The sequence below is a fragment of the Spinacia oleracea genome, chromosome 4 (genome assembly GCF_020520425.1).
Source record: "Spinacia oleracea cultivar Varoflay chromosome 4, BTI_SOV_V1, whole genome shotgun sequence".
In the NCBI taxonomy this organism is placed as follows: domain Eukaryota; kingdom Viridiplantae; phylum Streptophyta; class Magnoliopsida; order Caryophyllales; family Amaranthaceae; genus Spinacia; species Spinacia oleracea.
The window spans coordinates 16596997-16669085 of NC_079490.1; the positions used below are offsets into that span (position 1 = coordinate 16596997).

Consider the following 72089-nt stretch of genomic DNA (forward strand, 5'->3'; position numbering starts at 1 on the left):
TTTAGTACCTTAAGGGCGATTCTATTCGGTCAATCTTAAGGCGGATCCGGACGTGCTGTGGACTATCTACGGAGGGACGACACTTGGAGTCCTAAAGACTTGTTCTTGTTCGGTTCGGGCGCAGCTAGGGAAGGCACGCAACAAAGAGTATGCATCTAAACTATGCTATATGATTATGTGTAAATAATATGTATTCCTGGCTAAATGGTTTTTCCGCATGATTTATGAATTGTCATATGTATCATAACCTAACAGTGGTATCACGAGCCCCTTATTATTTTCATAATCTAAATTGCATGAACATGGTTAAATATTACAAATTTGCATGAATTAAAAGGGGTGATTAATTTTCGTAATTGTTAATTAATTGCAAATTGCGTTTATTTAATTATACGTACGCAGTTTTTCGGCAGTTTCTTCGTTACTCATCCAAATCGAGTGATTTTTGTGTCAATTCCGCATGTAAAAGGCATTCTAAAATTTTGACAAAAATAGTTATTTTTCTGCCGAACCCAGAATTCTCAAATTCGAAGCCTAACTATGACTTTTCGAAGGTTTTAGTTTTTCGAATGCAAAATTTCGTAAATTTAAGATGTTAAATTAAATATTTGCGATTCTTGTTGATAAATCTTGAATTTTTGATTGAACTACTGTATATGTTTAACAAGTTTGAATGCCTAGCCTTGTTAATTATGCAATCTAATTTGTAATTATGATTAATTTGTTGAAAATTAGAATAATTTAGAATTAATTTGATTTTCATAATTAATTATAATTTAATTAGAAACCTATGATTAAAAACCACCATAAAAATTGTAAATTTATGATAAATTTTAAATTTTTATGACCTAGGCTTGAATCCATAATAATCGGAAATCAATTGAATAATAAATTTTCGATTTTTCGCCCTAAAATTATGAAATTAATATTATTTATTAATTTGTCATTAATTTTAAATATAAATTTTAAATTTTTTATGCGATTCGTTCATATAACTTGCACGCACAAAGCAATGGACGCTTCGTGTTACCCTTAAGGGGTGTTGTATAGTGCGGCATGCGACGACGAGCAAGGGAGCTCGTCGCCCGTGCGGCACGAATGCAATGAGCAGGGGCATGGTGCACGAGCACAAGGCAGTAGCCCTGCCTTGTGTCGTGGGCCACGAGCTATGGACGAATGGGCATGGGCGAAGGCAAGGCACGGCAGTCGCGTGTGGGCAGCAAGCGAGCTGCGCCACAACGCGCACTGCCTCGCGCGCAGCGAGCGCAAGCTCGCGTGCCACGAGCGCTGCGCCCAGCGTCGATCGCGCGCAGCGAGCAATTGCTCGCGCACAGCGAGCGATGGCTCGCGCACAGCGAGCGATGGCTCGCGCACAGCGAGCGATGGCTCGCGCACAGCGAGCGATGGCTCGCGTGCATCAAGCGCTGGAGCGCGCGCAGCGAGCGCTGGCGAGCGCGCACAGCGAGCGATGGCTCGCGTGCATCGAGCGCTGGCGAGCGCGCACAGCGAGCGATGGCTCGCGTGCATCGAGCGCTGGAGCGCGCACAGCGAGCGATGGCTCGCGTGCATCGAGCGGTGGCGCGCGCGCAGCGAGCACCACTTGTGCGATGGCTTGCGATGGAAGATGCAGCAGCTATGCAACGAGCGCATGGGTTGCGCGCACATGGCCAGCGATGGCTGTGTGCGTGTGGCCCATGGGCGTGCGATGCGTAGGGTGTTTGCGTTGCGATTAGATCGTTTTGAATGTTTAATTTGAAATTTTTCAGTTTACGTAATTTTAATTAATTTTAAAATTAATAATTTAAATTATTTTCTTGGATTTTAATTTTGAATATTGTAATTATAATAAATTTTATTTATTCTAATTATTTTACTAAAATAAAAATCATGAATTAATTTAAATACGACTGAAATTAAATTAAACTTTTTGGATTCAATTATAAATTCATATGAGCTTTAAATTTTAATTAAATTTGTATGTTTCCGGTTAGACTAGAAATACATTTTTATGTTTAAAATTAGTAAAGCATATAAATTTATTAGTTTAAGTGGGAGCGCTTTTTAGTCATAAACTCTTGATTAGGTCTACGAATCCTTAAGGTTAAAACAACTTGATTAGAATTAATAAGGACTGAATAATTGGTAGATTATTGGTGCCCTTGATTAATTGCTGCAAATGTTTACGTGATGCATAATGTGTTTTACTAACCAGCTATGTGGGCCATTCATGATAATGAATGGGTGAATGGTATATATTGTATATGTACTGTTTTGCAGGTTATGAAGTGACTAGTATGGCCCAAATAGGATAGAAAATATGGTCTGCGTACCATTAATTTGAATGTAATTGGTCTAAAGTACCAAAGTTGTTTTTCAATTCAAATATGGTCTGCGTACCATCAAATAGTTGTAATTAGTTTTTGTTAGGTTATGATACATATGATATTACATAAATCATGCGGAAACAACCATTAACCCAGGATTACATATTATTTACACATAATCATATAGCATTATTTAGATGCATACTCTTTGTTGCGTGCCCTCCCTAGCTGCGCCCGAACCGAACCAGAACAAGTCTTTAGGACTCCAAGTGTCGTCCCTCCGTAGATAGTCCACAGCACGTCCGGATCCGCCTTAAGATTGACCAACTAGAATCGCCCTTAAGGTACTAGAATTTTCGGCACTTTTGAGCAAGATGTGTGGCTGAATTTTTCTCTCAAAAACTCACTTTGAATACTTTGAAACTCGTTATAAATTGTGAACCCAAGACACATATTTATAGGGGTATGGAAAGGGAATTGGAATCCTATTCAGATACAAATTGATTAAACCTAGAATCCTACAAGAACTCTAATTTAATTAATTTATCAAATAGAATTAGGAATTTAATCATTAACCGAACTCTGCACGTTTTAGGAAACGTGCACGAACACAAACACTTACACACGCACACACGGCAGCCACGATGGGCCACCCATGCGTGCGCACGAGCAGCAGCCCACGCAGCGAGGCCTGCGAGCTGCAAGCCCACGCAGCTCCCGCGCGCGCTGCCACGGCCTGCTGGGCCTGGCCTTGCGCTGGGCCTGGCGTGGCTGTTTGTGCGGCGCGCTTGGCTTGCTGGGCGATGGCCTGGCTTCGTGCTGGGCCTCGTCCGGCAGGCCTCGTCCGATGCTTATTCGTACGATACGCTTCCGATTAAATTTCCGATTCCGGAATTCATTTCCGATACGAACAATATTTAACATTTCCGATTCCGGAATTAATTTCCGTTTCGAACAAATATTTAATATTTCCGTTTCCGGAATTATTTTCCGATTCCGGTAATATTTCCGATTCTGACAATATTTCCGTTTCCGGCAATATTTCCGATTCTGGTAATATTTCCATTTCCGATAATATTTTCCGATACGTACCATGTTTCCGTTTCCGGCAACATCTACGACTTGGATAATATTTATATTTCCGATACGATCCATATTTCCGTTTCCGGTAATATCATCGTTTCCGGAGTATTCATTTCTTGCCTGTGACGATCTCAGCTCCCACTGAAACCAAGATCCGTCGGTTCCGAATATCCATAGATAGAGTATTTAATGCCATTAAATACTTGATCCGTTTACGTACTATTTGTGTGACCCTACGGGTTCAGTCAAGAGTAAGCTGTGGATTAATATCATTAATTCCACTTGAACTGAAGCGGCCTCTAGCTAGGCATTCAGCTCACTTGATCTCACTGAATTATTAACTTGTTAATTAATACTGAACCGCATTTATTAGACTTAACATAGAATGCATACTTGGACCAAGGGCATTATTTCCTTCAGTCTCCCACTTGTCCTTAGGGACAAGTGTGCATTTCCTAATTCCTTTGTCGCTCGATGCTTGCTCTTGAACATAAGGTAAGAGTTGTCATCCTTATTATGTCCAGAGGTGTTCCTCGGTTTCAGAGTTCAACTGATCAAATAAACAGATAATCATAGCCTATGATTCATCCGAGTACGGCCATGCATTTCACAGTTTCTAGCTCTCCGAGTGGCCTTGTACAACTTTTAAGCATCTCATCCCGATTTATGGGAGGACAATCCCAATCTTGCGATCTTGAGATTAGACTTCGTTTGATAGGTGATTACCTGAGCGTTGCCTTTATAGCCTCCTTTTACGGTGCGACGGTTGGTCAACGTCAAAGCAACCAGTTCTCAAACAAGTAATCTCAAATCACTCAGGTATTGAGGATTTAGCGTCTAATAATTTAATGAAATTTACTTATGACAGACTTTCATCTCTTACAGTAAAGTTTCATAGGTCTTGTCCGATACTAGTCTTCCCAAAGTAAGTATCTATGCAAATGATTATGACATTGCCATGTCCACATAGTTCAAGAAACAGAACTACTAGTCATCTTGCATTCTAATCGTCTAACGTTTTCTATGCGTCCAATTTTATAGAAAACTCCGATTAGGGACCATTTTCAACCTTTGACATTCAAGTTCACTTGATAGACATTTCTTAGTCACAGGACTGGTCCTGACAGTCTATCTTGAATATATCGTCAAATTGAAAGGACTCATCATTTAATAAACCACAAATTAAATGGAAAAATGAATTCCTTTCATTTATTGTGAATGATTAACCAATAATGTTTTACAAAGATTTAAACTCTAAAACTTTAAAACATTAAACAGAGACATCAAAGCCATTCTCCAATATGCTTGATTCCCATAGCTGCAGTGTGCGAGTTGTGCTTCGCTTGTGGCAGAGGTTTAGTTAATGGATCTGATATGTTGTCATCAGTTCCAATTTTGCTTATCTCGACTTCTTTTCTTTCAACGAACTCTCGTAGAAGGTGAAATCTATGAAGTACATGCTTGACTCTCTGGTGGTGTCTAGGCTCTTTTGCCTGTGCAATAGCTCCGTTATTATCACAATAAAGGGCTATTGGTCCTTTAATGGAGGGGACTACACCAAGTTCACCTATGAACTTCCTTAGCCATATAGCTTCCTTTGCTGCTTCATGTGTAGCAATGTACTCCGCTTCAGTTGTAGAATCCGCAATGGTGCTTTGCTTAGCACTTTTCCAGCTTACTGCTCCTCCGTTGAGGCAGAAGACAAACCCAGACTGTGATCTGAAATCATCTTTGTCGGTTTGGAAACTTGCGTCCGTATAGCCTTTAACAATTAATTCATCATCTCCACCATAGACCAGGAAGTCATCTTTGTGCCTTTTCAGGTACTTCAGAATATTCTTGGCAGCAGTCCAATGCGCCTCTCCTGGGTCTGACTGGTATCTGCTCGTAGCACTGAGTGCGTACGCAACATCCGGGCGTGTACATATCATAGCATACATTATTGAACCAATCAATGATGCATATGGAATCCCATTCATTCGTCTACGCTCATCAAGTGTTTTTGGGCACTGAGTCTTGCTTAGAGTCATTCCATGAGACATGGGTAGGTAGCCTCGCTTGGAGTCCGCCATCTTGAACCTATCAAGCACCTTATTGATATAAGTGCTTTGACTAAGTCCAATCATCTTTTTAGATCTATCTCTGTAAATCTTGATGCCCAATATGTACTGTGCTTCTCCTAGATCCTTCATCGAAAAACATTTCCCAAGCCAAATCTTGACAGAGTTCAACATAGGAATGTCATTTCCGATAAGCAATATGTCATCGACATATAATACTAGGAAAGCAATTTTGCTCCCACTGACCTTCTTGTATACACAAGATTCGTCTGCGTTCTTGATGAAACCAAAGTCACTGACTGCTTCATCAAAACGTATATTCCAGCTCCTGGATGCCTGCTTCAATCCGTAGATTGACTTCTTTAGCTTGCATACCTTTTTAGCATTCTTTGGATCCTCAAAACCTTCAGGCTGTGTCATAAACACAGTTTCTGTTAAAACGCCGTTTAAGAAAGCAGTTTTGACATCCATCTGCCATATTTCGTAATCGTAATATGCAGCGATTGCTAACATTATTCGAATAGACTTTAGCATTGCAACTGGTGAAAAGGTTTCATCGTAATCCACACCGTGGACTTGCCTGTAACCTTTTGCAACCAATCTAGCTTTGAAAACTTCAAGTTTCCCATCCTTGTCCTTTTTCAGTTTGAAAACCCATTTGCTTCCAATGGCTTGGTAGCCATCTGGCAAATCGACCAAATCCCATACTTGGTTTTCAGACATGGAGTCTAATTCAGATTGCATGGCTTCTTGCCACTGCTTGGAGCTAGGGCTCGTCATAGCTTGTTTGTAAGTCGCAGGTTCATCACTTTCAAGTAATAGAACGTCATAGCTCTCGTTCGTCAGAATACCTAAGTACCTTTCCGGTTGAGATCTATATCTTTGCGATCTACGCGGGGTAACATTTCTAGATTGACCATGATTCTCACCAGATTCTTCTAAAGATCTCTGAGTTTCATCCTGAATGTCATCTTGAGCATTCTCTAGAGTTTGTTGTTCGACTCGAATTTCTTCGAGGTCTACTTTTCTCCCACTTGTCATTTTGGAAATGTGATCTTTCTCCAAAAAGACACCATCTCGAGCAACAAACACTTTGTTCTCAGATGTATTGTAGAAGTAATACCCCTTTGTTTCCTTTGGATAGCCCACAAGGATACATTTGTCAGATTTTGGATGAAGTTTGTCTGAAATTAATCGTTTGACGTATACTTCACTTCCCCAAATCTTAAGAAAAGACACATTTGGAGGCTTTCCAAACCATAATTCGTATGGAGTCTTTTCGACAGCTTTAGACGGAGCTCTATTTATAGTGAGTGCAGCTATATTTAGTGCATGTCCCCAAAATTCTAATGGAAGTTCGGCCTGACCCATCATTGACCTGACCATGTCTAGCAAGGTTCTGTTCCTCCGTTCCGACACACCGTTCCATTGTGGTGTTCCAGGAGGAGTCAATTCTGATAGAATTCCACATTCTTTCAGATGGTCATCAAATTCATAGCTCAGATATTCACCGCCTCTATCAGACCGCAGTGCTTTAATCTTCTTGCCTAATTGATTCTCTACTTCACTCTGAAATTCCTTGAATTTGTCAAAGGATTCAGACTTATGCTTCATTAGGTAGACATAACCATACCTACTGAAGTCATCAGTGAAAATGATAAAGTAGCTGAAACCACCTCTAGCATTTGTACTCATTGGTCCACATACATCTGTATGGATTAAACCCAATAGTTCATTTGCTCTTTCTCCAACTTTAGAGAAAGGTTGCTTTGTCATTTTGCCAAGTAAACATGATTCGCATTTACCATAATCCTCTAAGTCAAATGGTTCTAGAATTCCTTCCTTTTGAAGTCTTTCTAAGCGTTTCAAGTTTATATGGCCTAATCGACAATGCCACAGATAGGTGAGATCTGAATCATTCTTTTTGGCCTTTTTGGTATTTATGTTATATACTTGTTTGTCGTGATCTAATAAATAAAGTCCATTGACTAATCTAGCAGATCCATAAAACATCTCTTTAAAATAAAACGAACAACTATTGTCTTTTATTAAAAAGGAAAATCCCTTTGCATCTAAGCAAGAAACTGAAATGATGTTTTTAGTAAGACTTGGAACATGGAAACATTCTTCCAGTTCCAAAACTAGCCCGGAGGGCAACGACAAATAGTAAGTTCCTACAGCTAATGCAGCAATCCGTGCTCCATTTTCCACTCGTAGGTCGACTTCACCCTTGCTTAACTTTCTACTTCTTCTTAGTCCCTGTGGATTGGAACATAAGTGTGAGCCACAACCTGTATCTAATTCCCAAGAAGTTGAATTAGCAAGTATACAGTCTATAACGAAAATACCTGAAGATGGAACGACTGTTCCGTTCTTCTGATCTTCCTTTAGCTTCAAGAAATCACTTTTCCAATGCCCCTTCTTCTTGCAGTAGAAGCATTCGGATTCAGAAGTGGGTTGACTGACCTTCCTCTTTGCAGATTTGGCGCCAGTTTGCTTAGTTGGGCTGGCCTTGTTGCCACCTTTCTTAGCATTCCTCTTCTTTCCAGATTTCTTGAACTTGCCCCCACGCACCATAAGCACATCCTGCTTATCACTTTTGAGCGTCTTTTCAGCGGTCTTCAGCATACCGTGAAGCTCAGTGAGCGTTTTGTCCAGACTATTCATACTGTAGTTCAGTTTGAACTGATCATACCCGCTATGAAGAGAATGGAGGATGGTGTCTATAGCCATTTCCTGAGAAAATTGCTGATCCAGCCGACTCATATTCTCAATGAGTCCAATCATTTTGATAACATGTGGACTTACGGGCTCGCCTTTCTTAAGTTTGGTCTCAAGAATTTGCCTATGAGTCTCGAATCTTTCGACTCGAGCCAGATCTTGGAACATGTTCTTCAACTCACTGATGATTGTGAAAGCATCTGAGTTGATGAACGTTTTCTGCAGATCCGCACTCATGGTGGCGAGCATTAGACATTTCACATCCTTGTTGGCATCAATCCAACGATTGAGGGCTGCCTGAGTGACCCCGTCGCCTGCAGCTTCGGGCATCGCCTCATCTAGGACATACTCCTTTTCTTCCTGCATAAGAACTATTTGCAAGTTCCTTTGCCAGTCAAGGAAGTTTTTCCCGTTCAACTTCTCCTTTTCGAGAATTGATCGAATGTAGAATGAATTGTTGTTTGCCATATTAAAAACTACAATTGAAAAGAATAAACAAATAAATAACCATTCACAGTTTCTTTTAATAAACTTAAATTCTAGCATACATGCATAATTCAATGTTTATTAAGCATTTTATTCAAATTATGTGTTCCGGCAGGTGTGAATAAAATGATTCCAAGATCCTAAAATCATTGAAGAACTAAGCACAGTTTGTCGACTTAATCCTAGAACATCTTAGGTAAGCAAAAGCCTTTTGCTAATAGTCTAGAAACTATTCTTGGTTGATAGGTACGTCTAAGAACTTATTAGGTAAACCTATCGATTTTGCCACGACATAAAAGGACTCCTTACTTATATCGTTGAGTTTCACCAAAACTAACATGTACTCACAATTATTTGTGTACCTTGCCCCTTTAGGACCAATAAGTAACACCTCGCTGAGCGAAAACTATTACTAGATTGATGTAAAGGATATCCAAGCAAGTGTATATTTTGGCATGGCACCTTTTAACTCAATTTTTAAGTTTGGAACTTAAGGCTCTTACTATGTTGGTTAGATTTTAAGTGAACTAAAATCCTTAATCATGCAACATAATCAAGCTTTTGATCTCATGCATTTTAAGACATATTTAAAAGCAATAAATAACTTAAAAAATGCATAAGATATTTGTGATCTAGTATGGCCCGACTTCATCTTGAAGCTTTAACTTCAAAGTCCGTCTTGAAAATCTCCGTGGGAGGCACCATTTTCTTCAAATAGGATTAGTTTTAATTAGTTGTAATTAGTTTTAATTATAGCTTATTCTATTTGAAGAAAATGGTGCCTCCCACAGAGATTTTCAAGACGGACTTTGAAGTTAAAGCTTCAAGATGAAGTCGGGCTATACTAGATCACATTTATCTTATGCATGTTTTAAGTTATTTATTGCTTTTAAATATGTCTTAAAATGCATGAGATCAAAAGCTTGATTATGTTGCATGATTAAGGATTTTAGTTCACTTAAAATCTAACCAACATAGTAAGAGCCTTAAGTTCCAAACTTAAAAATTGAGTTAAAAGGTGCCATGCCAAAATATACACTTGCTTGGATATCCTTTACATCAATCTAGTAATAGTTTTCGCTCAGCGAGGTGTTACTTATTGGTCCTAAAGGGGCAAGGTACACAAATAATTGTGAGTACATGTTAGTTTTGGTGAAACTTCAACGATATAAGTAAGGAGTCCTTTTATGTCGTGGCAAAATCGATAGGTTTACCTAATAAGTTCTTAGACGTACCTATCAACCAAGAATAGTTTCTAGACTATTAGCAAAAGGCTTTTGCTTACCTAAGATGTTCTAGGATTAAGTCGACAAACTGTGCTTAGTTCTTCAATGATTTTAGGATCTTGGAATCATTTTATTCACACCTGCCGGAACAAATAACTTGAATAAAATGCTTAATAAACATTGAATTATGCATGTATGCTAGGATTTAAGTTTATTAAGAGAAACTGTGAATGGTTATTTATTTGTTTATTCTTTTCAATTGTAGTTTTTAATATGGCAAACAACAATCAAAACATCATCATGGGTTCTGAGCTTATGGTCAAGCTGAACCTGGCAAATTTTCTTGAATGGGAAGCTAAGCTAGTTGAAATAGTCAAACTCAATGGACTTGAGTATGTACTATCACATCCCATGCCAAGCTACTATGCCAGAGACATGACCCCTGAGAGATTTTACGCCTGGGATGCCGATCTCAAAAAGGTTATGAGTCTCATGCTGAACAATATCCCTGATGATTGGGCTAGAAGGTTTGTAGCCTATGAACCTTTTACGCTCATCAAGAATCTGAGGGATATCTGTCGTTGAAGCACGGAGGACAGGGACCTGAACGTCCATGAGTTGATTGAATCAATGTCTGGTCTAAAGGTTAGTTCTCCCAACAGGTGTTATAGGATGGAGGTCCAAGAAACACATGTTCAGCTCCTTCGCACTAAACAGAGGGTAGGCGTCCCACTGAGGTTCCATGTGGATCTTATGCGTTCATACTTTGATCGCCTAAGTCTACTAGGAACACCAATAAGCGAAAAGATGGAAGTCTCTATCTTGCTCAATTCACTACACAGTGGGTTTGGTCGCTTCAAGCAACTATACCTAAGTGAACCAAGAGAAGAAACAGTTGCAGAATTTGTTCACCTTGTCAGAAAGGCTGAAATAATACTGGACTGTGAAGCCAAAGATTTACTCAAGGCTAGAAGGAGACCGTTCAAGAAAAGTGGAGAGTCCAAGGGCAATGCTACATCAAAGCAGGACAAGTCCACATCAAGCTGTCTTTATTGTTATGGAATAGGCCATTACAAAAGAGAATGTCCAAAGCTAAAGGAAGATCAGAAGAACGGAACAGTCGTTCCATCTTCAGGTATTTTCGTTATAGACTGTATACTTGCTAATTCAACTTCTTGGGTATTAGATACAGGTTGTGGCTCACACTTATGTTCCAATCCACAAGGACTAAGAAGAAGTAGAAAGTTAAGCAAGGGTGAAGTCGACCTACGAGTGGGAAATGGAGCACGGATTGCTGCATTAGCTGTAGGAACTTACTATTTGTCGTTGCCCTCCGGGCTAGTTTTGGAACTGGAAGAATGTTTCCATGTTCCAAGTCTTACTAAAAACATCATTTCAGTTTCTTGCTTAGATGCTAAGGGATTTTCCTTTTTAATAAAAGACAATATTTGTTCGTTTTATTTTAAAGAGATGTTTTATGGATCTGCTAGATTAGTCAATGGACTTTATTTATTAGATCACGACAAACAAGTATATAACATAAATACCAAAAAGGCCAAAATGATGATTCAGATCTCACCTATCTGTGGCATTGTCGATTAGGCCATATAAACTTGAAACGCTTAGAAAGACTTCAAAAGGAAGGAATTCTAGAACCATTTGACTTAGAGGATTATGGTAAATGCGAATCATGTTTACTTGGCAAAATGACAAAGCAACCTTTCTCTAAAGTTGGAGAAAGAGCAAATGAACTATTGGGTTTAATCCATACAGATGTATGTGGACCAATGAGTACAAATGCTAGAGGTGGTTTCAGCTACTTTATCACTTTTACTGATGACTTCAGTAGGTATGGTTATGTCTACCTAATGAAGCATAAGTCTGAATCCTTTGACAAATTCAAGGAATTTCAGAGTGAAGTAGAGAATCAATTAGGCAAGAAGATTAAGGCACTGCGGTCTGACAGAGGCGGTGAATATCTGAGCTATGAATTTGATGGCCATCTGAAAGAATGTGGAATTCTATCAGAATTGACTCCTCCTGGAACACCACAATGGAACGGTGTGTCAGAACGGAGGAACAGAACCTTGCTAGACATGGTCAGGTCAATGATGGGTCAGGCCGAACTTCCATTAGAATTTTGGGGACATGCACTAAATACAGCTACACTCACTATAAATAGAGCTCCGTCTAAAGCTGTCGAAAAGACTCCATACGAATTATGGTTTGGAAAGCCTCCAAATGTGTCTTTTCTTAAGATTTGGGGATGTGAAGTATACGTCAAACGATTAATTTCAGACAAACTTCATCCAAAATCTGACAAATGTATCCTTGTGGGCTATCCAAAGGAAACAAAGGGGTATTACTTCTACAATACATCTGAAAACAAGGTGTTTGTTGCTCGAGATGGTGTCTTTTTGGAGAAAGATCATATTTCCAAAATGACAAGTGGGAGAAAAGTAGACCTCGAAGAAATTCGAGTCGAACAACAAACTCTAGAGAATGCTCAAGATGACATTCAGGATGAAACTCAGAGATCTTTAGAAGAATCTGGTGAGAATCATGGTCAAACTAGAAATGTTACCCCGCGTAGATCGCAAAGATATAGATCTCAACCGGAAAGGTACTTAGGTATTCTGACGAAAGAGAGCTATGACGTTCTATTACTTGAAAGTGATGAACCTGCGACTTACAAACAAGCTATGACGAGCCCTAGCTCCAAGCAATGGCAAGAAGCCATGCAATCTGAATTAGACTCCATGTCTGAAAACCAAGTATGGGATTTGGTCGATTTGCCAGATGGCTACCAAGCCATTGGAAGCAAATGAGTTTTCAAACTGAAAAAGGACAAGGATGGGAAACTTGAAGTTTTCAAAGCTAGATTGGTTGCAAAAGGTTACAGGCAAGTCCACGGTGTGGATTACGATGAAACCTTTTCACCAGTTGCAATGCTAAAGTCTATTCGGATAATGTTAGCAATCGCTGCATATTACGATTACGAAATATGGCAGATGGATGTCAAAATCGCTTTCTTAAACGGCGTTTTAACAGAAACTGTGTTTATGACACAGCCTGAGGGTTTTGAGGATCCAAAGAATTCTAAAAAGATATGCAAGCTTAAGAAATCAATCTACGGATTGAAGCAAGCATTAAGGAGCTGGAATATACGTTTTGATGAAGCAGTCAGTGACTTTGGTTTCATCAAGAACGCAGACGAATCTTGTGTATACAAGAAGGTCAGTGGGAGCAAATTTGCTTTTCTAGTATTATATGTCGACGACATATTACTTATCGGAAATGACATACCTATGTTTAACTATGTCAAGATTTGGCTTGGGAAATGTTTTTCGATGAAGGATCTAGGAGAAGCACAGTACATATTGGGCATCAAGATTTACAGAGATAGATCTAAAAGGATGATTGGACTTAGTCAAAGCACTTATATCAATAAGGTGCTTGATAGGTTCAAGATGGAAGACTCCAAGCGAGGCTACCTACCCATGTCTCATGGAATGACTCTAAGCAAGACTCAGTGCCCAAAAACACTTGATGAGCGTAGACGAATGAATGGGATTCCATATGCATCATTGATTGGTTCAATAATGTATGCTATGATATGTACACGCCCGGATGTTGCGTACGCACTCAGTGCTACGAGCAGATACCAGTCAGACCCAGGAGAGGCGCATTGGACTGCTGCCAAGAACATTCTGAAGTACCTGAAAAGGCACAAAGATGACTTCCTGGTCTATGGTGGAGATGATGAATTAATTGTTAAAGGCTAAACGGACGCAAGTTTCTAAACCGACAAAGATGATTTCAGATCACAGTCTGGGTTTGTCTTCTGCCTCAACGGAGGAGCAGTAAGCTGGAAAAGTGCTAAGCAAAGCACCATTGCGGATTCTACAACTGAAGCGGAGTACATTGCTGCACATGAAGCAGCAAAGGAAGCTATATGGCTAAGGAAGTTCATAGGTGAACTTGGTGTAGTCCCCTCCATTAAAGGACCAATAGCCCTGTATTGTGACAATAACGGAGCTATTGCACAGGCAAAGGAGCCTAGACACCACCAGAGAGTCAAGCATGTACTTCGTAGATTTCACCTTCTACGAGAGTTCGTTGAAAGAAAAGAAGTCGAGATAAGCAAAATTGGAACTGATGACAACATATCAGATCCATTGACTAAACCTCTGCCGCAGGCGAAGCACAACTCGCACACTGCAGCTATGGGAATCAAGCATATTGGAGAATGGCTTTGATGTCTCTGTTTAATATTTTAAAGTTTTAGAGTTTAACTCTTTGTAAAACATTATTGGTTAATCATTCACAATAAATGAAAAGAATTCATTTTTCCATTTAATTTGTGGTTTATTAAATGATGAGTCCCTTCAATTTGACGATATATTCAAGATAGACTGTCAGGACCAGTCCTGTGACTAAGAAATGTCTATCAAGTGAACTTGAATGTCAAAGGTTGAAAATGGTCCCTAGTCGGAGTTTTCTATAAAATTGGACGCATAGAAAACGTTAGACGATTAGAATGCAAGATGACCAGTAGTTCTGTTTCTTGAACTATGTGGACATGGCAATGTCATAATCATTTGCATAGATACTTACTTTGGGAAGACTAGTATCGGACAAGACCTATGAAACTTTACTGTAAGAGATGAAAATCTGTCATAAGTAAATTTCATTAAAATTATTAGACACTAAATCCTCAATACCTGAGTGATTTGAGATTACTTGTTTGAGAACTGGTTGCTTTGACGTTGACCAACCGTCGCACCGTAAAAGGAGGCTATAAAGGCAATGCTTAGGTAATCACCTATCAAACGAAGTCTAATCTCAAGATCCCAAGATTGGGATTGTCCTCCCATAAATCGGGATGAGATGCTTAAAAGTTGTACAAGGCCACTCGGAGAGCTAGAAACTGTGAAATGCATGGCCGTGCTCGGATGAATCATAGGCTATGATTATCTGTTTATTTGATCAGTTGAACTCTGAAACCGAGAAACACCTCTGGACATAATAAGGATGACAACTCTTACCTTATGTTCAAGAGCAAGCATCGAGCGACAAAGGAATTAGGAAATGCACACTTGTCCCTAAGGACAAGTGGGAGACTGAAGGAAATAATGCCCTTGGTCCAAGTATGCATTCTATGTTAAGTCTAATAAATGCGGTTCAGTATTAATTAACAAGTTAATAATTCAGTGAGATCAAGTGAGCTGAATGCCTAGCTAGAGGCCGCTTCAGTTCAAGTGGAATTAATGATATTAATCCACAGCTTACTCTTGACTGAACCCGTAGGGTCACACAAATAGTACGTAAACGGATCAAGTATTTAATGGCATTAGATACTCCATCTATGGATATTCGGAATCGACGGATCTTGGTTTCAGTGGGAGCTGAGATCGTCACAGGCAAGAAATGAATACTCCGGAAACGATGATATTGCCGGAAAAGGAAATATGGATCGTATCGGAAATATAAATATTATCCAAGTCGTAGATGTTGCCGGAAACGGAAACATGGTACGTATCGGAAAATATTATCGGAAATGGAAATATTGCCAGAATCGGAAATATTGCCGGAAACAGAAATATTGTCAGAATCGGAAATATTATCGGAATCGGAAAATAATTCCGGAAACGGAAATATTAAATATTTGTTCGAAACGGAAATTGATTCCGGAATCGGAAATATTAAATATTGTTCGTATCGGAAATGAATTCCGGAATCGGGAATTTAATCGGAAGCGTATCGTACGAATTAGCATCGGACGAGGCCCGCTAGACGAAGGCCCAGCACGAAGCCAGGCCGTCGCCCAGCGAGCCAACGCACACCAGCGCACGCCAAGCCTCGACCAGGCCCAGCGCAAGGCCAGGCCCAGCCAAGGCCTTGGGCGCGCGCGCGCGGAGCGCAGCAATGGGCCGAGCGTTGTGCGCCTAGCGTGGGCCGCAAGGCTTGCGCGGGTGTACGGTGCTCGTGCATTGCGTATGCAGGAATCCTGAAGTAATCAGAATTCGAAGTGTGATTAAATCCTAAAACTATTAGATAATGATTATTTAATTAGAGTCCTAGTAGGGTTATAATTAAATAAATTAGTATCCTAATAGGATTCCAAAACCCTTTCCATAACTCTATAAATACGTGCCTAGGGTCACATATTTTAAGAGATGATTCAAGTATTCAAAGTGAGTTTTTGAGAGAAAATTCAGACACATTTCTTACCTAAGAGTGCCGAAAATCTTTAGTACCTTAAGGGCGATTCTAGTCGGTCAATCTTAAGGCGGATCCGGACGTGCTGTGGACTATCTACGGAGGGACGACACTTGGAGTCCTAAAGACTTGTTCTTGTTCGGTTCGGGCGCAGCTAAGGAAGGCACGCAACAAAGAGTATGCATCTAAACTATGCTATATGATTATGTGTAAATAATATGTATTCCTGGCTAAATGGTTTTTCCGCATGATTTATGAATTGTCATATGTATCATAACCTAACAAGCTTTGCGGGAAATTTGTTTATTTTTTCATTACTACGTTACTAAAAGAATCCTGATGATTGTTGTAACACCCTAATAATTCCTTGATATTTTAAAACCAATTTTCAACCCCAAATGAGGAATTACTAAAGTATTACTGCCACCGTGATAATGGCGAAGGCTATTACCAGAATAACGCAGCGGAATTAATCAACTTTTAAAACAATAATAATAGTTAATGGCCTACATACAAGTTGGAACCATAACGGCCCAAACCAAAATACTTTAAACAAAATCCATTAACTAATTAAAAACTTTATAGTCTAGACTAGATAAAATAATTAGAGTTTAGAATAATGCAAGTACAAAAACTCTCTCAATCAACCCATGAAAGATTACTCGTCCTGCAAGTCACCTCTAAACAAACCTGTTAATGATAGACTACTCCCCGAAAATGAAAATGCAATGATGGATCATCAGAGGGTCATTAAGGCAAAGGCCATGACCAAAACACAAAGCACGTAATCAACGAAAGCTGAGTACAAACAAGCTAGAATGAAATCCTATATCTATCATGCTTCATTGCAACGATAAACTAGATCTCATTCAAAGCCAACTAAATAAACAATTAATCATGAAGACAAGACTCGACTCTCGACAAGACTCTTGACTCATAGATTAATTAGAATAATATCCGAACGGGCCTAAAAGAAATATCCATTACGGAAGAGTGTTGGGAGTCAACCAAACACTAAAATAAATATCCATTACGGAAGAAAGTAACCATATCGGACCATACCGACGGAATTCCAGCGCATAAAAGAATGAAACAACGTCTAGTATCATTCATAGGAGTACAAGCCTCTTGGCAAGGTACTACCCCATTGTTCATACTCAAGGTATATACGTTCCAAGAGTTTTGAAGCTTGTTCTGGTTTCACTTTACGTTTATTAATATTTTATTCACAAAGCCGACTCAAGACATAAACGAGCAAAGCACTTAATAAACGATCACCCAAACAATAATCCTTTTTAGTTCATTAGGACTTGTAACTCAAGTGAAATTACTCTTATCGTTCCTTCTCAACATACTGTTGAGTTCCATGACATGCTTGTTAACATGCGGTTTGCATAATAACATATTTTTGTTTTCTAATATATTTTTCTAATTCAAGTGAAATTACTCTTATCGTTCCTTCTCAAGTGAAATTACTCTTATCATAATAACACATTTTTGTTTTCTAACTCAAGTGAAATTACTCTTATCGTTCCTTCTCAAGTGAAAAACTCTACTACGTATATATAAGCATAATAACATATTTTTGTTTTCTAATATATTTTTGCACGCATAGCGTGCATATAAGACTAGTCATTACTATGGGAAGACCTCACTGTTGGAAGTAAAGCTTGAAAAAGAAGTTCGCCCGATGGTCATTGGGCGGATGGCGTTCGATCGGGCGTGCGTACAATGTGAAAATGGGCGAGTAATTAAACCGACCGGACGCTCGTCGCCCGATCGGGCGAATGGCTCGTAATATTTCACTTGTGGGCGCCCGATTGGGCGAATGGAAGTTCTTTTGGTTTGATAGACGCGGGCCTGACCGGGCGGTTGTTGTCGCCCGATTGGGTGTTGGGTGCCCGATCGATAAGACCATCGGACGGATACCAAAAGACATTTTTTGGACGTTGGTTTTGCTTCCTTGGGATTCCTTTTGTGGCAACCCTATTAAGTATGTTTTAAGGGCTATTAACCTTTCTGATTATGGTGATTTAAGTGTGTTTAAGTCCCTATTGATTAAGGGGGTTTTAACTCTTCATTATCATAGGTTAATTGTCATGATTAAGATCATTGGATTCCTTCGAGTCCTTTGGTTTGCTTGAGCTGTTTGGTATCCTCCACTAATACTATAAATACATGCTTCATTTCTTGTGTTGTTAATAGAAACAGAAATATTAATCCCTTATCATCTCATTTTCTTCCTCTATTTTGGGCATAAGTTCTAGTAACTCCATCTCACACCCAAGAGTGCCATTGCGTGTTGAGAGTTGTGTAAACCTTAGGGAAACAAATCGGTGAATACAATTGTGCACCCCGATTGCACCGAATCTCGTTTTCAAGGCAGTAGTTTGGTTAACACGTACGGCATAACAAGTTTCGTAAGTCCTACTTTCTTGTTCTTGATTTTAGCCTTGAAAACACATAAAGTACAACACTCACAAGGAGAATGGTTTTCCATAATGGTTTACATATGAATATGATCGAGTGTCCCACATTGATTAAGAGGTTACTCCCCTTATTACCATATGATTTTAAGGTGGAACTTCATTTGATCTTGTTAAATGGACTCTCTTTCTTAATGACGGATGCGGCTCAAACCCGTATTTAACCATTAACATTCTTTTTGGCAAGAGGTGGCACACAAAGTTGGAATAAGCCCACGTGGAAGATAGATTAGTAATTCAGTTTGATTTAAATTAATTACGATGCACAAACATAAACAAGTGTTTGAAGAGCAATAGATTTTAATCGTTCCACAAAGTGGTGTGAAAGACTCAAAAAAGAGTTTTTGATTAAAATGGTGCAAGTGATAATCAACATAACTACATAAGTCCTAGTGGTAGTGGCGGATCCAGGGGGGCATACCCGGGCCTTCGCCCACCCCATGGATCTGCTATGTCATAAATAATAAATGTTTCAATATATTTGCAAAATAGATTTAGCCCAGTTGGTTTTGTAGTTAAAGTCTTTGGGTGCTTTAAACACGGAGGACTTGGGATCAATTCCCCTTTAATGCAAATTTTAAATTGTTTTGTTTTATTTTCATTCCAAATTCAACTGCTGATATTTTCTTTTATTTATTTTAATTTTAATTTTAATTTTAATTTGAATTTCATGTTTTATTTTCCTTCCTTTCAACCCTCAAGAATAAAATAGTTTATCTTTATGTGTTATTTATAATCGGTTTATCTTTTTTTTTTTTTTTGACATAGGCTTAAACATACATAATTGAAAAGGTTCACATATTACAACAAACTACTACTAGAGCTTTACTAGCTCTTACAAACCAAAATAAACAGTAAACTTTAAAAACCGCAAAGGCAGTGAATACTTTAATCGTCAGCCCTTGACTGATGAAGCCCCATAACATTTCTTCATTCCCATTTTCACTTGGCTCGAAGCAAGCTTGTAGACGTCGAAAGGAAGCCCTTGAAACCCTGTGACACTTGAACGACAAAGAGAGACACGGAAGGATAGATAATCCACTCATTGATTGAACCAACTTTGTAAGCAGGGTGAAATGCTTACAAACAAACTGAGACAGTGACCTTATACCTTCTTGAAAAGGTACATGGAGTCTTTCCTTGGAACGGGAGAGACTCAACCTAGTTGACAAGTTATGAACCCCCAAACATTGGGGAGCTGTCTTCGGATAAGAAATTTTGAATGCAATGAGATCACCTCTCATCGCAAACCTAAACCTAACAACCCAACTTTGTGGACACCAACACCCCCTTCCATAATCACCCTCATCTTCTCCCTTCGCCTTACAACCTGACATACCACCACTATAGGTAGTATGAACTCCCAGGACAAGATCACTAACAAGGTTAACTAACTCTTCTGAAATTAGAATCGGGCCAACACTTAAACTCAATCGAACAACCCATACTTGCCTCAAAATTGAACATACCCACATAAGACATCCAACAACAAACCAATTTTAGGAAAAACTCAAAGGGCTACAAAAATTAACAGTTCTAACAGGGAAACTTCCAACACCAAAGCATAAAACCACACTACCCAACAACATTAAAGAAGAACTTGACATTAAAACTAATCAACTAAACCAATCAAATTAACACAATAGGGATGAAAACAAGGATCACACCACTCACATAAATGACATAATCCTCTAAAATCCGGCCAAAATTAATACCAAACACCACCCTTTAACCTAGTCTTTACCTTTTACCGTCAAGATCGGCGTATTTTCCGACACTGCGAGACGGCGGCGACAAGGAACTTAGGTATTAATTGGTTTCCGAAAACCTAACAGAAACAGAGCAAACAACCTAATTACCTAGCACCCCTAATCCGAATTAGAAACCCTTACCCCAAATTTCACCTTTACCGGAGAGATTATCCACGGCGGCGTCTAGGGAAGCTTCGGAGATGAACACCAAGGTTGCTTAACCCGATCTGACAGAGATCCCTTGTGTCAAAGGTCGGAAAAGTCGACTGAAACAAAATCGCCGACGAGGAGATCAAGAGAAGCAATAAAGCTTCTTCAACCTATTGAAAACCCTTCTTTGATTTGCCGGCGAAACTCACGGAGGTAGCTCCTCCACCAAAAATAAAAAACACTCTAAACGAAAGAAGCTACTACACTTAACCGCTCGCCGACGACCTGAGAGGAGAGACGATTCTCAAGCCGTCGGCGGCGCTAAGGGAAAACCTAGGGTTTGAGTTTTTGTAGAGAGAAGGAAGAGGTTTCTTTTTTAAGAGAGAGAAAGGGAAACGATATAGATTGATGTTCTTATAATCGGTTTATCTTTATGTTATAAGAATCCTCTATTTTATAAACTACGATTTTTTCCAATTAAGATAAGTTACTATTTTTTTGGTGGAAATAAAATCTCATAAAATTAAATAACATATACAATTTGACCCACCCAATAAAATCATTCTGGATCCGCTTCATAACATGATTACTTACAAAACCTGAAATCATTTCCTCAAAATACAAATAAGTTTTTTCATGGATAAGGATGAAAATGATCACATACTTCGATTTGTGACTTGTGCAAAAGAGATCTGAGTCCAGACTTGCATACGGATACGAGTGATTTAAAAGAGTCGATCATCAAAATCCGGCAAAAAGTGATCTCTCCTTACAAACAACTTTTTATAGAGGATGATTTTTCAAATCACTATTTTAGTTAGAAGATGCATAATTTTTGTAAAATTTACGTTGATATATAATGTAAAAGTCGTTTACCTTTTCGTGATAAGATTATCAAAAATTGATAAAAAGTTACTTTGATGTACAATAAATTCGGATACACTATACGTAAGATCTTTTGAGGCATACTTCCTCCGTCCCTTAATACTCGCACCGTTTTTCTTTTCGGGTCGTCCCTTAATACTTGCATCACTTCTATAAATGGAAATCTTTACCAATATTATATTATTTCTCACACTTACCTACTACTCCATCTACACCCCTACTTCCTACCAAAAATCATTTAAAAATCCACACCTCACTCACCACTTCCCACCCCTTACACATTTCCCACTAACTATATTAAAAAAATATTCCACTATCAACTAACATCTATTAAATTAATAAGTCAATTCAAATGTGTTAAACTCCGTACTGATCAAACCAATGGTCCAATGCGAGTATTAACAGAGGGATTAATGCATGTTACGTTCGCTATTGTTATTTTATGGGCATTGGTACTTGAAATCGCGAATAAGTTGGGATTGATTTTAGGAAAATTTGTTAAAAAGGACCTTTTATAACCCCAATTTTGTGAGAAAGGACCTTATATAATTTTTTTTGCGAAATTACACCTTAATGTAATTTTTTTTGCGAGAAAGGACCTTACATAATTTTATTTTGTGAAATCACACCTTAATGTAATTTTTTTTTGCGAAAGACAACCAAAAGTAAATTTTCGGCATTGACTGAGCTTTTTCGGCCATTGACTTGCACGTGAGAAGCACGTGTGACTTTATATTGCTAATCACACCCAATTTTCCTCCAAAATTCAAGCTTTAAAACCTAAAGTTGGAAAAAAAAATCGAAATAAAATCAAGTTTGAAAATTCAAGACTCGGGAAAATCAATGTCTTTAGCCAACGTAAGCCACACGTGCTGCTCACGTGCAAGTCAATGGCCGGAAAAGCTCAGTCAATGTCGAAAACTTCCTTAGGTCATTTCTCGCAAAAAAAATTGCTTTAAGGTGTGTTCTCACAAAAAATATTATATAAGGTCCTTTCTCGCAAAATTTGAATTATAAAAGGTCCTTTTTGGCAAATTTACCTTGATTTTAATACAATTTGCAAGTATGAAAGAATCAAGTTACGCTAATTCTGAGACGATTTTGTTCACCATTGTTTATATTTCTTCCACGATATCCGCAACTGCATCGATGACTTTTAGCTATTTTAGGCTAAGGCCTCTAAAGCTTCAACCCACGTGCGGACTATTTTCCTTATCATGCATTTAGACGAACCATTGAAATCATCTACCGATTACCATGACAATACAAGAATTTGTATTTTTAATGGCAACTTAATTAAGATAACTCAAAAATCTTGTCATAAAAGACTTTTGCGATGGGGCTAACAACCAAACAAAAACGGGAACAACCGTCGCAAAATATCTTTTACAACGGGTTAACGACGACCTTCTTTTATGACGGGTTCGCGACAGAAAATCCCGTCATTAATCAACGACTATTGGCCTTTAGCGACAGGATTTTCCGTCGTTAATGGTACAATTTCTTGTAGTGCGAGTATACTCTATTTTTTAAAAAATTTGATCCATATTCAATAAAAACTATATTAACTTGACTTTGATCATGTGCTTACTGAGTTCCCTGTTGTAACGGCCAAAAAAACGGACAAAAAGAGTAACATCCAACGGTTACGTAATCAATGTAAATTCCCGTAACAAAGACTTAATCCAACAGCCCGGTACCAAAAAGAATAGGTAAGGCCTAAAAAACCACCCCACGCGCGCCCACGAACCACAAGGCCCAAGTACCACGGCCCGAGCCTGACCCGGCGCGCATGTGTTATGTGTCCACCAATACCACTCTCACACTTTCTTAAACTAGAGTTACACGCATTCTCCAATTGATAAACAAGGAGAATATGAAGAGTTTTCCAAAATAAGAATCTCTTATTTTACACTCATTTTTTTGTGTTTCCCAATAATAACTTCCAACAATTTAAGGCACGACCATACACAGTTCAAAGATAAGTTTATAAACATGTTCCTTCCGTGCATATATACGTAGTATTTCTTTCGTGAACTTTTGGAATGCTTAATTGCCCCATTATAGCTACTACTCCGTAGACCGCTAGACGATCGAACAAAATTATTGTTGATTTATTTTGATCCGCAATTTGGGATAATAATAATAATAGAATAACCAGAGGATAATGTTACTATTTTATTTTGGGGAAAGATAATGTTACTATATTTGTGTTATACAGACTACAGTTTATGTAAGAGCTTCCATTAGGGATGGTGATGAATCTGAAATTGAATCTGGACTTGGTTATCAGAAATTCTTATTTAAATGTGGTGTATATATAATAACTGAAATTGAATCTGGACTTGGTTATCAGAAATTCTTATTTAAATGTGGTGTATATATAATAAATATATATTGCATAATGAAATTAAATTAACTCAAAATACTTAAAAGTTACTCTGGTGTAATGTTAAGAAATATTTAATTTTTATTGATAAAATTTTGTCACTTTAATAATTACTCCGTATAATCCATTCAAAATGACTACTCCGTACTAATGAAGAAAGAAAAATATGAGCTCGCCCTTTAAAATGTTCATCTTTCAATTGTTTTTATTAATATAAAGTTAACCAAAACATGTTAAAAGTTATAAAAAATTTAGAAATTAACTCCTGTGTACAATAAATTTATTGTACAACTTGTTTATGTATATGTAAGACGTTTTGCATGTTTGTTATTAACCTATTGGGGCAAATAATGTGAGAACGTGGGAATAATTGAATTGTTATGATCGAGTCATTTCTGCATTACTCGAATAATTTAAACAAACAATAACAAATTCCGGGTACGTATGATGTCCTGTCTATAAATACACAAGTATTAAGCTCTTCATACTCATTCAGAAATAAAAGTGTAAAGCTCTTCCTTGCAGTGCAACAAGAATTCTTAAGCTTTTCATATTTCTGAATTTGAGATCGAGTTGAGGTAGGCTATGCTCTTCATTTCAAGTAAAAGATTTTATTTGTTTTGTTTTTTTTTAAAATGAATATAGTTAGTTTTACAATTTACATAATAATACTCCCTCCGTTCTTGCATTACTCCGTTTTATATCATTACAATTTATATATGAAGTAACATAATTAATTTTATATCATTTCTGCATTACCCAGTTCCTAAATATTTATACTCCGTAACCGCTTGACGTACTTTTGCATTATTTATACATTAAGTCTGACCACATTTCTTATTAATATATACTACCTTCGTTTCAAAAAGTTATTTACGCTTAGGCTATGTTCTGTTCGGGTTATTTTGACTTATTTTAGAAAAAGTAAGTCAAAAAAGTTCAGATAAGTTCAGATAATATAAGTACATCAAAAATAAGTTTTTTCAGATATTTTCATACACAAATAAGTTTATTTCACACAAAATAAGTTTTTTTTCTCAGATAAAATAAGTTCAGTTAAGTTCAGATAAGTTCACATAATATAAGTTCAGTCAAAATAAGTCCAATAGAACGGAGCCTTACTATTTGCACGGGTTCCGGTGTAATGTTTGACCGTTAATATATCCACTTCTGTATGGCAAAAAATTATAAAAAGTTGATATTTACAAAATATTTTTTGTACGAATCTAACAAGATATCTCATAATAATTTTTGATAGATATAATAGTTAGCATTTATGGTCAAATTATTGGTTGTGGGACATATTTTTTAAAGTGTAAAGAACTTAATGAAACAGAGGTAGTAAAAGAACAAACGTTATTATGTACGGATCGACTAAAAAGTAAACTAATATATTATTTGTATAACAAAAAAGTGAAAAATTATATCGCATGTTCTTTTGCCATAGTGTCATGTTCTTTTGCTTATGCACATATGTTCTTTTGGTGCATCATACTCTATGTGCACCACGATTCATAGTCCACATATGGCTACTACTTATTATTAATTATTATTTTGACAGGTTGAGGTTTGGGAAACATGTCGAAGATTGAAATCCAAGCGCAGAGCGTAGAGAACCCAGAAGCTGATTATGAGAAGCTGATATTGGAGTTAGATAGCAAGGCGGAAGTGGTATTGTCAACCACCACCGCAAACTTCGGCAAAAGCCCACGATTACATATAATTGACACACATTTCTGGTCTGGCCGTGCCATTTCAGGTTTCCCTGCTCTTCATAAGCATTTTTATGCCGTTCCTAAGCAGCAAGGCACTCTTCCTCAAGGCATCAAATGGGGCCTCGTCTATGCTGATGGCGATGACACTACTGCTCGTAAGTGGGTTGCCGCTTTTGATACCACTGCCGGCAAGGTACGTTGTACATACGCGTGTAAATTTGGTAAAATTAATCCAACCTTTAGCCGATTTTCTTTTTATTAATCCCGCCTACGACATATTTTTTTAATAATCCCACCTTTATTATCCAACGACTTTTATTTGGCTTAAGTGACTGATAACCGGTGAAAAAGTCAACGAAATGGTGATGAATTGATGATGATGACTGAATATATCGAGAGAGAATACTGCTACGTAGGGACATATTACCGCCTACAACAGGTTTATGAGCTGTTAGGCCCAATAAAATTCGTTGGGTAGTAAATGTGAGATTATTAAGAAATACGTCGTAGTTAATAAAAGAAAATCGATCAAATGTTGAATTAATATTAAATATTACGTACTAACTTAATTATCCGCTCCAATATAAATGCAACTAACTATATTTATTTAATGATTTTTTTTGAAGGCTTATGCTGAAGCTGGACCAATAGGTCCAGTCGACTGGAATGTTGTTGAAGTTAAGTTGGGTGCATCAGAAAACAAGAGTGTTTATACGGACCCAATTATGGGAGGCATCACCACAGCTGAGATTAATGGTCTTACAGCAAAAGCAATTTTCAGTGGATGATTAATTGGCTTAATTAAGATCATTACTACTACAACTATGCATGCGCTATGTAACAATAATAACGATCCTTGTGTTTTTTAATTTACCAAACTTGCTTTCAAATAATTTAAGGTGTATGTGATGTTTCCGTTTGTTTTATTGCTGAAAATGTTTTCGTTTGTCATTTGGCAGAAATCGTTGAATATTAATAAAATATGTTTTTCTTTAATTACATGATTTTCCTGTCTATTTATATACTATAAGTTTCAAAATTAGGTATACAAAAGGAGATAAGTATCCACAAATTTCCATAAAAATATTAGAGTCCACTTAAAAAAATTAAAGGAGGTTCCACCTTAAAATTAATCATATGTCAATAAAGAGAGTAGCTTATTAAGCGATTAACTCTTTCCTCTTTTACCAACGTGAGACATTCACATCTGTTGTTTGGGAAGACTACGCTTCAACATTTAGCACCCCACCTCAAGAACTAATCTTTTGATATTTGACGTACATTACTGCTCTGGATTGATCATACTGCATTACTGCAATAGTATGCTTTAATGGAAAATTCAAAATTTTAATCATTTATTGATGAATAACAGTGTAGGATAACGATGATTATTGTTGAGAATTGTGAATATTATTACGTGCATCCGGGTGCATGTTGCATCCAAGGTCATTTTATGCTCATTGATGGTTCTTATCACATTTTCTTCTTACATGTAAGGAGAAAATGTGAGTGGGTGCAGTGGTGCACAATGTACCTGGGTAAATCTAATATGCTCTAGGATTTGGTTTCTTAATTTGTAGATTTGATAATATGCTTTGTTTTGATCTTTAATAGTAAAAGTATACATTTGGTGAAATCGGTTTTTATTCCCGTCATTGATAAAAAAACAGTTTTTTTATTGTTTTTCTATTACTTTTTATTTTTAAAATATTTTTTATTATGGTTAAACAAATAAACGGATATGATTAATCCTTACAATCAAAAAGTTGAGATTTAGTACAATTATAGTAACTATGATATTATTTTAGCCACTGAAAAGTCGTCCTAATATAAGGTGTACAACTAAAATATACTTTAAAAAATTATCTTTAAGTAATTATGTTATGATGATTGCTTAATAGCCTGGATCACTCTCAAAATATACAAGTAGTTAATTAATTAAGTGGCGAGATTCGTATTAATCGAAGAGGCAGATCGATCAATATATAAAGAATAATCTATCCACGTTTCCCTTACGAGGCCTAAAACCGCACACACTTTAGATACTTTCAAACCACCCTTTATAACAACCACTAGACCTTGTAATTGGGTCACTCAGATCGGGTAAATTCAATTTGTGTCGTTTAGAAATCAAAACTATTTACCAAGAATATCATCACTATTAACCCGGCCGAAAGCCAAGAGGCATAATTATTACTACGTAGCTCCGTTTTATAAATATCTTTTCAGTTACTATTTACATAAATATTAAGATAAAAGTAGAAAAGTTGATTTAATAATAAAATATGGATAAAATAAGAAAAATATGTAAAAAGGAGGGTGAGTATAAGAAAAAATGAATAAAGTAAGAGAAAGTGAGTGAAAATTTATAAATATTGTGGGATAAGAAGAGTAAGTTAGTAATTTTTCATCTCAAAAAATATAATAAAACAAAATGTAAAGAACATTATGAAACAGACGAAAACGAAAAATCTAAAGATTATTTTGAAACGGATGCAGTATTTAGATAGATGTAACTATTAACCAAAAATTTGTAAGTATTACCCAAGAAAGCCGTAACTTAATCGAATTTTTTCCTTTCACTTGAGCATTGATTTTACTCACTAAAGGGTTGGCCAAAAAACTTATTTGTGTATTAGTTTAACTTTCATTAATTAAAAATTAAATATAAGGTGTCCAACTAAATTATTACTTTTAAAATTAAAAAACTAATATATTTCTCCTCATAAAACAAATGCATATTTAATAAATCTTGAACATGCTTAATTATTTAATATGCAATCTATCTATATATTATACTAAACGAGAGGAAATTAATGTTGTGATGACAAATGTCACTCATTGATTGGCCTCTCTTATAGATATAAACAAATATATAAAAAAAATATAATACATGATTCTAAAATTTTTTTTGTTAACATTTACCTCAAAATATATTTGATTTTCTTTTCCTCAAAATAAAAAAAATATTTCATTCTACATATATGTAATATTTTTTATATTATATATATTTTCTATATTTGGTAACAAATATAACCAAAATAAGATTCTTTTATAAAAAATAATAAATTATATGGAGTACGTAGTATGATTTTTATAAAAAATCAAGAGTAGTTTACTTATTTGTATTTCGTACTTACATAATTCGAACGCAAATAAATTAGAAAATCAATCAAGTATGAATAAGAGTGTATAAAAAAGTTACAATAGTATTCTATAATATTTTAACAGCTAAATGCGATAATTATAAAAAGTCATTGATTGTACTATTTTGTATGTAGTGTATTTAGCAACTAAATGAGATAATTATAACCGTCATTGATTGCGCAATTTTATATGTAGTATATTTAGCAACTACCACTGTGAAAGTTTGTAGCTTAAATCAAGTAGAGTATAAAGAGTTTTTAGAAATAGACTAAAACAAAAAGAATTTGCAGGAATGGATGTATTCACAATATTGTATGCGTATGGCTTTATCTAACTAATCTTGTAAGAATCTATCTAAGAGATTTGATGTGCATTAGTTGTTTGAGGATGCATGAAACTGCTGAATAACAACTTGAATTGAATCTGGTAGGAGGAAGGTTGGAGACTTGGCTTAATAACAGCGAGATATGTAAGGTGAGTTATTGGTGATGGATGGAGATTATATAGATAGGGATAAAATTATACCAACTATGTAAAAAAGGGGTGGTATAGAATTTAAGGAGTAAGAATTGACGTTCTTTAAAATAATAAGTTATCATCGGTGAATATATTAAAATAAGTGCCAATAAAAATAATTAACGACACTTTTGAAAAACCATTATCGATATGCTATATATTGTGACTTTTATATATAATTTAAAATACAGTAGATAAAAAAGTATATCCCTGCGGAATAAATTTTTATAAGTGCACTTTAACAATTTAAATTTTATCATATTTGTGCCAAATTATTTATGCCCTGGTGATGTGGAAACTTTGGTAGCGAAGTTATAATTTTTTTGCCTCACCCAATACTATGACTTATACTCCATTTTATTTTATTTTCGTTCTTCTTAATTTTAACAAAAGAGTATCATTTTGTTCTGAATTGGAATGATAATTTAAAAGATGAACATAGAATAGATAATTAATTGGAATTTAAATTGTGAATTGGCGGTGGACATATTAGAGCAACTCCAATTGTGAGCTACAAACTAGGTGGTGTGGCTAAGTTAACCACATCAAATTTCTAGTTATAATTAATTTAAGCTACAAATTTTCACATTGGTGGACTACAATACCTTGTAGCTTCATATAATATTTAATTTAAATAATTAATTTATTTGAGCTATCTTTTTTATTTGAGCTACCTGCCCAAAATAGATGCAAGGTTTTAGTAGCTGCTTATGTCATTGTTGTACCAATGGTGGTCTGCCTGCTCACATGTTCTTTTTTTTTTTTTGTGGGCATGTTCATTTTTTAACCATTGGAGTTGCTGTAGCTAAGGAGGTATTTGGTGACTATCTGAGTATCCCCTTTTCATATCGAATGGTATATAAATATCTAAGTGGGTGGTGAGTTGGAAATAGTTTTGTATTTATGCACGCACATGGATAAAGGACAAGACGAGATTACATATATTTAATTAACTTTCACGATTTATTAATTTTTTATTTACCTAAAAGAAATATCAAATTGTAGATTTAAAAGACACAATGTTGAATACAAAACGACTTATTAATTCTTCTTGAATACCAGGCATATGTTTGACAAGAAAAAATATGTTGCTCAAAGTTATCTTAAGAGTCTAAAGAAGGAAAAATTGTAATACATTTTGGACTAATAAGATAATAGGGTCACGAAGAGTCGGTCAAAAGTAATTCTTAGATGAATTCTAAGTTCCTTAGATTTTATTAGAAAATCATTTTAACATATGAAATTAAGGAGATTATGATGCGGGTATTCTATTCCTGGCTAGCTTAACATCATATTCAATATAAAGGGGTAAAATTGAAGAAAACAAGCGACATAAAATACTTTTTAGAACCATGTTCTCGAAGTCTTGCATTTACTATGTCTGACGTAGTAGACATTGTATTTAAATGTACAATGTACGTGTTTCAAATTTCAATAACCCGTAAAATAATTTATAATATACTCTGTATTACATTGAAAATATTAAATTTTAAATAATAATACTCCGTAATAAAGTAAGGATATTTTAGGTGGATAGACTGAACACCATTTTTCTCAAAAGTTAACTTATAACAAAGGGATCCTTTATATAGTATGTTTTTCCGATAACCAACATTAATCAATGCCAGATTAATGATTAATCTATTAACTTATCGTGTCTACTATTTCTAATTAAATTAAATTTTTTTTTATTTTTTAAAAGTTAGTACAGAGTGCATTTTATTTAAATTAGTAAAAGTTTCATACTATACGTGCAACCTATCTTTGTCTCTCATTTGTGTTCTTATGTGAATTATTATTCCTACACGCGATTGTTTTACGTTGCATCATAATCATACGCGGTATGTGCCTATGTGGCATCGATGATATATTGGATTAGTAGTTGGGGTGTCAATTCCAATAAACGGAACGACTTTGGTCGGATTTATCGGTTTGAGTCAAAATGGTTTCATTTGTCTAACTGATTGGAATGAGTTGGGTTCAGTTAGATAGGGTTGATAAGCACGGGTTCATATAGGATTGGGTTGTAATCATGTTATAGTCGGGACGAGTCAGGTTGGGTCGGGTTGAAATACTTCAGGTTGTAAACGGGTTTATCCGACTTGTAAAAGGTTCAAATTATATCGGATCAGAACCATATGCAGTCGGGTTCTTCAGATAATGTTCTGAAATGGTCAGGTTGAACAGGTTTAGCCGGCTTACATCGAGTCAAAATTCATATCGGTTCGGATTCTTATCATTTCAGTTCTTATTGGTTTGGGTTCATACCGTGTGGATGAAACAATAACGAGATGAAATGGGTGGCGGGTTGTAATTTGGGTTAAGTCAATTTAGTTCCAATTATAAAATCACAACATCGGGTTATTACTAGAATCACAATTTTCAATACATTTATAAATTATACTCCGTAATATTGAGGCTTTATTAGGGCACAAGGGCGATCATTACTAACTTTTTTAAGTATTAAAAATTAAGATTAGTATAGTCAGTGAGTATATAGTATTAATGTGAGCATTCGGATTGGTATGTTGAGAGATTTTAATAATATAGTTTGAAGTTGTTTAAATTATTATAGTTTGAAGTTGTTTAAATTAGTTTGAACTTTAAGTTTTAATAATATAGTTTGAAGTTGTTTAAATTATTTAATATGTATTTTAACGATGAATTAATAACTAATACTCCCTCTATATTTTAAAAAGAGATACATTTTTCTTAAATGCATGCATTTTAAAAAGAGATACACTTTCTTTTTAAAACATGTTTTGATTCTCACTTCCAATTATATTAACAGTTCTATCTTTTTTGTGGTTCCTCACACTTACTCACATCATATTTTTACTATAATAAATAATTCATCTACTACTCCACTTTCATCTTATAATAAATTCAACTCACCCTCCTAAAAGTATGTGCCGGTCAAAGTGTATCTCTTTTTAAAATAAGGATGGAATAACTAATAAAGTGTATCACTTCGTACTAATGAAGCATTTATTAATTGCTGAATTAATAAATCATAATGTAATAGAATAATCGATAACTATCAACATAACAGGTTACGAGTTGTAAACGGTTTGGGTTAAACGGGTCACGGTTACGAGTTGAAGCAGTTCTGATTGTAAACGGAACGGATTAAACGGGGTTTCCTCGGGTTGAAACGGTTCAACGGATCGGTCACTAACGGGTTTCAGATCTGTACGGTTCGGGTAAATACGCATCGAGTTTTCGAGGAACGTTTGTAATCGGGTTTCAAATCTTAATTGATTTAATATTTTCCGGACGGTTCAAGTTCAACTTGAATATAATCGTATTGGATCGAGTTTCAGAATAAAACTCAGGGGTTATTAACGGTTCGGGTTCTATACGATCGGACTAACCCAACGGGTTTAACGTTTCAGGTTGAGAATTGACAGCTTTACTTAGTGACAAAAAGTGAAAGTCTGTATACAATAAGTTACAAGTACGAATTCTCTCTCTCCCATTTGTAGTTTATAATGCCCCTGCCGACTTATTAACACCAAAAATGTACTCATAAAGGCATAAGTCGTAAGGCACTGAGGTGTATGAGTATGGGCTTGGTTTGGACAATTCCAATTTTTTTATGGTGATTTTTAATCGACTTCCACGTTCGATAAGAATGATCGCGTATTTATGGGGAAATTTCAGGACGTTTATGCCTCCCTCCCCACTTCACCTCTCTCATTCTTCATCTCTGCCTCTCTGATTTTCCGGCCAAGTTCCGACCACCACCCACGAGCCACCAGCCAAAAAAATCGCCCCCCTTGACAACTTCTTCTCAATTGGAAATATGATAGTGTTTTTGAGATAAAGTGTGGTTGGAGTCAACATCGGCCATGTTGCCTCCACTAGAACTGAGAATAATGATAAGAATGAGCATCAAGAATACCAACAACACCGGTCGAGACATAACCGTGTCTCTCCCAAGAAACTGTCCCCATCCCAAAATACTCACAAGTTGTTGGTCTCGTACTCCTGCTTCCAAGGTTGTGAGGATCGGGATCTTACCTTGGGACGATGATGGAGGGTAGTATTGGATTGGTAGAATCGGATCGTAGGATCGTAAGATCATACTAAATAATAAAATAATATTTATATTGTTAATTAAAATGCAATGTAAAATCATGTATTCAAGTAATCTTAATACTTAAAGATCATTTTTGCTCACATAAGATTAATACTTGTGTAGATTCAAGTGCAACTAATAAGATGTGCGCAAGGTTGTTGAAATTAAGATTTTAGTTATGATCAACATCAAGTCTTAATTGATAAAATTATATGAATTTCTTTACTTTTTAGTAAACTAGTTGTTGGACCACGCGCTAGCGCGCGCGGTCCCCCAAGATATTAAAATCAAATATCAGAACAAAATAAGCAAACAAGCAGAGCGATTAGGGGAGAAAACCCCGAGAAAAGGAGTTGAGCGGAAAAAAAATCAATTAGACAAAAATTCCCCAAAACCACCACCCTTATGTAGATCACAAGAGCTACTACAATGGTTGCATATCTCACACCGCCTCTCGCCCACCTCTTTATATCCTCTTTAAACCTCACTGCATAAGTCGAGTTAAAAGGCGATAATCTCTCGTCTTTATGGCTGTTGGTTGAGATCTCCATGAAAGAAGACTCGCCATTGATCTTCGTCCTAGTGCTGGTTAACCTAACATATGGACTACAAAGACATGAGCAGTGTTAGACAAGCCAGAAGAAAACTAAACAAATGAATGCAAAGAGTAAAAGTCACAAACTTACGGAATTGTTTAAAACAATAAAGAATGCAGAACAGATCCAACATACCTGATGTACAATTCCCAATATACTTAATGGTTGACAACAAACAAGCAGTGACAACCACTACCCCCATGCAGCAACACCACACCCGAAACACTGCCAACAACAGCCAAACAGAGCAGAACAGCTGCGCAACAGTCAATCACTGGAAGCATACCACCTTTGACTGACTGCAACAACCCTTCCAGCTGCAAAACAAACATCCTCATGCAGAAACTCTGCAGCCACCAAAAACCAACAACAATCTGTAAAGTACCTATATCACCCACAATGTCGCACCTGAAAACATAGTAGAGCTAGCCTGACAAGAACCATAATAAAAACAGGCCAATCAGACCCAAAAACATTCAGGAACCTAGCTTAGCAGAACAGGCAACCCACCACCGCAACCAAACGACACAACGAGCCAAATCTTAAGTAACTTATCCTATCCTGAACCACATAAGTTTCCTCTAAGATGACACAAATCTAGTAATCTACTTGCGCAATTTTTATTTTCAACCATTAGGGAACTTATATTCTCATGCAATAACACATTTGAAATCAGGGCAAAAACTATCAATAGGCACCAGACACTATGACTCAAGTATAGATGTATTTGTATCTAGGGCGTAAGACACCAGAGCCCCTGATTAAGACATAAATAGGCAGAAACTATCAAACAAAATAAACATTGTTCCATGTATATATGTATTTGTAAACTAAACATATCTGGATATAAGTGAACCAAGAGCTTGCTTATAAACTTATCCCCCCCACCCACCAGGTTAATTGACAAACGGTGAATTAATTGAAGATAAAGAAACTTAAAATCTTTTTCCAGCAAGACCATAGACGTATATGAATATAAACCTCATCAAATTCCTTTGCAAGTTATCAAACATGTGTTTCATTCTATCTGAATATTCAACTAACACTGACTTTCTTCTTTCATCTAATGAAGTGACCATCATAGGTCTCAAATAGTTTTCCAAGGGTATAAGAGTGGTCCCACGATCATCCACATGACAGCATCTGATGAAATAAAACTATGTATCAAATCAAGATTACGGTGGATAACCGCAAAGACAAATATTTTTTTACTAACAAAACAAAGGTCATGCACCACAGATAGCAAGGGTTAAAAAGAGATAGACATTAGGGCTTAGAGATTAGACCTTTAGCCGGTAAGCAATACTCTTACTCTTTACCCCTCAGTCTGACATTCCCCCCCGTCTTTACTTTCTTTTTCCTTCCTTCTCTCACCCTTATTTCTCTCTCTTTGCTTTCTCTTGCTCCTTCACTCACGTTTCTATGGTTTCACATTTTAGAGGAAGAATATGCTTACTTACTTGTGTTATTGCTCTTTTTAAAAGAATAACGATTTTAAAAGTGCTATTTGTGTCTCTGTATTTCCCTCTCCCCCCCATCTCTCTCTCTCTCTCTCTCTCTCTCTCTCTCTCTCTCTCTCTCCCCCACATCCTTTCCTCTCTCTCTCTCTCTCTCTCTCTCTCTCTATCTCCCCCACATCCTCTCTCTCTCTCTCTCTCTCTCTCTCTCTCTCTCTCTCTCTCTCTCTCTCTCTCTCCCCCACATCCTTTCCTTTTTCAATTTTTTGCGTTTTATAATTACTGCAATCATATTTAGTGTAGAAGGTTGAACATTAGTAAATGGGGGGTAATGAATAAGAGTAAATGAATCCAAAGACTTGGAGATAATAGAGAGAGTGTGAGATACGGGGCTGATGATATGAAATTGAAGCAATTACATTGGTTTTAAGTGATAAAGAAATAGAGGCACATAGCATAATGGCATGCACAAAAGCGCTGAACCATGATTTTGTAATTTACCCATAATATTGTTGCATTGTTTCAACTTTAAATGGAGATATAATGACAACCAAAGATGATTTTATTCCCATTAAAAAATAGATATTTATAGTTGATACATGGAGTATAACAAACATATGTAGGACATACAAAAAGGCAGAAAGATATCAAATTTATAATATACAGAAAATATCTAGAACGCTAACCTTGTTAGGCACATGGAGAATTTTGACGCGTCTAGCCTCTTGAACTTAATCTAAGAAGTTGAGTAAAAAGGTACGTTATCAGAGGACGACAATGATAACCTAAGAAAATAAAACAGTAACTACACAGTCATTATTGCACTGTGAAACGGTAAACCATACAGGAATCTGTGCACCAGAAAATCCACGCAAAACAAAAACTAAGATGCAATGAAGCTAACAAAAGTACGGGAATGATCAAATGACGTACATTGTCCCAGTAATGTGTGTCAGCAAAAGTGAACTTTAGCCACATTCAACAAGTGCCTGCATTGTCAAAGTATAAATCAGATTAACAAGCTTAAATCAAAACTCCAGAAAAGCAATTGTACACTTCAAAGTATCCTCTTTGAAAACCTATAGTGTCAAACATCCGTTCAAAGCATGTGAAGTTGTCCCAAGAGTTGCGTTGTTTGTTCTTAAAAACAGTATATCTAGAAATTGTTAGAAACACTACTATGCTTTCTTAAGCTCCAAAATAAGTATTGTAGACCATTTCCCCTAAATTTTCACCCTTGTCTCTCTTACTAATCCTATCTCTCCTATCCCCTCCCCTCCACCAGAACCATCACATATTTTCTCCTTTTCACATCTTCATCTCTCCTGTCATCAAATCCTCAACATCCCTTCTATAACCTCCCATTTTGTTCCTAATCCTTATCTGCCACCCTCTCACAAGTCAAATTGTCAATTATCTAGTTTATAGAATCATAGATTCCCTTAAACTTCACAAAATCCAATCAAAATTCTCTTTTTTCTACCACAATGGTGTGCTATTCGACATTAACGTTGAGTCAGCCATAACCTGGTCGTAATTTGTTACTCACAGATCAAACATAAGCACACATTAATTTCTTAAAGCTAATTCGACCCTAATTTTCTTATTATTCAAAATTTACTTCTTTGTCAGAAAGTTAAACACAACAATAATTTTTTCGAAGGAAAACATTGGAAAATCTAAAAGAAACCCAAATCTGAATTAGACCTAAATATATCCAAAGTAAAGTCTATAATCAGGGGAACATAATGTGGTTAATTCTAGTAATCCTAAGCTGAAAATTCAAAGAAATTTGAAGAATATTCAAATATTCACAAATACCCATATAAAAATAATAATCAAAATCAACAAAGTTAGACAATTTCAAACAAACAAATAGAGGTGTTTGATTAAAATAAACAATCAAAAAATGCCGACAATACATAGAAAACCCAGATCACGAAAATAATCCCCAAAATCGGTAAAAATAAGAGAGATAAAGTAATTACCTGGCACCAACAATATTTAAACAATCTACCGGTTTTTTGGGAGCAATAATGGCCACCCTGTTCGGCCATCGACAACTCTCCGTTAAATCCTCCGTAGTACCCATTTAAGCAAATAATTGATGGTGTTAGTGCGTAGTATTGGGAAAAGTATCAACAAAAAACGAAAATCCAATAAAATAATAAAAGAAGAACGGTAAACATATTAACAATTGAAAAAAAATTAAACATTTAATAAATCAACAAATCTGCGAAAAATTAAATCAAATACAATCAGATGATTATAATAGATGAACAAGAACAAATTACCCAAAGAAATCGATCAGATGACCAGATGTTTCGCATGAGAGATACATAAAGAGATTTCGCGATTGAGAAACTAAAGTTCTGATGGAGAGTGATGAGAAGAAAAGATATGGTGGTCCTAGTGGAGAAAGGGGCGGACGGCGGAGGATGGAGGAGAGAGGAGAAGGGGCAGATCCGCATATGAGGGCTAGGTTGAAAGAGAAAGTGAAAATAGGAGGAAATGGAAAGAATAAGGTAAATAAGGGGGGTCACGTGGAGGAGAAGAAAGCACATGGGGCAATGAATCAGGAAATAAAGAAGGGAATTTTTTTTTTTGGAAATATGCAAGAACCAAGGTTTGAACCTTGGTTGATTGAGCAAGTAGGATAGAGCCATCAAAGGGAAGCAATTTGGGAATTTTTTCTTATAAATAGTGAAAATCACCTATATGTGACATTTTAAAGGTTTGGGAAGTGATTCTTCTTTTTTATAACTAATTTATTGATAGAAGTATGATATTTCTATTTATATGTGATCATGAACTATTTAGTAATAAAAAATATGATTCATTATCTTGAAATATTGTATGCTGAATCAGATCGTAGAGTCCTATTAAGATCCTGCTACTCAAACTTTTTACCGAGGTAGGATCGTAAGAATAGATCCGGATCAGTGGGGTACATGTTTTTGGATCGTAGAAGTGTAGGATCGTAAGATCCGAATAAAGAGTTTAACAACTATGCCTGCTTCTATGGCGGATGGTTAGTTTAATTTATTTTTCAGTTGCTGACGCACACTTTTTTGCCACAGAGACCACGGTCAACGACACAAGATCTACGGCATTGCTGTGTAGCCGACGCAAATCTTGGGTGGCCGGCCGTGGTCAATCGTTGTCACAAAAAATTTGCAGCACTACTCGATTCTGCTTAAATTTAATTGTTTTTATATATTTTTTCGTTTATTATTTCTGAAAATCTTTCGTTTATTATTTTGAAAATATTTAATTATAATTTAGTTATTTAATTGAAACTTTTATTTGTAATATTTTTTAGTTTAATTATTGATCAATAATATAATATTTGATATTGTTGTAAAGTATAATTAATTTTAGGACAGTTATTGTTATTATTATCAATATTATTATTTGTTATTGTTATTGTTATTATTATTATTATTATTATTATTATTATTATTATTATTATTATTATTATTATTATTTATTATTAGTAGCAGCACGAGCCCCAATGTCCTGAGTCTTAGAGAACTTCTGAACCCGCTTCAGCAACGCAACAACATCCTTATCCAGCTCCCCCAAAGAAGAGAAAGAGAACGGAAGAAGGTCACAACCACTTGCCCGACAACTTGCTCGTACTTGTTGTTGTTGTTGTTGTTGTTGTTGTTGTTTTTGTTGTTGTTGTTGTTGTTGTTGTTGTTGTTGTTGTTATAAGGGTAGAACCGTCCTTTCACGTGAAATACGAGGGCGATATTAGCATACGTGGACGTCGTATAACGATACACTTTTTTATTTATGTAATATCAACAGTACGTCCAAGACCCCTTGTTTTTCCAAAACTTAGATAAAAGTTATTCTCTTCATAGATGTAGAAATAAGTTGAAGAAAAAATATTGCCTATAAAAGTATTTTACTATGTACTCCATCCGTCCCTTTTTATTCTTTACATTTTCGCTTCTATTGTCCCATTTTAATCTTTACCTTTAAAATCTTTTCTTTTATGTTGTATTATAAATGTCCTTAATATTTTGTAAAGTATCGTGCAAGTACGTGTTTATTTTAATTAATTAAAATCATTGGTACACTAAACCTTTCACACTTTCCCATTGAAACATTAGATCTCTCACACTTTCCCAATGTCATATTTTGGATAAAAGTGAAAACATTATCAATAAACGTAATTTACATTTTTTAAAAATAAGGAGGAATCTATCAATATTAATTAGTTGCTAAATCACATGAATGAAATCAAATAATAAAAAGGCACTAGTAGAAAAAACTTCATTTGCAACTCATCATTTGCAACTCACCTAATGAATAGAAGTTGCAAAATTACTTTGGTCAACGCGGGTCAGACTTTAATGAGTTATTATTAGCGTTTCTTTTTTATCAACGAACTCTGCGAGAAAGAGAAAAAAACAAAAAAAAAACTTAATCGCAACTTGCACCATGTCTCTGCGTGTTGCAACCGTGTCACATAGTTGCAACTCACACACTCGCGCGTGCAATCCATTTTCATATCTGAAAAAACAAGCCCTCGAACTCTCCATCTATTTCACAATTCTCTCTCAAACCCTAGGTAGCATTCTTCGTCCTCCCTCCCTGAATCTCTCCTTAATTTCTTCCTCTAAATCTTTAATGGATTCATCTTCTCCGATTTCGTTTCAAGTCTTTTCACCCTGACGGAAGAGAGAGATACAAAGGGCGGAAGAGAGAGAAAGACACCCGACCTTTTTCTATGCTCAACGTTCTACCATAACTTCGCCCATTGTGGTAGGGATTCTACGCCTAAACTCTTTGTTTTTCTTCAATTTTTATTTATTTATTATGTTTCGTTTGATATTTTTTTTTAGGGTTGATTTTTTGTTTGTCGTTTGACTTGTTTACTTGATATAAAATTTTTGGGGGTTTATCGATTGAGCGACTAACTCTGGTTAGGGTTTTTTTTTGGTTTTTGAAGTTATTTCGGTTGATTTTAGTGCCAAGTTGTGTCTGTTTATTTGGAATTTACACAATTAGTATTTGTTTGATTTTCGTATATTTAAATCACCTAAGATGAGATTTTCATTGACCCGTGCAATTGGGTTATTTCGTTATCAAAGTTTTGGTTATCTGATATCTAATTTTTCTTTATTGTCAATTTCTCATAGGCAGTGTTCTGTTCAAATGGTTTCATGCATCAATCTCTAATAGGCAGGGTTCTGGTTCAAATGGTTTGTTTGCTAATCGCATAATTCAGTCATATGTAAACACCTTCATGGGTCATCACACGAGTGCTTTCGCTGAGAATCAATTGGGAGCTCACTAGTAAAGTTCCCACCTTACTCTTATCCTGTAGTTGTAAAGTGCTCAATCACTTTCCTTTTATTGGTAATTCCCTTCCGGGATCCTCCCCCCGGAAAGCGTCAAAGTGTCCTGTGTGGATCAGTAAATCTCCAAATAAAATAATTGTTGTTTACAGGGAAAGTAGAATCTACATGATGTAGGTGTGGAACTTTTAGGCTTTTACTCTATATAAGCCTAACTCTATCCGGATTCCCCGCATGCATATAACAAAAAGAAAGATGAACTTGCAAAACTTGAAACCATGCTACTGTTGCTGTACCAACTACTTAGATCAAACTGTAGCTTCCAATTAATATTGCCTTGGAGAATGAGCCTCCATGGGTCTCATTAAAAGAATGATCACAATGGAAAGTGATTATGAAGTGATACATTGAAAACATGAAATTTAACTTGTAACACAATGGATCGTGAAATTGATCTCTATGTGTAGACACCTAATTTGTGTCTCCCCTCTGGGATGATGACGATACCATTATCCTTATTAGGCGGTTGGAGCAACTCCGTGCGGAAATTCCAATTGCTAAGAACATGTCCAAAATCCAAGAGCCAAAATCCAATCCCCGAGGCCGTTCCCCTTCCGGAACTCGGTACAAAACACAATTTTCAAAAATCAATTTCAAAATCCAAGTACAATCTCACCCAATGGACTATCCCATTGGTTTTACAAGGCCTTTTCCAGTCAAAATGACATTAAGCAATCCAAATTCGGGTGCCGACCCACAAAACCGAGCAAGCTGGGCCTCGTCCCGTAAAACCGAAATTCAAAAACCCGAAACGGCTTGTTTTTAGACGCAAATTAAGTCTTAATCCCCAAGAAAACACTACGTGCCAAACTTCGTACGAATAGTACGAAGGTACACCAATACAAGACAAAGCAAGGACGAAGCCCGAGTCCTTGTTTTGGCAGCATCTGCGCCACGTCAGCAGCGCCTGGCGCCGGTGCTGCGCTGGACGCTGGTGTTGGCTGGCGTTTAGAAGCAAATCCTCCTATAAATACCCTTAATTCTAAGCATTAAGGGAGGAAAAATCGAAACATAACGTCGTAATACAAAAATTTCCCCTCAAATCAAAATCCAAAAATCTCCAAAAGTCTCATACAACATTTCAAGTTCTAAGCAATTGGGAGCTCTAAAAGGAATTCTTGCCTAAGCCTAACTAGGTAACTCCGAATCCCACCATATTCAATCACGTTTATTTGATTTTCCTATTTCAAAAATGATTAATAAGTTGACATTTTTAACAATAAAAATGTCACTTACAACAATCATACATTTCTTCAAAATCCAAACTTTTCAAAATACAAACATGCAAACTTTCAAGATTCAAGGATGTTTAAAGTTGTTTGTAATCACTTCTTTCAACTAGAATCATTTTCAAAATGTGGAGTAATCAAAGATGATTCCTTTCTAACTTTTAAAGGTTTAGTCTTTGAGATTCAAGACTCCATTTTTCAATATACAAGTTCAAGTTTTCAAATTTCAAGATCCAACAATGTTTGGGGTTGCTCATGACCACTTCCCTAAACTAGGATCATTTCAAAGTAAGAGCTAATCAAAGATCTAACATTTTCAACATTAAAAGGCCCGATCTTTGAGATTCAAGTCTCTTAAGTTCAATATTTCAAGTTCAAGTTCAATATTTCAAAGTTCAACATTTCAAGTTTCAAACTTTTCAAGTTCAAGTTATATATGCAAAATCTAGGATACTTTGGGTGAACAATCCATCCTAAGTTGAGATTTTTTAGCTTTGACTCCGTGTTGGACGCAATTATTTTTAAGTAGCCGTTTGGCGTTCGGACCTCATGTGCTTAAATTCTATTTCAATATTGCAATTTCTATTCCACAATTTCAATTATGCACCATTCAATTCCGCACCATTCAATTCCGCAATTTCAATTCCGCACCTTTCAATTACGCAATTTCAATTCCGCATTTCAATTCCGCACTTTCAATTCCACAACTTTACTTGCCTAGTCCTTCTAGGCAATGTGGACTTACTCCCTAGTCCATTTCTAGGGGGTCTTGTACTTTACTAATTCCGCACTTATTTTCAATTGTGATGTCGCTTTACTTGTTTATCGCTTTCATCACCTCACATGCTAAATTCAACAAAATACAAGGTTACACCACGCTTAACAAAGATAATTTCCTAGACAAACCGCTCTTAGGTTCCCTTAAATTAACTTTAAAGCAAAGTGACCACCATACAAATTAGAAATTCTATTTGTTCTAAATTCAAACCCACATAGTCTAAACTAGGGTATTTTCGAAAATGTTGTGTCACGCACTTGAATTATTTCTAAAGCTCGCGGAATAAGCATCTCCTTCCCTAGCCCGGATCTCACCCATCTGTTTCGAAGATTCAAAGCCTTATCCTAATAGAGTCATTTTTGGTCTTTCCAAACGAGACCCTAAACAATGTTTGGTGGCGACTCCTACAAAGTACAAAAATACAAAGGTTTCTAAAAAACCGCCCCCGTAGGAAGAGGAATAAAAAACTAGTCCTACAATATGGATAAATGAAAATAGACCTCTATGGGTCACAAAACTGACCTCTATGGGTCACAAAACTGACTAACCTGATTTTTACAGGTACTGAATCTCCAGATCTATTGCTGGGACAAATGTTGAATCATGCCAACATTTAAAAAAAAAACTTCAAACCAAAAAATGGCAACAAATCATGCCAAATAATTCTGTTATCATTTCGTCTTGCTGCTCACACATGCCCAACAACAACTTACTGCACATTGGATGACTGCCCCTATTTGCTGTAGCTGCACAATTCACTACAATCTGCAAACTTGAGAGATAAACCAATAAAATCATCACACCCCATTCTTGTTTATACAATGGAGTTAAGATGACTTGAAGCTGGAATAATGAGAGTCCAACACCTAGTAACAGGTTCTAAGGCTAATTAATGACAGCAGACTGTCGCCTCAGTTGATGATGTTGGTTTTCCATTAAGAAAGAAAAGGAGCAGCAACAACGTGCTCGGGATATATTGTGAAGATAGAAGAAATCCTGCAGAATCAGTGAGCCCCAATAGCAAGCAGAGGTGACAGAATACTCAACACTTCAATTCAATGTTCAATCAAGAACTACCCAAATCGAACATGAACCAGAATCTCAAACTACAACAACATCTTAGAACAATATCCAATTGGAAGCCAATGAACATTCAAAATAAATTGGAAATTAATTTGATGTAGTTGACAGTTCTTAAACCTCAACTCAAGCATATGTTACCCAGACTAAAAAATCATAACAATCAATTTGCAGAAGGTTTAGAAACCCAGTTTTGGGAGATGAATTTGAATCTCGCGAATCCTTCATTTTCTTAGTGTTCAATTGAAGAAGATAGGAATAGGTAATCAAGAAAATGATAATGGGTACCCAAATTTCACCAACATTTATCAACCCATTAAGCAGGGAATCACTCAAATAATGCGAAAGTTTAGTCTATTCGCAATTAAAGAAAGTAATCAAGGAGATCAAGAAGTCAAACCAAGAACGCTCCAAACAACGTACGAACCCAACAATCGCATTCCACTACCTTGAATTCTCCAAGAGTTTCCTCAATGGTAGCGACGATCTTGATGATGATTCCGCGCCTCTGATTGTGAAAACGGTGTTACAGGTGGCAGTGGAGGCGGCGGTGACTATTCATCTTTCTCTGGTTATCGCCGGCGAGGAATATGTGATGGACGCTTGCGGTTAATTTCAGGAGTACCCAAATTCTTGAAGTAGCAGAAGCAGACGTCGAAGAAGACGACGACGGAAGTGCATTGGACCCATTGCCGACTTAGGAATGAGGATGCCTTACTCCAAGCAATGAACCCACGAATTGCTACCAAACCACCGATAAAATTCGGTCAATCATTCGATTAAAAACATCGAAGAAAGCAGAAAAACATCAAAAAACTATCACCAATTTTCAGATTCTTGCAAACACGAAATTGCTCAAAAATCTTCAAGAAATCCATATTTGAGGAACACCGAAATTGCAAAAGAAATTACCAAAGCAATCGATAACCCATCAAAATTGAATTTGGGCAAATCGTTCAATTTTGCGAATAAAAGGTATGAACCCTAGAAATTAGGGAAATCAAGAATCAATAATTATTTAATTAAGGATTCGAAAGGAGAAATTAGTGAATGAAATCAGAAGATGTCAGGGAAAATTGAAACTCTAATTCGTCGAATTTTAACGTAATAGAAAAATTTCGAAGTAAAATTTGGGAAATTTTGATGAGGTGATTTGAACGAAAATATTATGCGGAATTGAAGAGTCGGGATCGTTCCCGCTATGATACCATGTTGAATTTGTGAGTGTAGGAGGAAAGAAGAAAAAGTAAGAGGGAAAGAAACCAAGGAAGCCATTGATGAGCTTGGAGAGCTCGTGGCTGAGAGAGAAACACTAAGAGACTACATTTATATTATTGTTGTAATAATGTGAGATAGTACAAAGCTAAAGTATTTATACTAAGTATTTATAAGCTAGTTGCAAGCTAATGTTCTATACTCCAATAATCAACAACCTATTGAGCAAGTCAAGCTTCCGCAGTAAGTCATTTCATCTGGGTTTAGCTATATGTAACTTAATTAGTTGCCACTCTTAATTACTCCCTCCGTCCCGGAATACTCGCATCGCTTTCCTTATAAAGCCGTCTCGAAATAATTGCATTGTTTCTATAAATGACATTTTTTCTAATTTATATTTTTTTCTCTCATTTAGCTAAGGTCCCACTTGTATTCCTAACATCTAAAAATATATTTAAAAAATCACCCCCACACTCCACCACCCTCAAAAAATTGACACATTTCCCACTAACTATATTAAAAAAAAAACACCCAATATCAACTACCACCTAATTAAATAATAAGTCAATTTAATTAGCTTAAACTATGTATCGGTCAAACAGGTACGAGTATTCTGAGACGAAAGGAGTATCAATTAAGTGTGTATTAATGAGTTGATAGAAATTAGCATCATCTAATGGGAGTATTATTATTATTTTTCTTAGGCCATATATGATGGTGAAAAAGTGCTAGCAATTTAGGGGAAATGAAATTGTTTGATTTTTCTATGACACTATAGGTTCCTTGTTATGCTTATATAATTATATTGTGGATTTCTTAGTCATGTCTTGAAAAATGGGATGTTTCAAAGACGCATATTTGGAATTTGGAAACATCTAAAATGAGATTTTGTACATGATATTAATCCTTTTGGTTCGTACTTTGGGATATCATTTATTGTGCAGCTCAATTCTCAATTCTTACCTTTTGTGGGAAAATTTCTAAAACCAGACCCTGTGCTCTTAGATCTAGATTTTGGTTGGAATCAATCTAAGATTCTGTTTGTACCGGCCTACAACTCTATGTATATCTTGGTCAGTCTCTAAATCGTTAACAGTTTAAGGTTGACCCTTGTTGCAGGTCATTGCCTCATCAAGAAGAGCCATCTGCTCATCTGCATCAAGGATATTGCAATTGAAATTTAAGGGTGATGTTCCTGATACACTCCTAATTAACCATGACAAAAATAAAAGATCACGAGGGTGCATTACTTGAAGTCGAGTTACTTGATGAATCTGGGAAGTGAAGGAAATAATGCCCTTGGTCCAAGTATGCATTCTATGTTAAGTCTAATAAATGCGGTTCAGTATTAATTAACAAGTTAATAATTCAGTGAGATCAAGTGAGCTGAATGCCTAGCTAGAGGCCGCTTCAGTTCAAGTGGAATTAATGATATTAATCCACAGCTTACTCTTGACTGAACCCGTAGGGTCACACAAATAGTACGTAAACGGATCAAGTATTTAATAGCATTAAATACTCCATCTATGAATATTCGGAACCGACGGATCTTGGTTTCAGTGGGAGCTAAGATCGTCACAGGCAAGGAATGAATACTCCGGAAACGATGATATTGCCGGAAACGGAAATATGGATCGTATCGGAAATATAAATATTATCCAAGTCGTAGATGTTGCCGGAAACGGAAACATGGTACGTGTCGGAAAATATTATCGGAAATGAATTCCGGAATCGGAAAATTTAATCGGAAGCGCATCGTACGAATAAGCATCGGACGAGGCCTGCCGGACGAGGCCCAGCACGAAGCCAGGCCATCGCCCAGCAAGCCAAGCGCGCCGCACAAACAGCCACGCCAGGCCCAGCGCAAGGCCAGGCCCAGCAGGCTGCGCGCAGCGCGCAGCGCGCACAGCGCGCACAGCACGCGCAGCGCGCAGCGCGCGCGGGCGCTGAGTGGGCTGCTGCTCGCGCGCACGCATGGGGCCCATCGTGGCTGCCGTGCGTGTGTGTGCAAGTGTTTGTGTTCGTGCACGTTTCCTAAAACATGCAGAGTTCGGTTAATGATTAAATTCCTAATTCTATTTGATAAATTAATTAAATTAGAGTTCTTGTAGGATTCTAGGTTTAATTAATTTGTATCTGAATAGGATTTCGATTCCCTTCCCATACCGCTATAAATATGAGGCTAGGGCTCACAATTTATAACACAAGTTTCAAAGTATTCAAAGTGAGTTTTTGAGAGAAAAATTCAGTCACACATTTGCCTATAAAGTGCCGAAAATAATAGTACCTTAAGGGCGATTCTAGTTGGTCAATCTTAAGGCGGATCCGGACGTGCTGTGGACTATCTACGGAGGGACGACACTTGGAGTCCTAAAGACTTGTTCTTGTTCGGTTCGGGCGCAGCTAGGGAAGGCACGCAACAAAGAGTATGCATCTAATCTATGCTAAATGATTATGTGTAAATAATATGTTTTCCTGGGTTTATGGTTTTTCCGCATGATTTATGAATTGTCATATGTATCATAACCTAACAGTGGTATCACGAGCCCCTTATTATTTTCATAATCTAAATTGCATGAACATGGTTAAATATTACAAATTTGCAAGAATTAAAAGGGGTGATTAATTTTCGTAATTGTTAATTAATTGCAAATTGCGTTTATTTAATTATACGTACGCAGTTTTTCGGCAGTTTCTTCGTTACTCATCCGAATTGAGTGATTTTTGTGTCAATTCCGCATGTAAAAGGCATTCTAAAATTTTGACAAAAATAGTTGTTTTCTGCCGAACCCAGAATTCTCAAATTCGAAGCCTAACTATGACTTTTCGAAGGTTTTAGTTTTTCGAATGCAAAATTTCGTAAATTTAAGATGTTAAATTAAATATTTGCGATTCTTGTTGATAAATCTTGAATTTTTGATTGACCTACTGCATATGTTTAACAAGTTTGAATGCCTAGTCTTGTTAATTATGCAATCTAATTTGTAATTATGATTAATTTGTTGAAAATTAGAATAATTTAGAATTAATTTGATTTTCATAATTAATTGTAATTTAATTAGAAACCTATGATTAAAAACCACCATAAAAATTGTAAATTTACGATAAATTTTAAATTTTTATGACCTAGACTTGAATCCATAACAATCGGAAATCAATTGGATAATAAATTTTCGATTTTTCGCCCTAAAATTATGAAATTAATATTATTTATTAATTTGTCATTAATTTTAAATATAAATTTTAAATTTTTATGCGATTCGTTCATATAACTTGCACGCACGAAGCAATGGACGCTTCGTGTTACCCTTAAGGGGTGTTGTATAATGCGGGCATGCGACGACGAGCAAGGGAGCTCGTCGCCCATGCGGCACGAATGCAATGAGCAAGGGCGTAGTGCACGAGCACGAGGCAGCAGCCCTGCCTTGTGTCGTGTGCCACGACCAATGGACGAATGGGCATGGGCGTAGGGCGAGCCAAGGCAGTCGCGTGTGGGCAGCAAGCGAGCTGCGCCACAACGCGCGCAGCCTCGCGCGCAGCGAGCGCAAGCTCGCGTGCCACGAGCGCTGCGCCTAGCATTGCTCGCGCGCACAGCGAGCGATGTCGCCCGCCCAGCGAGCGATGTCGCCCGCCCAGCGAGCGATGTCGCGCGCCCAGCGAGCGATGGCTCGCGCGCCAAGCGAGCGATGTCGCGCGCCCAGCGAGCGATGTCGCGCGCGCACTGCGTGCGATAGCCCGCGTGAGATGAGCGCTGGCGCGCGCAGCGAGCACCAATGCGTGCGGAGGCTTGCGATAGGGATGCAGCAGCTATGCGACGAGCGCATGGGCTGCGCGCACATGGCCAGCAATGGCTGTGTGCGTGCGGCCCATGGGCGTGCAACGCGTAGGGTGTTTGCGTTACGATTAGATCGTTCTGAATGTTTAATTTGAAAATTTCAGTTCACGTAATTTTAATTAATTTTAAAATTAATAATTTAAATTATTTTCTTGGATTTTAATTTTGAATATTATAATTATAATAAATGTTATTTATTCTAATTATTTTACTAAAATTAAAATCATGAATTAATTTAAATACGACTGAAATTAAATTAAACTTTTTGGATTCAATTATAAATTTATATGAGCTTTAAATTTTAATTAAATTTGTATGTTTCCGGTTAGACTAGAAATACATTTTTATGTTTAAAATTGGTAAAGCATATGAATTTATTGGTTTAAGTGGGAGCGCTTTTTAGTCATAAACTCTTGATTAGGTCTACAAATCCTTAAGGTTAAAACAACTTGATTAGAATTAATAAGGACTGAATAATTGGTAGATTATTGGTGCCCTTGATTAATTGCTGCAAATGTTTACGTGATGCATAATGTGTTTTACTAACCAGCTATGTGGGCCATTCATGATAATGAATGGATGAATGGTATATATTGTATATGTACTGTTTTGCAGGTTATGAAGTGACTAGTATGGCCCAAATAGGATAGAAAATATGGTCTGCGTACCATTAATTTGAATGTAATTGGTCTAAAGTACCAAAGTTATTTTTCAATTCAAATATGGTCTGCGAACCATCAAATAGTTGTAATTAGTTATAGCTTATCCTATTTGAAGAAAATGGTGCCTCCCACGGAGATTTTCAAGACGGACTTTGAAGTCAAAGCTTCAAGATGAAGTCGGGCCATACTAGATCACAAATATCTTATGCATGTTTTAAGTTATTTATTGCTTTAAATATGTCTTAAAATGCATGAGATCAAAAGCTTGATTATGTTGCATGATTAAGGATTTTAGTTCACTTAAAATCTAACCAACATAGTAAGAGCCTTAAGTTCCAAACTTAAAAATTGAGTTAAAAGGTGCCATGCCAAAATATACACTTGCTTGGATATCCTTTACATCAATCTAGTAATAGTTTTCGCTCAGCGAGGTGTTACTTATTGGTCCTAAAGGGGCAAGGTACACAAATAATTGTGAGTACATGTTAGTTTTGGTGAAACTCAACGATATAAGTAAGGAGTCCTTTTATGTCGTGGGAAATTCGATAGGTTTACCTAATAAGTTCTTAGACGTACCTATCAACCAAGAATAGTTTCTAGACTATTAGCAAAAGGCTTTTGCTTACCTAAGATGTTCTAGGATTAAGTCGACAAACTGTGCTTAGTTCTTCAATGATTTTAGGATCTTGGAATCATTTTATTCACACCTGCCGGAACACATAAATTGAATAAAATGCTTAATAAACATTGAATTATGCATGTATGCTAGAATTTAAGTTTATTAAGAGAAACTGTGAATGGTTATTTATTTGTTTATTCTTTTCAATTGTAGTTTTTAATATGGCAAACAACAATTCATTCAACATTCGATCAATTCTCGAAAAGGAGAAGTTGAACGGGAAAAACTTCCTTGACTGGCAAAGGAACTTGCAAATAGTTCTTATGCAGGAAGAAAAGGAGTATGTCCTAGATGAGGCGATGCCCGAAGCTGCAGGCGACGGGGTCACTCAGGCAGCCCTCAATCGTTGGATTGATGCCAACAAGGATGTGAAATGTCTAATGCTCGCCACCATGAGTGCGGATCTGCAGAAAACGTTCATCAACTCAGATGCTTTCACAATCATCAGTGAGTTGAAGAACATGTTCCAAGATCTGGCTCGAGTCGAAAGATTCGAGACTCATAGGCAAATTCTTGAGACCAAGCTTAAGAAAGGCGAGCCCGTAAGTCCACATGTTCTCAAAATGATTGGACTCATTGAGAATATGAGTCGGCTGGATCAGCAATTTTCTCAGGAAATGGCTATAGAAACCATCCTCCATTCTCTTCATAGCGGGTATGATCAGTTCAAACTGAACTACAGTATGAATAGTCTGGACAAAACGCTCACTGAGCTTCACGGTATGCTGAAGACCGCTGAAAAGACGCTCAAAAGTGATAAGCAGGATGTGCTTATGGTGCGTGGGGGCAAGTTCAAGAAATCTGGAAAGAAGAGGAATGCTAAGAAAGGTGGCAACAAAGCCAGCCCAACTAAGCAAACTGGCGCCAAATCTGTAAAGAGAAAGGTCAGTCAACCCACTTCTGAATCCGAATGCTTCTACTGCAAGAAGAAGGGGCATTGGAAGAGAGATTGCTTGAAGCTAAAGGAAGATCAGAAGAACGGAACAGTCGTTTCATCTTCAGGTATTTTCGTTATAGACTGTATACTTGCTAATTCAACTTCTTGGGTATTAGATACAGGTTGTGGCTCACACTTATGTTCCAATCCACAGGGACTAAGAAGAAGTAGAAAGTTAAGCAAGGGTGAAGTCGACCTACGAGTGGGAAATGGAGCACGGATTGCTGCATTAGCTGTAGGAACTTACTATTTGTCGTTGCCCTCCGGGCTAGTTTTGGAACTGGAAGAATGTTTCCATGTTCCAAGTCTTACTAAAAACATCATTTCAGTTTCTTGCTTAGATGCTAAGGGATTTTCCTTTATAATAAAAGACAATAGTTGTTCGTTTTATTTTAAAGAGATGTTTTATGGATCTGCTAGATTAGTCAATGGACTTTATTTATTAGATCACGACAAACAAGTATATAACATAAATACCAAAAAGGCCAAAAAGGATGATTCAGATCTCACCTATCTGTGGCATTGTCGATTAGGCCATATAAACTTGAAACGCTTAGAAAGACTTCAAAGGGAAGGAATTCTAGAACCATTTGACTTAGAGGATTATGTTAAATGCGAATCATGTTTACTTGGCAAAATGACGAAGCAACCTTTCTCTAAAGTTGGAGAAAGAGCAAATGAACTATTGGGTTTAATCCATACAGATGTATGTGGACCAATGAGTACAAATGCTAGAGGTGGTTTCAGCTACTTTATCACTTTCACTGATGACTTCAGTAGGTATGGTTATGTCTACCTAATGAAGCATAAGTCTGAATCCTTTGACAAATTCAAGGAATTTCAGAGTGAAGTAGAGAATCAATTAGGCAAGAAGATTAAGGCACTGCGGTCTGATAGAGGCGGTGAATATCTGAGCTATGAATTTGATGACCATCTGAAAGAATGTGGAATTCTATCAGAATTGACTCCTCCTGGAACACCACAATGGAACGGTGTGTCAGAACGGAGGAACAGAACCTTGCTAGACATGGTCAGGTCAATGATGGGTCAGGCCGAACTTCCATTAGAATTTTGGGGACATGCACTAAATACAGCTGCACTCACTATAAATAGAGCTCCGTCTAAAGCTGTCGAAAAGACTCCATAAGAATTATGGTTTGGAAAGCCTCCAAATGTGTCTTTTCTTAAGATTTGGGGATGTGAAGTATACGTCAAACGATTAATTTCAGACAAACTTCATCCAAAATCTGACAAATGTATCCTTGTGGGCTAACCAAAGGAAACAAAGGGGTATTACTTCTACAATACATCTGAGAACAAAGTGTTTGTTGCTCGAGATGGTGTCTTTTTGGAGAAAGATCACATTTCCAAAATGACAAGTGGGAGAAAAGTAGACCTCGAAGAAATTCGAGTCGAACAACAAACTCTAGAGAATGCTCAAGATGACATTCAGGATGAAACTCAGAGATCTTTAGAAGAATCTGGTGAGAATCATGGTCAATCTAGAAATGTTACCCCGCGTAGATCGCAAAGATATAGATCTCAACCGGAAAGGTACTTAGGTATTTTGACGAACGAGAGCTATGACGTTCTATTACTTGAAAGTGATGAACCTGCGACTTACAAGCAAGCTATGACGAGCCCTAGCTCCAAGCAATGGCAAGAAGCCATGCAATCTGAATTAGACTCCATGTCTGAAAACCAAGTATGGGATTTGGTCGATTTGCCAGATGGCTACCGAGCCATTGGAAGCAAATGGGTTTTCAAACTGAAAAAGGACAAGGATGGGAAACTTGAAGTTTTCAAAGCTAGATTGGTTGCAAAAGGTTACAGGCAAGTCCACGGTGTGGATTACGATGAAACCTTTTTTCACCAGTTGCAATGCTAAAGTCTATTCGAATAATGTTAGCAATCGCTGCATATTACGATTACGAAATATGGCAGATGGATGTCAAAACTGCTTTCTTAAACGGCGTTTTAACAGAAACTATGTTTATGACACAGCCTGAAGGTTTTGAGGATCCAAAGAATGCTAAAAAGGTATGCAAGCTAAAGAAGTCAATCTACGGATTGAAGCAGGCATCCAGGAGCTGGAATATACGTTTTGATGAAGCAGTCAGTGACTTTGGTTTCATCAAGAACGCGGACGAATCTTGTGTATACAAGAAGGTCAGTGGGAGCAAAATTGCTTTCCTAGTATTATATGTCGACGACATATTGCTTATCGGAAATGACATTCCTATGTTGAACTCTGTCAAGATTTGGCTTGGGAAATGTTTTTCGATGAAGGATCTAGGAGAAACACAGTACATATTGGGCATCAAGATTTACAGAGATAGATCTAAAAAGATGATTGGACTTAGTCAAAGCACTTATATCAATAAGGTGCTTGATAGGTTCAAGATGGCGGACTCCAAGCGAGGCTACCTACCCATGTCTCATGGAATGACTCTAAGCAAGACTCAGTGCCCAAAAACACTTGATGAGCGTAGACGAATGAATGGGATTCCATATGCATCATTGATTGGTTCAATAATGTATGCTATGATATGTACACGCCCGGATGTTGCGTACGCACTCAGTGCTACGAGCAGATACCAGTCAGACCCAGGAGAGGCGCATTGGACTGCTGCCAAGAACATTCTGAAGTACCTGAAAAGGCACAAAGATGACTTCCTGGTCTATGGTGGAGATGATGAATTAATTGTTAAAGGCTATACGGACGCAAGTTTCCAAACCGACAAAGATGATTTCAGATCACAGTCTGGGTTTGTCTTCTGCCTCAACGGAGGAGCAGTAAGCTGGAAAAGTGCTAAGCAAAGCACCATTGCGGATTCTACAACTGAAGCGGAGTACATTGCTGCACATGAAGTAGCAAAGGAAGCTATATGGCTAAGGAAGTTCATAGGAGAACTTGGTGTAGTCCCCTCCATTAAAGGACCAATAGCCCTGTATTGTGATAATAACGGAGCTATTGCACAGGCAAAAGAGCCTAGACACCACCAGAAAGTCAAGCATGTACTTCGTAGATTTCACCTTCTACGAGAGTTCGTTGAAAGAAAAGAAGTCGAGATAAGCAAAATTGGAACTGATGACAACATATCAGATCCATTAACTAAACCTCTGCCGCAGGCGAAGCACAACTCGCACACTGCAGCTATGGGAATCAAGCATATTGGAGAATGGCTTTGATGTCTCTGTTTAATGTTTTAAAGTTTTAGAGTTTAAATCTTTGTAAAACATTATTGGTTAATCATTCACAATAAATGAAAAGAATTCATTTTTCCATTTAATTTGTGGTTTATTAAATGATGAGTCCCTTCAATTTGACGATATATTCAAGATAGACTGTCAGGACCAGTCCTGTGACTAAGAAATGTCTATCAAGTGAACTTGAATGTCAAAGGTTGAAAATGGTCCCTAATCGGAGTTTTCTATAAAATTGGACGCATAGAAAACGTTAGACGATTAGAATGCAAGATGACTAGTAGTTCTGTTTCTTGAACTATGTGGACATGGCAATGTCATAATCATTTGCATAGATACTTACTTTGGGAAGACTAGTATCGGACGAGACCTATGAAACTTTACTGTAAGAGATGAAAGTCTGTCATAAGTAAATTTCATTAAATTATTAGACACTAAATCCTCAATACCTGAGTGATTTGAAGATTACTTGTTTGAGAACTGGTTGCTTTGACGTTGACCAACCGTCGCACCGTAAAAGGAGGCTATAAAGGCAACGCTCAGGTAATCACCTATCAAACGAAGTCTAATCTCAAGATCGCAAGATTGGGATTGTCCTCCCATAAATCGGGATGAGATGCTTAAAAGTTGTACAAGGCCACTCGGAGAGCTAGAAACTGTGAAATGCATAGCCGTGCTCGGATGAATCATAGGCTATGATTATCTGTTTATTTGATCAGTTGAACTCTGAAACCGAGGAACACCTCTGGACATAATAAGGATGACAACTCTTACCTTATGTTCAAGAGCAAGCATCGAGCGACAAAGGAATTAGGAAATGCACACTTGTCCCTAAGGACAAGTGGGAGACTGAAGGAAATAATGCCCTTGGTCCAAGTATGCATTCTATGTTAAGTCTAATAAATGCGGTTCAGTATTAATTAACAAGTTAATAATTCAGTGAGATCAAGTGAGCTGAATGCCTAGCTAGAGGCCGCTTCAGTTCAAGTGGAATTAATGATATTAATCCACAGCTTACTCTTGACTGAACCCGTAGGGTCACACAAATAGTACGTAAACGGATCAAGTATTTAATAGCATTAAATACTCCATCTATGAATATTCGGAACCGACGGATCTTGGTTTCAGTGGGAGCTAAGATCGTCACAGGCAAGGAATGAATACTCCGGAAACGATGATATTGCCGGAAACGGAAATATGGATCGTATCGGAAATATAAATATTATCCAAGTCGTAGATGTTGCCGGAAACGGAAACATGGTACGTGTCGGAAAATATTATCGGAAATGAATTCCGGAATCGGAAAATTTAATCGGAAGCGCATCGTACGAATAAGCATCGGACGAGGCCTGCCGGACGAGGCCCAGCACGAAGCCAGGCCATCGCCCAGCAAGCCAAGCGCGCCGCACAAACAGCCACGCCAGGCCCAGCGCAAGGCCAGGCCCAGCAGGCTGCGCGCAGCGCGCAGCGCGCACAGCGCGCACAGCACGCGCAGCGCGCAGCGCGCACAGCGCGCACAGCACGCGCAGCGCGCAGCGCGCAGCGCGCACAGCGCGCGCAGCGCGCAGCGCGCACAGCGCGCGCAGCGCGCAGCGCGCGCGGGCGCTGAGTGGGCTGCTGCTCGCGCGCACGCATGGGGCCCATCGTGGCTGCCGTGCGTGTGTGTGCAAGTGTTTGTGTTCGTGCACGTTTCCTAAAACATGCAGAGTTCGGTTAATGATTAAATTCCTAATTCTATTTGATAAATTAATTAAATTAGAGTTCTTGTAGGATTCTAGGTTTAATTAATTTGTATCTGAATAGGATTTCGATTCCCTTCCCATACCGCTATAAATATGAGGCTAGGGCTCACAATTTATAACACAAGTTTCAAAGTATTCAAAGTGAGTTTTTGAGAGAAAAATTCAGTCACACATTTGCCTATAAAGTGCCGAAAATAATAGTACCTTAAGGGCGATTCTAGTTGGTCAATCTTAAGGCGGATCCGGACGTGCTGTGGACTATCTACGGAGGGACGACACTTGGAGTCCTAAAGACTTGTTCTTGTTCGGTTCGGGCGCAGCTAGGGAAGGCACGCAACAAAGAGTATGCATCTAATCTATGCTAAATGATTATGTGTAAATAATATGTTTTCCTGGGTTTATGGTTTTTCCGCATGATTTATGAATTGTCATATGTATCATAACCTAACAGGAAGAGGGTAGAAGATGGCCCTGAAGCCTGTATGAAGATTAGGATTGATGTTCTTGATGGGGAATTTGATGTTAATGATGGAGATTATTTGAATCTAGAGGATTACACAACATATCCACAGACCAAGAAAGAACAGATTAAGGGCCACTACTAAAGACCAATGATCAGACTAGGGGTGAACACTGGTCCAGAACCGGAACGGACTAGACCTGACCAAAATCGAAATCGGGAAAACATGTCAACCGAAGATCGGACCGATAAATTTCGATCTTGGACCGCATTTTAAAAATTATCATTCGCGAAATCATCCGACATTATGTAAAAGCGCAACAGACTGTTCAATATATTTCTTGGCCCAACATTATTTTTAATATGTGTCGCTAGCAAAGCTCATCTAAAGGCTATTTTTCTAGTAGTGAATGTTAGGTCTGATGGTTGTCAAGTATAGCAATGATCCAACCATCCCTCTTACTTCGTTTGATTCACACTTTTTCCTTTAGGATCTTCATCTAATCTCATGGAAGTTCCCATGGGTGTGATTCACTTTAACAGATTCTAGCTCGTACTGTAGGGGAATACGGTTAAACATAATAACATGTGCGGAAACAATCCCCAAAGCCAGGAAGCATGTATAAAGCACAGATTAAACAGAATTACGTTAGAAGCGTGTTTTCCACAAATTGTCAACAAACACGAACTTAGAACTCCACTTGTCGTTCCTCTACTTGGTTCACCGACACGATCAGATCCGTCTTGATTATCGTAGCTTAGACAATCGATCAAGAGTTTTGCTTTTTGGGATGAACACACTTTGGAGGCACAGAGAGAATTAGGGTTCTCTATGACTCTAGGGTTAGTGTGAATGAATTGTGTTGTGTTGGAAAAAGGGTTAGAAGGTTATTAACATAACCTTACTAACAGACCAAGCCATAAGGCAAGGCCGGCCAGCAAGCCCGCGCAAGAGCACACGAGCACGCACAGCGAGCTGGGCCGTGGGTCGCGCTGCTGCTGCTGTGTCGTTGCCTTGGCCCGCGCGCACACACACGCAGCTGCTCGGCCATGGGCCAGCGCTGCTGTGTCGTGGCCTTGCTTTCGTGCCCAGCGCGCCCATGGGCCTTGAGTGCTTCGTACACTCGGCTCGTGGGCCGCTCTTCGTATTCGCAATTAATATATTTCCGATATATTATTTATCGTTTCGTATACGAAGAATCACCGTCGTACGACACGATTTATTCGTTTCGCCTAGCTTACGAATATTTGCGATACGATATACGATTCCAATTCAAGGTCGTATCGTATAATACGTTTTCCCACTAATTCCCGAAAAGCTATTAAATAAATTTCCGATTCATTTAATCCGGTGATCTGTTACGTGTCATTGGTGTGACCTTGTAGGTTCAGTCAAGAGTAAGTTGTGAGTTTTATATTCATTAGAACTCACTGATCGGAAGCATTGCTCCAGCTAGCTGTTCCGATCACTTGATCTCACTGAATTAATTGTTCGCAATTAATCTGAACCTTGGTATTAGACTTAATTCACCTTGGGTGAATGACATATTTTTTTCAGTCTCCCACTTGTCATTCAGACAAGTGTGCATTCACATTCCTTTGTCACTTAGTGTTACTTACCGAACATAAGGTAAGATCCAAGCCATCCTTATTAGGTCCAGAAGTGTTTCTCGGATTACAGAGCTCAACTGTTAAATTTTTGCAGAAGGTTAAGCCTTAACCATTCTGAGCACGGCCATGCATTTTACAGTATCTAACTCTCCGAGAGTCCTTGTTACACAACAAAACCATATCCTATCAACGATAGGAGGACAATCCATTCTTGCAATCTATGAACACTCACTTTGATTCATAGTATGCCCAATAACTGCTTTTATAGCCTCCTTTTACGGTGCGACGTTTAGCTAGTATCAAAGCGAACTAATTCTCAAACGAGCAGACATAATCGCTCATGTTCTAAGGAACAATTTCTAATCACCATTAATGAGAACTACCTATGACATGACTTTAATCTCTTAAAGCGTTCTCATGGTCAATCCGATACAAGATCCAATAAGTATCTATGCAAAAGATTCTGACATCCAGTCACTCTAGTTCAAGAAACAGAACTAAGTAATCTACTTGCAATCTAATCTTCATTAGTCATTGGTCGTCCACCTTTCAATGACCTGGATTAGGGATCCTTTTGTGACTTCAATATTCAAGTTCACTTATGGGTGTTTCTTTGTCAAAGAATCCATCTTGACATCCCATTTGAATGATTTGAATTACATGGACTTATCATTTAATACTAAACCACAATTAAATGAATATGAAATAATGAATTTCATAAATATGAAATGGTTAAACCAATTGTTTTAAACATAGATCTAACAGATGTTCTAAAACAATACTTAGAAAATCAAAGCCATTCTCCAACATGCTTGATTCCCATGGTTGCTACATGTGCGTTGTGTTTCGCTTGTGGCAACGGTTTAGTCAATGGATCCGCGACATTGTCGTCAGTTCCAACCTTGCAAATCTCGATTTCCTTTCTTTCAAAGATCTCTCGAAGTATATGAAATCGCCGCAGTACGTGCTTGGACTCCTGGTAGCTCCTAGGCTCCTTTGCCTGGGCAATGGCTCCGCTATTGTCACAATACAAAGCCACTGGTCCTTTAATGGAGGGGACAACCCCAAGTTCTTCGATGAACTTTCGAATCCAAACAGCTTCCTTTGCTGCTTCTGAGGCAGCAATGTATTCGACTTCAGTTGTAGAATCCGCAATAGTGCTTTGCTTAGCACTTTTCCAGCTTACTGCTCCGCCATTGAGGCAGAACATAAACCCAGACTGTGATCTGAAATCATCTCTGTTGATTTCAAAGCTTGCGTCCGTATAGCCCTTAACAATCAACTCATCTGTACCACCATAAACCAGAAACTGATCCTTAGTCCTTTTCAAGTACTTTAGGATGTTCTTGGCCGCAGTCCAATGCGCCTCACCTGGTTCTGACTAGTACCTGCTCGTTGCACTGAGTGCGAACGAAACATCCGGCCTTGTACAAATCATAGCATACATGATGGATCCAATAGCGAAGCGTATAGAATTCCACTCATCTTTCTACGCTCATCAGATGTTTTGGGACACTGATTCATGCTTAGATATGTGCCATGTGACATGGGTAGATGGCCTCTCTTGGCTTCCATCATATTGAACCTAGCTAGCACTTTGTCAATGTAAGTGCTTTGGCTTAGTCCAATCATCCTCTTAGATCTATCCCTATAGATCTTGATGCCCAATATGTACTGTGCCTCTCCTAAGTCCTTCATTGAGAAACACTTTCCAAGCCAAGTCTTTACAGACTCCAACATAAGAATGTCGTTTCCAATAAGCAGTATGTCATCAACATACAAGACTAGGAATGCAATTTTACTCCCACTGACCTTCTTGTATACACAAGATTCATCCTGATTCTTGATGAAGCCAAACTTATTGACTGCTTCATTAAATCGTTTATTCCAGCTCCTTGATGCCTGCTTTAGTCCGTAGATGGACTTCTTAAGCTTGCATACCTTTCCTTGGTTCTTTTGATCGACAAAACCCTCTGACTGTGTCATAAACACAGTCTCTTCAAGAACACCATTCAAGAAGGAAGTTTTGACATCCATTTGCCATATTTCATAGTCATGAAAAGCGGCAATCGCAAGGATTATCCGAATAGACTTAAGCATCGCGACTGGAGAAAAGGTTTCATCGTAGTCAACGCCGTGAACTTGCTTGTAATCTTTTGTTACCAATCTAGCCTTGTATATGTATACAATTCCATCTTTGTCTTTCTTCAACTTGAAGACCCATTTGCATCCGATAGGTGTGAACCCCGCCATCCGGCAAATCAACCAAATCCCAGACTTGATTTTCAGACATGGAGTCTATTTCAGATTGCATGGCCTCTAACCATTTAATGGAGCTTGGGCTCGTCATAGATTGCTTGTAAGTCATAGGTTCATCACTATCCAATATGAGAACGTCTAAGTTTTCAGTCAAGAGGACGCCTGTCCATCTGTCCGGCTGAAAAATAGTTCTACTTGACTTACGAGGGGCAACAACGTTTTGAGAAACTACTCCCACTTGCTCTTCTAAAGACCTTGGAGGTTCATCAACCTGAACTGCTTCTAAAGAGTCCTGAGTTCGTTGTTCGTCACGAATCTCTTCGAGGTCTATTATTCTCCAACTTGTCAATTTGGAAATATGATTTCTTTCCAAAAAGACACCGTCACGAGCAACGAAAACCTTGTTGTCTGACTTGTTGTAGAAATAATACCCCAAAGTTTCTTTTGGATACCCAACAAAGAAACATTTGTCAGATTTTTGTTGTAGCTTGTCCGAAATTAATCTCTTGACATATGCTTCGCAACCCCAAATCTTCAGAAAAGACAACTTTGGAAGTTTCCCAGTCCATAATTCGTATGGAGTCTTTTCAACAGCTTTTGACGGAGCACGATTCAGTGTGAGTATTGCAGTTTGCAACGCATGTCCCCAGAACTATAAAGGAAGTTCTGCCTGACCTATTATTAACCTGACCATATCGAGTAAGGTCCTGTTTCTCCGTTCCGACACTCCATTCCATTGAGGTGTCCTTGGAGCAGTCAATTCAGAAAGAATACCGCATTCTTTTAGATGGTCATCAAACTCATGGCTAAGATATTCACCTCCTCGATCCGATCTTAGAGCTTTGATTTTCTTGCCATGTTGATTTTCTACTTCATTTTGAAATTCTCGGAATTTCTCAAACGATTCAGACTTGTGCTTCATTAAGTAAATATAGCCATCACTAGTGGAAAAAATACCTGTTGAGGGGGGCATTTTGGGCTTATTGAGGCGAACAAGGCCCGCTTCGACAGACGTGGCTTCAACAGCTCACATAGCTGTTGAGGCGGGCTTTGTTCGCCTCAACAGGTAGTCTGTTGTGGGGGGCTTTCAAAAGCCCGCCTCAACAGCCCAAAACCAAAGCGAAAAATAAGGACCTGTTGTGGGGGGCTTTACAAAAGCCCGCCTCAACAGACACCTCTGTTGAGGCTCACTTCTTAAATGCCCCCCTCAACAGACCTGTATTTTTGCGTCAATACCTGTATTTTTGCGCCAATACCACCACTAATATTCTGCTTTAATTTTCTTTGTTAGGTAATAGAAGAACCATAATACTCATAAAATAGACAATTGTAAACAATAAATACTTCATTCACATTAATATTGAAATAATATTGTTTAATGTAATTTTATAATATAAATTCACACAAAAATAATATTTGAATCTACAATTCGATTATTCTGCCTACGCTTCCCTTGACCATTACCAAAATTACTCTTCCTTGTAAATGAACAACCACTCAATTTTGCAAGTTGTCCAACCAGTTGGCCAACACCACCAAACGCAACAGAGACAAAGACACGATCTCCTTTCTTAGCACCTCCAATCTCGTACAACCCAACATAGGCTATCATGCGTGCCTAGCATACCTACATATGATACAAGCGAAAAAAATAAAACGACAATTATTTTTTAAACAAGACACTGGATTCATGAATTCATATTGGATTCATGAATAATTTTTTAAACAAGAGATCAGAAAGCTGTAGTTATAACTTAAAACCATCCCATTTTTAATTATTTACAGAATAACCCAACTTATTATACCACTTGATAAAACTGTCGCCTTTCTTTTCCTTCTCTCACCACCTCCCCTTAAGGTTGGATTTATATTTTCAATTTTTCCTAATTTTAATTGAAATATGATTTCCTCCTCACTATTACAACAACCTAAAAAAGTAAACCTAAATAACTGCACAAAAAGGAGCACTTAAGGCACTACATTACACGGTGAAAAGGAGGTGATTGTCTTAAAGGCTCTTGGCAAGGCGAATATCTAAGGAACATTTGAGGCATTTTAGGGCATTTGATGCTCATAGCAGACCTTTGTAAACACAAATTAGTGCAGTAAAGTATTAAAGTGCTAAAGTACAATATCAATCCTGCAACAGTAGGGAAAATAAGAACTGCATACATCTACCATATACATCTAAAAGCAGTTTTAAAACACAATCTCAGCATCAAGCTTAACCAACAAAACGATTTCTTTTTTTTTCCCAGCAATGGTTCATAGTTTCATACACACAGATGCCCCAATTCACAGAATATTAATTCTTAAAGCCATACACCAGCAATCCAGAAAGTGAACATACCTTGATGTCTGGATGAGTTAAAATATGGAGCTTTGTATGGAGCTTATGGCTGCTTGCCCTCCTGTTGCTGCAATGTACTGCTGTGTTTGCTGCATTTTGAACCACAAAATGTTACTAATCATACATGAGAATCCAAGATAAAGCAAGGTATGATATATGAATGGTAAAAATTTATCAGTTAAACAACAAAGTAATGCCCGAAGTTCACCAAAAATGGCAAAATGACAGTTCAGTTTTACTGAACTTTAAGAAAATATACATTGTAGTTGATGTTTGTTGCATGTGGAACCAAAAACCATTACTAATCATACATGAGAATCCAATATCAGAATATCTGGATGGTAAAAATTTCTCAGGAGAACACTGAAAGACGCTTAATAGGAAAAGAAATGGAAGAAGATCATCAAAATTACAGTTCTGTTTTACTGGAGTTCAAGCAGGTATATTTTGCAGTTGATGTTTTGGTGCATTCGGAGATGACAAATATTAAATTCTTTTCCTGCCCGTTCTCTATGTCTCAAGGGAGAAAATAGATCACAGATCAATAAGCATTAGATGTATTACAGAACACTTGATAAGCATCAGAAAACTACCTATTCCCAGTCTCTATCTCATACAAAAGTGAACAAAGTTAAAAATAATTAACAATAAGAAACTGAAATGAGGGAGAAGAAAAACAACCTTTACGACAGTTGCTTGAAATCAGGCCACGATTATGGTATTCTGTATATTTTGCTACTAGCTAGAAACAAGATTGAAACAAGATTGTAATCAGTAATCAAAACAAAAGTTTTAATACTAACATAAAATTAATAGAAAAATAGAAAATACCTTTTCTAGCATCTGTGATTTGTTATGATTTATAATTTATCAACATGTTTGATAGTTGACACTTGACAGAGCAGTAGTAACTATTAAGCTTATGGACAAGGGACTGACTGCAGATATTCAGTTCAGTCTGATCTCCACTAGAGTACTAGACAGCCATAACATATTTTCTATTAGCATAAACATGATCCTTAACAACAACTTGTTGTGCAGTTAGTAGGCTTAAATTGCTAGATGAATCATTAAGTAATAACCCAAGACACGAGCACTGAGCCAATGAGCAATGAGCAATGAGCCAATGATGATGATCGTTTGGCATCATAAGCTGCACCTTCCATATCCCTCTACACTTCCTAACTTAATTTTACAACCTTAAAATGTTTCACCTTTACCACCCTATATATTATATAATCTATTCTACATCTCATCTAACTACACTTGTATTGTTCCACAACAACTAAACCAATCAACCATCTAGTAAATCAACAAGGATTGCCAAAACAACCTCAAATAGACCCTCGTAACATTCAAATTCAACATTTTAGCAATTTAGACTTGACAAGTATTAACAATGAAATAATCAACTTGGTAATGAATTCAATGTAACTGCCGTTTCTTCTTGTAATGTGTAATGTAATGTACTCCGTAGTATTCAATTTCAAATCAATTAGAACAAAGCAGATTTTGATACTTTATACAATGACCTTAAAAACCACACAAAAGAATTAAACTTAGGAATATATTTGAAACTAAACAATTACATGACATCCAATACTAAGTATCATACCCTTCTTCTCTAGCTTTTCTTAATTGGCTCATCATCATCTTCAATATCCCAACTCAAATATTCATCATCATCTTCAGCAACACTCAACCTCTTTCGCAATTCTTCCTTGTTACTAGGACTACTTAGAATACAATGAAAAACTGACTAAAAAGTAAGAACGTTCAGGTTCAGAAATCAACAGCAATTCCTACCAACTAAAAACATGTTTTGCTAATCATGGAAGAGCAATATGCTTTTTTTCCCAACCTCATACCCACATATTCTACTCCGTACTGTCTTCTTCCCTATCTTCCGAACAAATTAATCATGCATCCAAACTCATCAATGAATTCAGATTACAAACCACCACCACCGCAACTAATTTGAGACAAAAAACCTAAAATAAAAAACCTAAATTCACCACAATTGTAAATCATTAATTGGAATTGATGAGAGTAATTCCAAGAAGAAGAAGAAGAAGATCTCTTTACCACCGCAAGATCAGAGCCACCAGCAAGCCATCACCTTGCTTGCGTCGCCTCATCCGACCACCCACGACCTACCTAAACCCGAGCCGCACCTCCACCACCGCCACCTCCCTTTAGAGAATAAAAAATCGTTAAAATCAACAAAAATAATCAAAAACCTAAATTATAAATCAAAAGAGTTAATAAAAAATAATATGAAAAATCAAAAACCTAAAAGAATTGAAGAATGCAGGAGAGATGGAGAGAGATGAAAGAGTTACCTCATTTGGAGAACGACGCCGTCTTCCTCGAGAATACGAAGTAGATGACGGTCGAATCGATATACCCTAGCTTGAGGAGGGAGACAAATCGACGAGTTTGAAGAGTCGAGGGAGAGAGGTCGCGGAGATACCCTAGCTTTGTAACTCTTCCATGGAAGGCGGAGGAAAAGCTTCCATGGAAGCCAACGACTGTGAGGAGAGCGAGAGGGAGCCCGATTTGTTGACGAAATAGCGGGTTTGAGGAGTTTTGAACCAGGAGAGAGGAGAGGAGAGAGGAGAGTGAAGAGAAGAGAGAGAAATGAAACAGATGAAATGAGGAGGTTTAAATGTTGCGAAGACCTGTTGAAGCGAACAAAAATAAGCCCGCCCCTTTAGACTAGTGTCTATTGAGGCGGGCAATCAAAAGCCCTCTTCAATAGTATCTATAGAAGCGAACACCACAAAAGCCCGCCCCAATCTGTTAGTAAAACATTTGACCCGCGTTGACTGAGTGGTTATTGAGGCTCACTTATGTATGCCCCCCTCAATAAGGGGGCTACAACAGGCATTTTTTCCACTAGTGCATATCTACTGAAGTCGTCCGTAAACGTTATGAAATAGCTGAACTCACCTCTAGCTTTCGTACTCATAGGCCCACATACGTCCGTATGTATTAGCCCTAGTAGTTCGCTTGCTCTTTCTCCCACTTTTGAGAAAGGTTGCTTTGTCATTTTGCCAAGTAAACAAGATTCGTATTGATCAATCTTCTCTAAGTTGAATGATTCTAGAATTCCTTTCCGTTGAAGTAATTCCATGCGCTTTGTGTTTATATGGCCTAATCGACAATGCCACAGAAATGTGAGATCTGAATCACCAGTTTTAGCCTTTTTGGTATTTATGTTATAAATGTGTTTGCTCGTATCTAGCACATAAAGACCGTTTTCTTGTTGTGCTGAACCATAAAACATTCCATTTAAAGAAAAAGAACAACTATTGTCTTTAAATTGAAAGCTAAAACCTTTAGAATCCAAAATTGAAACGGAAATGATGTTTCTGGTGATACTAGGAACGTAGTAACAGTTTTCTAGTTCCAAAACAAAACCACTTGGCAAAGAAATAAAATAAGATCCTACGGCTAATGCAGCAATCCGTGCTCCATTTCCCACGCGTAGATCCATCTCGCCTTTATCAAGCTTTCTACTTCTCCTTAGTCCCTGCGAATTGGAACATAAGTGTGAGCCACAACCAGTATCTAATACCCAAGAAGTAGAATTAGTAAGATTACAATGTATAACATATATACCTGAAGTAGAAGCAACGTTCACGTTCTTCTCATCTTCCTTTCTCTTCAAGCAATCCCTCTTCCAATGCCCCTTCTTCTTGCAGTAGAAGCATTCAGAGTCGGCAGGAGAACGAGTCACCCTCTTCTGTTTACCAGAACTGGTGCTGTTGGACTTGGATGAGGGCGCAACCTTTCCCTTATTCTTGCCTGATTTCTTGAAGTTCTTGCCCTTACGCACCATAAGAATATCGTGCTTGTTCTCTTGCTTGAGCGTCTTTTTAGCGGTTTTCAGCATACCGTGAAGCTCAGTAAGAGATTTCTCCATGCTGTACATGTTGTAATTCAACTTGAACTGATCATATCCATTATGAAGCGAATGGAGAAAGATGTCAATAGCCATTTCATTTGAGACGTCAGAATCTAGAGCTCTCATGTTCTCAAAGAGTCCAATCATTTTAAGAACATGTGGGCTAACTGGTTCTCCTTTCTTGAGCTTAGTCTCAAGGATCAACCTCTGAGTCTCGAATCTTTCGATTCTGGCTTGGTCCTGAAACATGTTCTTCAACTCCGAGATGATTTGGTAAGCATTCGAGTTAATGAACGTTTTCTGAAGTTCAGGACTCATGGATGCAAGCATCACACATTTGGCATCCCTGTTGGCCCGAATCCAACGATTAAGGGAAGCTTGAGTTACCTCCGGCCCAACCTCTTCCGGTAAATCTTCCTCAAGGACATATTCCTTTTCCTCATGCATAAGAACTATTTGTAAGTTCCTTTGCCAGACGAGGAAATTGTTGCCATTCAACTTCTCTTTGTCGAGAATTGAACGCAGGTTGAAAGTATTGTTATTGTTTGCGGCCATTTGATTACTACAATCGAAAAGAATTTGCAATAAATAACCATTCATAAACTTCAATAACTTTGAAATAAAAGCAAGCATGCAATCATTAAATCTATTAAAACATTTCATTCATGCAAAAGCAAAAACATGGTCCAAAATGAATGAAACGATTCCAAGACCCCAAAAGTCCTAAATCCTTAAGCAGCTTTAGCATGTCTTAAGTAGTTTAATATTTTAGGTAAGCAAAACCTATTGCTAGTAATCTCCAAATTACTCTTGGTTAATAAATTAATGCCATAATTTATCCCATTTCCACAACATAATGCCATTGTTGTTTGAGTTGAAACCACAATCAACGTGCTCCTTTAGGACGCCTTACCACCTAAGTCAACTAAAATAGCACCTCGCTTTAGCGTAGACCTACTACCTTAGATCCTAAGATTTTTGTAAGTGCTTGATTTGGAAGGCAATTTTTAAACTCAATATTACTTTGGACCTAGTTGTTTCTATGTTGGTTCGATTATTTAGTGAACTTAATCTAATCGAGTCATATGAAACAACCTATTCATGCAAAGCATACATACATTCATACATTCACGCATAATATATATATATATATATATATATATATATATATATATATATATATATATATATATATATATATATATATATATATATATATATATATATATATATATATATATATATATATATATATATATATATATATATATATAAAATTGCATAAATAAATGGTGATCTAGTATGACCCAAAACATCTTGTCTTGAAGCATCCAATCTTCATCACCTTCTTGTTAGCTTGGCATCGTCTTGAATCTTCGTTCAAATGCTAACTTAAAGTTCTAAACTTAGAAATACTTGAAAATAATAAATTACATCAAAATTTCCATGGTACGCAGACCATATTTAAAACTTTACATTCAAACATAGAACGGTACGCAGACCGTATTTAACTATCCTAAATGGCCATACTAGTCACTTGGAGTACCTGCATTACATAAAATATATATATTCTATGCATTCATCCATTCGTATGCTAAAACGAATGGCCCATGTAAATATGCAAGTATTTACGTGAATTAATTAAAAATTCACGTTCACATAAACGCGTCCTAAAAGATTAATCAATTTCCAAATTATTAATCCTTAGCCTTTATTCTAATTAAAATCGAATTTAATTAAAATAATGCGACCTACGAAAATAATTAAAAATAATTATTTCATTTCAATTTCATTTAGTGGCTCTCGCTCAAACCAATAATTATTCCGGATAATTAATTATGAAATATTAAATTAAAACTCGCGGCCCGGCCCAAGCAAATAAAATATTAAATTAAATATCCCGTTAGCCCAAATTAATGCAAACATGCGAAGCCCAACGAATTAAACAATCTTTCAACAAAAAGGTTCAAGTGCATAGTTGGGCTAGGCTTGCGCCCAGCCCATTGCCCTTGCGTGTGGCCTACGAGGCGCACGAGCAAGCTCGCACACCCCGCAGCCTAGCGCGCGCGCGTGCCCACAGCTCGTCGCTGCCCTGCGCGCTCGTCATCGTGCATCGCTGCGCTGGACGTCGCATGGCCTTGCGCCTTGCTTCGTCGCAACACCCGCAATCCAATGCTTGCCCTTTCCTCGCCCAGCGCGCACGAGGCACGCAGCACGCTTGCTGCTGCCCGTGTCGCTGCGGCTCGGCTCTCGTACAGCAGCCTGCATGGCTCGTCGAGCCATACGTCCACCACACATCGTGTCCGTGCCTTTGGTTCGTGCCTACGGACCAACTCAATTAAAAATAATTTAATTTCAAGAACTTGCATTAATATTATTTTTCAAAAAGTTACGATTTTTATTTTTGAAAAGCAACGATTTTTAACGATTTAATAAACTTCAACGACAATCCAATTTCGTAAAATATTAAATCAAAGGCTAACATTATTCAAATTTTTAAGAACGAACGAATCAACATTAAAAATTTGAACTTTTAAATAATAAAACCCAAAAATTTAAATCTTTCATTAACATTTAAATTTCAGATTTTAATAATTAGGTTTAAGTGCGATTAAAATTAACGAAACCATTCAAAATTTTAATCCAATAATTTTTAAAATTAGCCACTGACCCATGAAATTATATCCCCTTTCCCAAGTAACCGAATTATTAAACCAAAATTAATTAAAATTCAATTAGGGTTCCAAATTTTACGAATTGGGGAAAGGTAAAATTAGGATTTATACTTATCGGAAAAAACTGAAATGTTTACCATAGATCAAGAATATACCCAGAAACATTGTGTCAAAATTTCAAGCAATTCCGAGTAGTTTAGATCGACCTTTTAATTGAATTACTGTCCGACATTTTTAATTTTTATTAAAAAATTAACTAAAACGCCCAAAAAACGACACTTCGAGGCCTGTTTTTGCAATTCCGTTCACTTGAATTGATCTTAGAAATCGTTGTCAATCAGACTAGGGTTTTAAAAATCGAAAAAAAGAATCTTTTTGATTTCGGAACAGATTATTACGCAATTCATCCAATAATTTGTAAAAATTCCGAAAATTCAACAAAAAATTCCAAAATTTCGACAGATGCAAATACAAATAAATCATGATAAAACATGCTTTGAATACATAAGGCTCATGATACCACTATAGAGGAATACAGTTAAACATAATAACATGTGCGGAAACAATCCCCAAAGCCAGGAAGCATGTATAAAGCACAGATTAAGCAGACTTATGTTAGAAGCGTGTTTCCACAAATTGTCAATGAACACGAACTTAGAACTCCACTTGTCGTTCCTCTACTTGGTCCACCGACACGATCAGATCCGTCTTGATTATCGTAGCTTATACAATCGATCAAAAGTTTTGCGTTTTGGGATGAACACACTTTGGAGGCACAGAGAGAATTAGGGTTCTCTGTGACTCTAGGGTTAGCGTGAATGAATTGTGTTGTGTTGGAAAAAGGGTTAGAAGGTTATTAACATAACCTCACTAACCGACCAAGCCATAAGGCAAGGCCGGCCAGAAAGCCCGCACAAGAGCACACGAGCACACACAGCGAGCTGGGCCGTGGGCCGCGCTGCTGCTGCTGTGTCATTGCCTTGGCCCGCGCGCAAACACACGCAGCTGCTCGGCCATGGGCCAGCGCTGCTGTGTCGTGGCCTTGATTGCGTGCCCAGCGCGCCCATGGGCCTTGAGTGCTTCGTGCACTCGGCTCGTGGGCCGCTCTTCGTATTCGCAATTAATATATTTCCGATATATTATTTATCGTTTCGTATACGACGAATCACCGTCGTACGATAAGATTTTTTCGTTTCACCTAGCTTACGAATATTCGCGATACGATATACGATTCCGATGTAAGGTCGTATCATATAATACGTTTTCCAACTAATTCCCGAAAAGCTATTAAATGAATTTCCGATTCATTTAATCCGGTGATCTGTTACGTGTCATTGGTGTGACCTTGTAGGTTCAGTCAAGAGTAAGCTGTGAGTTTAATATTCATTAGAACTCACTGATCGGAAGCATTGCTCCAGCTAGCTGTTCCGATCATTTGATCTCACCGAATTAATTGTCGCAATTAATCTGAACCTTGGTATTAGACTTATTGCATCTTGGGTGAAGGACATATTTCCTTCACGTACTTCTTTAGGAGTTCCTTCCAATTTTTTTTGTTGGTGATTCATAATTCCTTGTTCAGATTGTTTGATTTGCAAACCAAGAAATAAATTGAGTTCCCCCATCATACTCATTTCAAACTCACTGCTCATTAGATTAGAAGATTCATGCACAAATTTTCATTAGTTGCACCAAACAGTATATAATAAACAAAAATTTGTACAACTAATAGATCAGTTCCTTTATATTTTTAAAATAGTTTTTTCTATTCTACCTCGTTTAAAATCATTTAGCAAAAGGAACTTTGATAATCTTTCGTACCACGATCTAGGAGCTTGCTTCTGAAGGAAATAATGCCCTTGGTCCAAGTATGCATTCAATGTTAAGTCTAATAAATGCGGTTCAGTATTAATTAACAAGTTAATAATTCAGTGAGATCAAGTGAGCTGAATGCCTAGCTAGAGGCCGCTTCAGTTCAAGTGGAATTAATGATATTAATCCACAGCTTACTCTTGACTGAACCCGTAGGGTCACACAAATTAATAGTACGTAAACGGATCAAGTATTTAATGGCATTAAATACTCCATCTATGGATATTCGGAATCGACGGATCTTGGTTCCAGTGGGAGCTGAGATCGTCAAAGGCAAGCAAATGAATACTCCGGAAACGATGATATTGCCGGAAACGGAAATATGGATCGTATCGGAAATATAAATATTATCCAAGTCGTAGATGTTGCCGGAAACGGAAACATGGTACGTATCGGAAAATATTATCGGAAATAGAAATATTGCCGGAATCGGAAATATTGCCGGAAACGGAAATATTGTCAGAATCGGAAATATTATCGGAATCGGAAAATAATTCCGGAAACGGAAGTATTAAATATTTGTTCGAAACGGAAATTAATTCCGAAATCGGAAATATTAAATATTGTTCGTATCGGAAATGAATTCCGGAATCGAGAATTTAATCGGAAGCGCATCGTACGAATTAGCCATTAAACGAGGCCTGCCAGACGAAGGCCCAGCACGAAGCCGGGCCATCGCCCAGCAAGCCAAGCGCAACAACCACACGCCAAGCATGTGACCAGGCCCAGCGCAAAAGCCAGGCCCAGCCGAAGCTTGGGCGCGCGCGCGGGGCTGCGACGAGTGGGCTGGCGCTGTGCGTGGGCCGCAAGGTCTGCGTGCGGTGCTAGCGTATTACTCGAAGTGTGTTACTCGAATCCTAAAGCGTATAGAATTCGTTTAATGATTAAATTCCTAATCCTAAAAGATAAATTAATTAAATA

At 37.4% G+C, this 72089-nt stretch overlaps 1 protein-coding gene and 2 long non-coding RNA genes across 3 annotated transcripts; 1 reads left to right on the forward strand and 2 right to left on the reverse strand.

The window, feature by feature from the left end:
- The first annotated feature begins 24228 nt into the window (after positions 1–24228).
- LOC110793928 (uncharacterized) lies at positions 24229–26502 on the forward strand. Its single transcript, XM_021998866.2, has 3 exons — positions 24229–24361; positions 25345–25691; positions 26125–26502. The coding sequence occupies exons 2-3, from the start codon at positions 25362–25364 to the stop codon at positions 26284–26286; spliced, it is 492 nt and encodes a 163-aa protein (XP_021854558.1). The 5' UTR covers positions 24229–24361; positions 25345–25361; the 3' UTR covers positions 26287–26502.
- Positions 26503–33428: 6926 nt separating this feature from the next.
- LOC130459852 (uncharacterized) lies at positions 33429–37792 on the reverse strand. The gene is made up of 5 exons (XR_008919545.1): positions 37284–37792; positions 36229–36284; positions 35982–36031; positions 33974–34185; positions 33429–33848 (listed from the first exon to the last, which is right to left on the reverse strand). It is a non-coding gene; the product is annotated as an uncharacterized lncRNA (long non-coding RNA).
- A 23895-nt stretch (positions 37793–61687) lies between these two features.
- On the reverse strand, positions 61688–65440 carry LOC130459395 (uncharacterized). The gene is made up of 3 exons (XR_008918772.1): positions 63393–65440; positions 62712–62800; positions 61688–61988 (listed from the first exon to the last, which is right to left on the reverse strand). It is a non-coding gene; the product is annotated as an uncharacterized lncRNA (long non-coding RNA).
- Between the last annotated feature and the right edge of the window lie 6649 nt (positions 65441–72089).

Coding starts and splice junctions, on each gene's coding strand:
- LOC110793928 (XM_021998866.2), top strand. CDS start 25,362: ATGTCGAAGATTGAAATCCAAGCGCAGAGCGTAGAGAACCCAGAAGCT. Junction 25,692..26,124: donor TTGATACCACTGCCGGCAAG/GTACGTTGTACA, acceptor TTTTTTTTGAAG/GCTTATGCTGAAGCTGGACC.